Raw genomic sequence first — 56,393 nt, forward strand, 5'->3', positions numbered from 1 at the left:
TTGTTAAAAATCCTTTCCTTGCTAACTATATTCTTTCCCAATTCTTTCATATTTATCTGGTGTCAATTATATCGCTTCAGTTTGTCTGTAACCTCTTCTCCTAAATAGACCTACCTTTTGTCAAAGAGAATGGCCATTGTGAAATTCTTCACATGACCAAATCCCAATATTTGATGTCTATACAAATCACATCAGAATCTAATATTTATTCCAGCATTAACACCTACATTTGGTTAATAAATTCACCAATGCATCATTTGTTGAACTTTTGATTAATCAATAATTCATAACTAGTTATTTTTTTAAAGAAAAATGTACACCAGGCCACTAACATTAATTAAGGATTAATTTCCTTTAGTAGAATATACCTCCTTGAGGGCAGCATCTGCTTATATTCATGTAATGATGATTGATGGTGACAAAAGCATACCATAGATTTAGAGAAGGGACTATACAAATTGTTTAGTTCAATCCTTTCATTTTACAGATGTATAAAGGTTGGGTAACATTCCTAATGTTATAATAATATTTTGTATAATATAACATTTTACTGAAAGTAAGCAGGGAAATTAAAAAACTTTTTTTTTTTTTTGTGTGGGGGAGGAAAGCAAGTGGAATTAACTAATTTGCCCAGAGTAACATAACTATTAAGTATCTGAAGCTGGATTTGAACTCAGAGCTTCCTGATTCCAAGGCTGATGCTCTAATCCCTCTATCACTTAACTGTCCCTGGAATTAAAATCTGAACATAGGTCCCATGACTCTAAAACTAGAGCTCTTTCCACTGTACCACTTGCAGATCTCAGCAATAACAACATTATACGACCCTTTAAAGTTTGAACAGTCTTTCCATACATTGCCTCATTCTGCCTTGCTCTTTTTCTTTAGGAAACAAATACAAAGCTTTGATACCTTGTGCCTTGTATTTTTTCTCAAGGAAAGGCAAACTATTTAGAATACATCACGTGTTTCCAGAAAGGCTGTAAAACACTATCTATGAAGTAGATAATGCAAGTTATTTTGCAGGGGCTGGGATTGAGGGGGTTTATTTATTTGTTTTTTTTGAGGGAGAGGAAAGGTTGAAGTCTGGAATCTGGACCTGTGCTTTCCTCACTTCCATACTAGTGGTGTGGAGACTCCTTCCCCTAAAGTCAATCTATAACTTTTTTGGAACGAGTAGTTCATTTTTATAAGTAAGGAAAGGAAGGTTTAATGGATTTATTTAATTAATTAATTTATTATAATATCATATTATATATATATATATTATATATATAGCTATATATCTATATATTAGAGAGTGGTTCATTTTTACATATCTATATATTAGAGAGTGGTTCATTTTTATAAGTAAGGAAAGGAAGGTTTAATGGATTTATTTAATCAATTAATTTATTATTATATCATATTATATCTATATTATATATATAGATATATATCTATATATTAGAGAGTGGTTCATTTTTATAAGTAAGGAAAGGAAGGTTTAATGGATTTATTTAATTAATTAATTTATTATAATATCATATTATATATATATATATATTATATATATAGCTATATATCTATATATTAGAGAGTGGTTCATTTTTACATATCTATATATTAGAGAGTGGTTCATTTTTATAAGTAAGGAAAGGAAGGTTTAATGGATTTATTTAATTAATTAATTTATTATTATATCATATTATATCTATATTATATATATAGATATATATCTATATATTAGAGAGTGGTTCATTTTTATAAGTAAGGAAAGGAAGGTTTAATGGATTTATTTAATTAATTAATTCATTATTATATCATATTATATATATAGATATATATATCTATATATTAGAGAGTAGTTCATTTTTATAAGTAAGGAAAGGAAGGTTTAATGGATTTAATTAATTAATTTATTATTATATATTATATATGTATTAGATATATAGATATATATCTATATATTAGAGAGTAGTTCATTTTTATAAGTAAGGAAAGGTTTAATGGATTTATTTATTTATTATTATATATATATATATATATATATATATATATATTAGAGTAGTTCATTTTTATAAGTAAGGAAAGGACGGTTTAATGGATTTAATTAATTAATTAATTATTATATTGTATATAATATATATATATATATATATATATTAGAGAGTAGTTCATTTTTATAAGTAAGGAAAGGAAGGTTTAATGGATTTATTTATTTATTATTATATTACATATATATATTAGAGTAGTTCATTTTTATAAATAAGGAAAGGAAGGTTTAATGGATTTATTTATTTAATTAATTTTTTATTATATTATATCATATATATAGATATATATCTATATATTAGAGAGTAGTTCATTTTTATAAGTAAGGAAAGGAAGGTTTAATGGATTTATTTATTTATTATTATAATATATATATATATATATATATATTAGAGTGGTTCATTTTTATAAATAAGAAAAGGAAGGTTTAATGGATTTATTTATTTATTTATTATTATATTATATATATATATATCAGAGTGGTTCATTTTTATAAATAAGGAAAGGAAGGTTTAATGGATTTAATTAATTAATTTATTATTATATTATATATAGAGATATATATCTCTATATATTAGAGAGTAGTTCATTTTTATAAGTAAGGAAAGGAAGGTTTAATGGATTTATTTATTTCTTATTATATTATATATTATTATACATATATATTAGATATATAGATATATATAGAGAGAGTAGTTCATTTTTATAAGTAAGGAAAGGAAGGTTTAATGGATTTATTTATTCATTATTATATTATGTATTATTATACATATATATTAGATATATAGATATATATAGAGTAATTCATTTTTATAAATAAGGAAAGGAGGGTTCAATGGATTTATTTATTATATTAAGGAAGGTTTAATGGATTTATTTATCATTATATCATATTATATATTATTATACATATATATTAGATATATAGATATATAGAGTAATTCATTTTTATAGGTAAGGAAAGGACGGTTTAATGGATTTATTTATTATATTAAGGAAGGTTTAATGGATTTATTTATCATTATATCATATTATATATTATTATACATATATATTAGATATATAGATATATAGAGTAATTCATTTTTATAGGTAAGGAAAGGACGGTTTAATGGATTTATTTATTATATTAAGGAAGGTTTAATGGATTTATTTATTATTACATCATATTATATATTATTATACATATATATTAGATATATAGATATATATATAGAGAGTAATTCATTTTTATAAGTAAGGAAAGGACGGTTCAATGGATTTATTTATTATATTAAGGAAGGTTTAATGGATTTATTTATTATTATATCATATTATATATTACTATACATATATATTAGATATATAGATATATAGAGAGTAGTTCATTTTTATAAGTAAGGAAAGGATGGTTTAATGGATTTATTTATTATATAAAGGAAGGTTTAATGGATTTATTTATTATTATATCATATTATATATTACTATACATATATATTAGATATATAGATTTATATAGAGTAGTTCATTTTTATAAGTAAGGAAAGGACGGTTCAATGGATTTATTTATTATTACATCATATTATATATTATTATACATATATATTAGATATATAGATATATATAGAGTAATTCATTTTTATAAGTAAGGAAAGGACGGTTCAATGGATTTATTTATTATATTAAGGAAGGTTTAATGGATTTATTTATTATTACATCATATTATATATTACTATACATATATATTAGATATATAGATATATAGAGAGTAGTTCATTTTTATAAGTAAGGAAAGGACGGTTTAATGGATTTATTTAATTACTCATTATATGACATTATACATTATTCATGTATTATTATTTAATGAGAATTTAAGGGGTCCTCCCGAACAGATCTCGCCGGGGCAGGGCGGGGGGCAGGGCGGGGGCAGGGCAGGGCGGGGTAGGCAACATCAGTATCTGAAGCCCTTTTAATGGCCGGCAGGCGGCAGGAGCGATAGAATTCAAAAGGCTCGGATTTAAATCCTGCCTCACCGGCTTGGTGCGCGCCCTTGGGTAAGTCATTAGCACCCCTCCCCCCCCCCCCCATGCCTACTGACACAACAGGCTAACTTTGGGAACTTCAAGCCCTCTGTAAATGTCAGCTTTTCCAGTGCTAAGAAATAGCTGCGGGAAAGAGCCCCGTGTTCTTTCTTTCCTTTCCATCTCTTGCTCCACTTCTCCACAATACTTTTTATTAACAAGAAGTTACTCGGGGGTCCTCACCAAGCTTTTTTCTTTCTTTCCCGTGCCTCACCTTCTCCCTCCTCTCAACACTCACCTCCCTCCCTCTTTCCCGAAAAAAGAGGAAGACCTGGGCTCTACCTCAGCAAGAACGCTGGGCAGTTTGGCTTTCTGCAAGCCCTCCTTCCCTTACTCTTCCGTCTTCTAAAAAGGAAGGAGCGCTTCAGCTCTCCTGCGGGAGTTAGCGTGGAGTGATGGACAGGAGCTCGCGCTTTGACGGCGTCCGAGGGGCGGGGCGGAGCGGGGCGCGCAGGACTGTCGGGCCTCCGGTGTCGGGCCGTCCGGTAGGGGCCGCTGTAGGCTCCGAGCGAGGCTCGCCGGCGCAGGCGTGCCGCTCTTGCCGTGCGTGCAGGCCGGCGGGGCGTGGAGGGGAGGCCGAGTCATATGACCGCTCTCTCGGCTTCCTGGCTCCGGCCGCCGCCGCCGCCGCCGCCGCCTCTGCGTGTTTGCCCGTCTGTGTCCCCGTCTCCGTCCCCGTCCGCGTCGCTTCCCGGGGCCGGCCGAGCCGTTGGCGTGCGGGGTCCGTGTCGCTCGCGTGGAAGCCGCCCGCCCCCGCCATCATGCTGGCGCTCATCTCCCGGCTCCTGGACTGGTTCCGCTCGCTCTTCTGGAAGGAGGAGATGGAGCTGACGTTGGTGGGGCTGCAGTACTCGGGCAAGACCACCTTCGTCAATGTCATCGCGGTGAGTGTCCCGCCGGGCCCCCCGGAGGGACGGATGCAGGGCGCGCCCCTCCTCCCCCTCCCCGCTCGGCCAGGCCGGTAGAAACTCCCGGCTCCCACGCCCGGCGCGTAGTAGACGCTTCCTCCGTGGGGATGGTTACGGGGGGAGGGGCGGGGAGGAGGGGGGAGGGGGGGCTCTCCCATTCCCTTTAATCCTCGTCTTCTCTCACTTAACTCCGGGGGCCGTTGTTCTCCTCGGGCCTGTGGGAGCGGCGGTCCGGCTCGGCATTTATTAAGCGCCCAGCGTGAGCCGTGCGGCCGCTGGGATGGGCAGGAGCTACAAAGAAAGGCAGAAGCCCGTCCACCGTCCGACGGGGGGGCAGGGCGGGGGCGCCTGCCAGCCTGGCCAACTACTGAGTACCTATACGGCGGGCAGTGTGGTCAGTTGGGTAACTAACCGGGAGTCGGGAGGGCTTTTATCCGGACCTTGAAGGGAGCCGGGAGGACAGCAGTCCCAGCCGAAGGTGGAGGGAAAACCAGGAACAATACTGAGTCAGTTTGAGAGCATTGGGGGAACCCCGTGAGTTTAAAGGCCTCGAATCTCTGGATTATTTGTCAAAAGGAGGGAGATAACACGAATTCTGCCAAGTTCTTATCTACAGAAATAGGACTGTGGCCAGTTTGTTGGAGGAATATATAGGTGCTGACCTGACGGAGGAGATGTGCGTGTGGGGGCGGGGCTGACTGTGGCTCCGCTGGTTTCGGGGGGCTCCTCAGAGAGAGTCCTGGGGGGGGCTGCTGAGTGTTGATTCTATGTCTGCTGTAAAGTTTATGTTTGGGAGGGAGAGGTAGAGCGGGGCTGAAAGGAGAAAGACGTAGAAACGTGTGTCTTCTTGTAGGGCTGGGAAGCTAGGGTCCTGGCCTTACGGCGGCCGGGAGATCGGTGGCACCTTTCAGCTGGCTTTAGAAATGTCTCCTTTTGACAGAAGGCAAGCTGCTCAACTGGTTTGGCCACAGGAATGAATCAGTAGTTCCTCTCCCGTGTTGGGAAAGCTAAGTAACCTGTGACTCTTAATCATTCCAATCCATTGCCATGTTCCTGCAAGCACTGACACTTGGTACATTCAAATGTATAGCCTATGAAATTGAAGCCTAAGGAAATGCTTTAACACCCCAACATAGCAGCTCCTTTGAGGGAATCCCTATTTCCAGGAGTAATGCGCACGCTTTTTAGAAGCTATTTTAGAGTAATAGAAGTTACTTTTAAAATTTGGGATGATCACCACTGTTTATTGTACATATATATTTTAATGAATAAAGAAAGATGAGTAAACATTTAAGTTACTGAGCAGATAGTTGCACAAAATTTAAAATTAAAAGTGACTAAAAAAGTGCAGCATTAGGCCACATGAAAATAAATTAATCCCTTTTTGATTATTTTGATTATTCTAACTTTATTGTGATTGTAACATGACGATTGGAGGGTTTATTTTTTTTTTGGGGGGGGTAATTCTTGTTCTTTCAAAAAGATTCCTAATGGTTTGCAGAAAGGCATACTACTCAAGTGATAATTTTGTGCCAAAGAAGCTGATAATTTTGGGAATCTTAAGAAAGCTTTTTCACTTCTGAAAACTTTTTTTTTTTTTTTTTTTTTTAAATACTGCTGATATTCTCTAGCGGTGTTTCATATAAAAACAGGGCAATATTTGAAAAATATCCAATTTTGAAAAATCACTCCTTTTTCAGTTCTCAGCTGACTTTTTTTTTTTAAGCTGATTGATTGTCAGTTGTATTCTGCACTTTTGCAAAAGGCCTTTTACAATATTTCAGAACCTCTTGAAAGAAGTCAGAATTCTACAAGTAAAATTAATCAGATGAATGTCATCAGTCTTATACTGGATAATCTTTGGATATGAATGATGTTCATTATTGTGAGATAAATCTGGACTGTAACTTAGCTCATACTAATGTTTTTTTCTTTTTTAAAAAATTTTATTTTTTCACTTTTTATTTACAAGATATATGCATGGATAATTTTTCAGCATTCATAATTGCAAAACCTTTTTTCCAAATTTTCACCTCCTTCCCCCTACCTATTCTCTCCCCCAGATGGCAGGTTGACCAATACATGTTAAATATGTTAAAGTATAAGTCAAATACACTATAATGTTTTTTTCTAAAGAAAGAAGACCTTACTAAACTTCATGTTAAGTGTGAAATTTAATATCAAGAATTAATTTTAGAATTTGTATTTCAAATTCTTATTTGAAAAAGTATGTAGTTCTTCAGACACTTAAAAATAAACTTTAGGTATCTCTTATTTCTACTGTGGTTTTTTAAAAAAGTTTAATTTTTATACTTCAAACTTGAATGCAGATATTTAGACCACACTATGTCTTTAGTGAAAACTGAATGTTTATTCTAATTGATCATTCCCACATTAAATATTTGCCTCTCCCAAGACTTAAATGCTTTAGTTGAAGCTAATTGTCATTTGGAATCATTAGCTTCTGAAATTGCTTTTGGCCAAATCAAAATAATTTGTAATCTTTTTAACAAAAGTAATTTTTTTTTTTTTTTTTGGAAAGTTGAGATACTCATAATCCTTATTTTATTACTAATTTTAAAGGCAAGACCCCTTGGTAATCCAATGGAGTTTAGGGGCACCTTCCTCAAAATTTAAATGTTTTTTAAATGCATACAATAAAATATATAGGACTGTAGAGGGAAAGCAATTCTATTGAAATATACTTATTAAAAATTATTTAATGGACTTTAGATTAAAACCTCAGAATTAGAGAGATTCAGAACTTAGAAACTGAAATTCTCCTTCAAACAGAGAAGTCTTATTGATCTCTCAATTTCTTAATGAAGGTATTAAGAAATGAAAGACTCCCCAACTCAAAGACAATGCAAAATCTTATGTTTAAGCAGTTATTGCACAATAAATCATGTGCTCTGTTTAGGATGTGATCTGTGTGATGTATGTTGAGTAATCTCCATTTAATTAGAATTCTTCTGTTATTAGGACGTTTATGCAGTCCACATATTCCTTATGAGATGTGTGTTTTATGGAAAAGCCTTATGTACCCTAGAAATTTTATAAACTTCTATAAGTACTGATGTTGAGGTAATCTTGGCCAAAGGTTCCTGCTGAGATCTAAAGTGATTTTGTGTCTGACTTTCTGAGCTTAAACTGTCAAGATTTTTCTTACTTCATTGGCCTTCAAACACTCTTTACCAATTGATTTTGACAACTCATATAACATTTGTTTATGCTTTTGTGCTAAAGAGAAGCATATTGTGAGGTGTTAGGTAAATATAAAAACTAAATGGAGTAGAGAATTGCTTTCTAAACTATTGTTGTTCAGTTGTTTCAGCCATGTCTGACTCTTCATGATCCCATTTGGGGTTTTCTTGGCAAAAATACCGGAGTGGTTTGCCATTTCTTCTCCCACTCATTTTACAGAAACTGAGGCAGACAGCAATTTGCCCAGAATCACACAACTAGTGCCTGAGGCTGGAATTCAGACCACTCTTCCAGATTTGATGCTGTATCTACTATGTCATCTGGCTGCCCTCTAAATCCTTAGATTTAGATAAAATTGTTCATTACAGTCTCTGTAATATGATAAATCTAGATATTTCAGATCCTTTGATTAACAGTTAGTGAGAAGCCTAGAGAGACCAGAAGAGACTATGTAGTTACTATTAGAATATTATGGATAGAAACTTACTGAATGTATTGAGTTACTGTGTTACTTTTATATCCTCAAAGCAACAATTAATAATAGATTAAATATTTGCTCAATTTTTTGATAAAAAAGTGATTAAAAAAACAATTGTTAAAGGAAAATCCTTATTAAGTGACATGTACAGATTTAAAGATAAATAGTGAAATCTTTTGATGGAGTACTCTTCATCTACATAAGATGCAGTTGGCTTTTCTGAGAGGTTGAGGATGTTATTACTTTTGGGTATCCTGGAATCTGCTGTGAGAAGCTTGAAGGCTTTGAAACCCTCGGCCACAACTTGTCTTACTCTCATAGCAATTAGGGGAATATGTATAGAGCTGCAAGAGACCTTAGAAATCCTAGTGCAGGGATTCTTAACCTGGATCCAGGAACTTATATTTTCAATATTTTAATAATGGTTTAAATGAAGTTGATTTTCCTTGCATTACTATGTATTTGTTTTTTTATGCATTTAAAAACATATTTGGAAAGGTATCATTAGGCTTCATCAGACTTGCAGAGGAGAACTTTACATAAGAGCGGTTAAGAAGGCCTGGCCCAGTCCAACTCTTGTGATTATACACTTGGACAAGGAAAGGGATTTATTTATCCCAGCTGAGCTCAGGTTCTTTTCCAGCCTCTACTATGCTGCCCCTCAATGCTTTTTATGCACTTTTATTTTATTTCATTTTATAGTTCTTTTTGTTTATATGCCTATTTCCATGTAGAGTAGAAGGTCCTTAAAGATAAGGACTATGTCACTTATCTTCAAGCATCTTTCAGCATTACCTAGGAAATGTCGCAGTCTACTTTGGTATTGGGACTCCTGTGTGCCCCACTCTTGGAAGACTAAGGCAACAATTAAACAGCCCTCATCTCCAAGGGTCTTAGCTCAGTTTTATTCATCTACAGGCCTATCTTTTGTATTGACATACTCTTTAGTCTATAAGTGAAACCAAAGACAAATTAAAAAAAAAAAAAGGATTTTATTGTATTTAAAATTACTTTATAGCCTGTTGTACCTTCCTTATTGCCCAAAATCACATGGACCATCAAAAATCAAGTGGGCCATCCATTGAATTTCAGTTAAAAATTCCTGGCTTCTATTGGAAATAAAATTGGTATTTAGGAAATTTGGATATTTAAGGTGATCAGATTCTGTTGTTATAATGTTAGCCTAGAGTTGTCATTGTACATTTAGGGTAAAATTTGCTTATTTTTCTTGGAGAAAGCCCAGTAGCAGAGCAGTGAGTATTCTTGAATTTATTGACACTATCCCTTATCATCTCCCACCTTACCCTCAATTTCTTTGTTAAACTGGTAGGCAATCTGTGTAAATATGACTTAATCTTTCTAGGTTTTGTGATACTACATTAGCCTTAATTGGTTTTAAAATTATTAGTGGACTAGACTTTGCTAATTCTTCTTTCAGAACCCTAATGTTTATTCTCTGCACTACTTACCTGACTTCATATTGCTTGATGGATGCTGACTTATTTGGGTATTTACAATAAGGGCAATTACAATTTTTGATGAATTCTAAACAGTTTCACAAAGTAGACTTCATTTCTGAAAAATATTTGAGATTATTAAATTAATCATTTATTTACTATCTTTGGGTGATGCTATATGATGGTAATGCTGCAGTTCCATAATCTGTGAATGATTAAAGTGTGGATCATGGGAAGCAAAGAAACAAGCTGTAAAATGTTACCATTGAAGAATTGTACATCAGAAAAATTGTTGAAAGATATCTCAGAACTATACACCTTAAAAAGAGGGGGTGTCATGTATTGAGATGAAGCTTAATGTATAGAGAACCTGTGTGCTTCATGGGTGTTCCCACAAAATATAGAGGTGTAGAGGAAGACCACTCAGCTTCTGGGTGGATCTGCTATGGGGGGTTTAACAAAGGACCTGAAGAAGATGAGAAGACATAGATATATTGTAATCTGTACCCACATCAGTGTGATAAAAGAGCACTGAAGTAGTAGTTATTTTTAACTTGGGCTAGGTTATTACTTGACTGTTGCAAATAAATTATTATATTGGGACTGGAAACATAGTAAATAGAAAGTATTTCTCTTCTGAATTGAAAGAAAAAACATAGAATTGTGTACATAAGCATTTAGATTTAAATTATGCACTTTAGATGCTACTTCCCAAGGTATATTTGAACTTATTTTAAAATCTTGTTCTGGATTAAAGTTTTTAGGCTCGAGTTGTTTAGGTTTTAAATTAAAGTTTTTTAGTCATTTTCTTTAAGTAAAAACACAAGTACTCCATTTTGTTATGCTGTTAAGCTTACTCTGTTTCTTAAATTAGATATAGATGGCTCTTGTGTATGGATCTGATTTCAGCATTTGACTAACCTTTTTCAACAAGATGATATTCCCTTTGATGTCCTGCATTGGACAGATATTTTTGTTTTGTTTTTCAATTTAAAAATTGGTTTTTGTATACTTCTTAATGTATTATTTATTATTCATGTATTATTAAAAAAAATTACTATTTCTTGTTCTCCTTCCTTTTTTAATTAACTTCTGGAATTACCCAGATGCTAGATCTCTCTTTGCACTTGGAAGTTTTTCTTCACATAAAGGGATGAAAAATGTCTTTTAATACTGAGGAACCCAACTTAATTTCTGTACATTACAAAGTGTTTGGCAAAGATGATTTTGGCTAGCTGTTACTGAAGACTTTTTTTTTTTTTCCAGTTAAAGTAGAGTTGCTCTAAGCATGTAGGAATTTTTGTTTTGAGCCTCAAAATTTGAGCATGTGAAGATTCTATGAGAACATATATTTGGGAAATGTTGAACTATTATGAGAATAATTCAGATTGGTTACTCTTAAGAGTTTAGTTTTTTTTAAATGCATTTATCTTTTAGCTTTATGAATTGGATTATTTTTAATTCAGAAATTTCTAACCATGCATAAACTGGGTAATTTACAAGAGATAGACAAATTATATTTCAAGGCTGTGGTAGTAATTTGTGTATGGTGTGTAATTATACATTGAATTTGATTATCTTAGAGGACAAAATAAGACTTGATATACTTATTATTAGAAAATGTATAATTGCAGTAATAACATGTTTTTATGGATATTTTTTCCGAATTGAAGTAGGGAAGTTGAAAATTCTCATTCTAGTTGGAAAGATTTGAGAAAAGGGATTTAAACTCTAATCTGCCAACTTTATTTGAAAGTAATTGATAATTCAACTCATTAAGGCTTTATTAGTAATGACTTCACTTGGAGGATTTATACTCATTCTCATTTGGTATCCTTAGGAAGGAGAAACATCTTTGCTAGTAAAATCATTGATCACCAGAGTATCAATACTGTGTGATTTCAGACACTGGCCATGAAGTCATAGCTCTTTCAAAGGGAAGCTAAGATGAAGTAGAATTTGGTTAAATTTTCTATTTAACAAATGTTTTTGTGCCAGCAGTAGTATCCAGGGTAGACTTATTTTTTATCATTCATACAGAAAAAAGAGGAAGGCACTTGGAGGTGCCTACTTGTAGAATTTTTAGATTCTCCTGAGAAGTGGGCTTTTGTGTTTGTAATCTATATAACTCTTAATATGAGAATAATTTTTAGATTTTAGTGGGGGTAAAACCCCAACCACTTTAAAACAGTTATTTCATGGAATATTAAATAGATGTCAACAACTTTTGTATTTTTGTAGTCTTTGCGCTGAAGTTTTATTCTGGTAATGCCTGAGCATCCTGTATAGTGGGGTGTGGGTAATTGAAGGTGTGTGCTTCCAGAGCAGATGATGTGGCTGAGCTAGAATTCTGAATTTGTTGTCAGGGAATCAGTTTGGCCAAGGCTAGAGAGGCTTTCCATCAGAAAGATGATGGCTATTTTCAACAAAAGCAATTCATGGAGACAATTTACTAAGTTGTGGAGAGGATGAGACTTGCTTTAATGACAAGTTAACTACATAATCTCATATTTTTGAAGTATTGAAGATAAAGCTGTATTCATGGGAAAGTCACCAAAACCCCCTAGAGAGTCAGTTCTTCATCTGTAAAATAATACTTATAATACAAATGTCAGAGTGTAATTTATAAGATTTAAGTGAGATTTTGTGTGTATGTTTGTGTGTGTGTGAATATTGTTTTTACAAATCTTAAGTCACTGCAGAAATGTCTTTCATTTAACTACTGAGAAAACCTGTTTGCTAATACCATACAAAAATTGTCATACTGAAACTTATGAGACTCTTCAGGAGGCAGGAAATGTATTATACCTTTATATCTTCAGAAACTCTATCCCCTTGTCTCAGGCTCTTTAGTTAGTAGGGAGAAAAACTAGAATGTTTGTGAATTTGATATCTACTGACAGCATGAGTGCCTGTTATCCATCACCCTTTCTGTCTTAAATGTAATCTGTTGTCTGCTCTTGGAGTTTAAGTTCTGGATTAAGTTCTGTGATTATTGAGCTCTCTTTCAGTTAAAGCAAATTTGGTATTTGCATTGTGCCTTCACATATTGATATCATTTTTATCATTTAAAAATGGCATATTTTAGAAAAGAAATCGGGAAAGGTGAGCATTTCTAGCCCTTTAATGTTTGCTAAAAGCTTTTAAAATATGATCTCACCTGATCCTTATAACAATGATAGGAGTTCATTACCTCCATTTTATAAATGGGGAAAACTGAAGCAGACAGAGGGAAAGTGACTTTGCCAGTGTCACTTGTCTTAAAAATAAGTATTTGCTTGCCATATTAAAATCAGATCTTCCTGACTTCCTGTCCCATAGTTATATTTTTACTCACATGTCCCTGTTAGACCAACTCCTATCAGTACTTCTTTACCATCTTTTAACAGCATTATTGATCCTCAAAAGAGGGTCAGAGGGTAAGTGGATTTCATTTTCCATCCAGTGGCTTAAAAAAAACAGTTTATAATATGTGTATTTGTTGACCTAAAATGTTAATATGATGGATTATCAGTCACAGCTTTTGTTTCAAAATACAGGAAATGATTTATTTGAAATGTTTAGGGTTACATAAGGAAGTGAATTTATTGGAAGTCTGCAGAGGGGCAAGTGTCAATCAACAGAACAAACCCTGGTGTTAGTAGGTGTAACCACTGCAGGCTATGAAACTGGTAATCTAGCTATGTATTATTCTGGGCCCAAACTTCTCATTATTGGCACATGATGAGTGCTTGATAAACTAGACCATTTAGTTTACTATCCTAAAGGTTGGGTAACTCAAGAGTCCCCCTATAGGGAGAGTTTTTTTTTTTTTAATACCTCATGGAATGCCTGGTTGGAAAAATATTAACAGCTTTCTCCCCTGAGTTTTTTTTAAGTCTTAGATCTTTATATTTGATGTGTTACACTTCATGATATTCTTTCTACTCAGATTATAGCACTCATTACCTTACCATTTCAACCTAGTTAGCTGGAAGATTGTTGCACGATTGTTGCATGATCCCTAATTTCATTTCACTTCTGGTTTGTTTATGGTCTTCTCTGTAATTGCTTTTGGTTCTGTGGAGCTGCTCCCATTCTTTTCTTGTGCATCTTGTTGCTTACTACTCAAAAAGAACCAGCCCATGATATAATCAGTTACTGTAAAGCATTTGGTCTAACTCCCTTATAATTTTACCTTTTATTGGCTGTGACAATGTTGACAATGTTTCTTGAAAATTAACCTATCTACACATACATTGAGAGCTGAGTTTTGGTGACCTGATTCTGTGCACGGTTGTTAGAGGTGACAATTTGCCTTGCATTTGGTCTTAGAGGTCATCTGTCCACCAAGAACATTGACCTTAGTTTTAAGTGGTCACTTAGAGAAGAGAAGCTCAGAACTTGTGTTGGCATAATCTAGTTTTTAACATTTGATTCTCTGAATTACTAACCATAATGAATGTTATTTCATTCAGTTAAAAAAGTGGTTGTGATTATTTGTGGATTGTGTGCTGCATATTTTTTAATTTGTCTATTTGTACTTTCATTTGGCTTTTGATGGTATCTGTATATTCCAAGTCTAGTAAGGGTTATACTTACTCTTAAAAATCCGCATTTTCTACTTCAGTCTCATTAGTAAATTATCACATTTATGGCAATATAGCTTTTGAGGAATAAGGTGGGTTGGAAAGTGTGGATTTTTGTTTATATTGATAGTCAAATATTCTTTTTTTTTTTTTTTTAAATTAAATAACTTTTTATTGACAGAACCCATGCCAGGGTAATTTTTTACATTATCCCTTGCACTCACTTCTGTTCCGATTTTTCCCCTCCCTCCCTCCACCTTCTCCCCAAGATGGCAAGCATTCCTATACATGTTAAATAGATTACAGTAGATCTTGGATACAATATATGTGTGCAGAACCGAACAGTTTTCTTGTTGCTCAGGGAGAATTGAATTTAGAAGGTATAAATAACCTGGGAAGAAGAACAAAAATGCAAGCAGTTTACATTCATTTCCTAGTGTTCTTTCTTTGGGTGTAGCTGCTTCTGTTCATCCTTGATTAATTGAAACTAAGTTAGATCTTGTCTTTGTTGAAGAAATCCACTTCCTTCAGAATACATCCTCATACAGTATCGTTGTTGAGGTATATAATGATTTCCTGGTTCTGCTCATTTCGCTCAGCATCAGTTCATGTAAGTCTCGCCAATCCTCTCTGTATTCATCTTGCTGGTCATTTCTTACAGAACAATAATATTCCATAACATTCATATACCACAATTTACTCAACTATTCTCCAATTGATGGGCATCCATTCATTTTCCAGCTTCTGGCCACTACAAACAGGGCTGCCACAAACATTTTGGCACATATAGGTCCCTTTCCCTTTTTTAGTATCTCTTTGGGGTATAAGCCCAGTAGAGACACTGCTGGATCAAAGGGTATGCACAGTTTGATAACTTTTTGGGCATAGTTCCAAATTGCTCTCCAGAATGGCTGGATGTATTCACAATTCCACCAACAATGTGTCAGTGTCCCTGTTTTCCCGCATCCCCTCCAACATTCCGTGTTATCGTTCCCTGTCATTCTAGCCAATCTGACAGGTGTGTAGTGGTATTTCAGAGTTGTCTTAATTTTCATTTCTCTGATCAATAGTGATTTGGAACACTCTTTCATATGAGTAGTAATAGTTTTAATTTCATCATCTGAAAATTGTCTGTTCATATCCTTTGACCATTTATCAATTGGAGAATGGCTTGATTTCTTATAAATTAGAGTCAATTCTCTATATATTTTGGAAATGAGTCCTTTATCAGAACGTTTGACTGTAAAAATGTTTTCCCAGTTTATTGTTTCCCTTCTAATCTTGCCTGCATTAATTTTGTTTGTACAAAAACTTTTCAATTTGATATAATCAAAATTTTCAATTTTGTAGTCAATAGTGATCTCTAGTTCTTCTTTGGTCATAAATTCCTTCCTCTTCCACAGGTCTGAGAGGTAAACTATCCTATGCTCTTCCAATTTATTTATGATCTCATTCTTTATGCCTAGATCATGAACCCATTTTGACCTTATCTTGGTGTACGGTGTTAAGTGTGGGTCAATGCCTAGTTTCTGCCATACTAATTTCCAATTTTCCCAGCAATTTTTGTCAAATAATGCATTCTTATCCCCAAAACTGGGGTCTTTGGGTTTGTCAAAACACTAGATAATTAAAGTTATTGGCTGTTTTGTCCTTTGAACCTAACCTATTCCATTGATCAACTAGTCTATTTCTTAGCCAATACCAGATAGTTTTAGTAACCACTGCCTTATAATATAATTTTAGATCTGGTACAGCTAGGTCACCTTCATTTGATTTTTTTTTCCATTAATTCTTTTGAAATTCTTGACCTTTTATTTTTCCATATGAATTTTGTTGTTATTTTTTCTAGGTCATCAAAATAGTTTTTCGGAAGTCTGATTGGTATAGTGCTAAATAAATAGATTAGTTTAGGTAGTATTGTCATCTTTATTATATTTGCTCACCCAATCCAAGAGCATTTAATATTTTTCCAGTTAGTTAGATCAGGATAGTCAAATATTCTTAACCAGCTTTCTGGTTAGTAGAAGAACCGAGTAGAAGAAGGGCAACTGGATTTATGCTGAGATAATTTGTTAAAGTAATTCAAAAAGGAATGCAGTATTGACCTACTGACAATTCTTAATTATGATTCTCATTTAATAGCATAGTATAGTGTCTCTTCATTATATAAATAGAATTTGAACTTTCTCTGTAGGACCTTTTTCATTGAAAGGGCAAACTTTCCAGGTAAGGAAACTCCTGTCACCAATTTAAGTTTTAACTTTGAGCCTTAGAGAATTTGCTTTGTAATTTCCACTGAACACCCAGAGGTTACTTGATTTGCCCAGTCATATAACCAAGTATGTGCTGGAATGAGATTTAAACCCAGACCTTCTCAGCTCTGAGGCCTGTTCTTTTCCTCCTATTGCTAGGCTATTTCTCATTACGTGCCTTCTCATATATGTGTAAGAGTTTGTGCTCCCTTAGGTCACAACACCAATCCAAGACCCAAGTGATGCAGCCAAGTTAGTGATGAAAAAGACATTCTTGATATTTCATAAATTGCACTGAATTCTGATGAGGAGGGCAATTGAAATTTTCTGGAGAGACTGATGATGCAGATGAACAGGGAACTGACCCGACAAATTTGGATTTAAAACAAAAATGTACCAAGGATGAAGTCAAAGCAAGTAAAAGAAAATGAATCTTAAGGATGTGGCCCGTAAATGCTGTATCAGCAGTGCTGGATCTCAACGGGAGTCTTGGCTGGCACAGATGCTAAGGATCAACACAAAAGGATTTTTAAGGTGGTATTGTGAGAAGGATCAGAGTAGAGAGAGCTTTATCAATGGGTTGGTGATTACCAACAATAAAGAGAAGGTAGAATTGCTCTGATCTTGCTTCTGTTTTTTACCAAGGAGAATTATTTTTGTCCTGGACATAACTGCAAAGATTACTAACTGGGACTGATACTGAAAATGAGAAAGGAGAGATAATAAGAGCACAATTGACCACATGGTCACCTGACCCCAGGGACCCATAGCTTCAGGGACTAAAAGCCCTGAGCTGCTGATAATGATTACAACAAGGTTACAGAAAATAGGAGAGCTAATATGAGGATGTAGAAGAACAAATGTTGTCCCAGTCTTTAAACAGAGGGAGAGGGAGAGGGAAAGGGAAAGAGGAGAGAAAGGAAAGGAGGAGGGGAAGGGGGAGAGGGAGGGAAAAAAAAGGAGAGAGGACAGAGAGAGAATAGAGTTTGCAAACTATAAGCTAGTTAGGCTTTAATTCCAGGGAAAATCCTAGAATATATCATTAAAAAGATGATTGGCAAACATTTAGAAAAGGAAGCATAATTATTATGAAGAGCTACTGGCTTTGTCAAAAAGTGGTCAAACTAGACTAACCTCATTTCCTTTTTTAACAAGATTATTAAATTAGTAGCTGTGGAAAATCTGTGGAGTTGATATACATTTTAGCAAAGCATTGCTAAAGTATCTCAGTGTTTCTGTGGAGAAGACAGTGGTGTGGATATCAGTGGTTTCTGAACTTGAATTGTGTGTATATCAGTTAAAAGTTTTTGCAAATAGCACCAATATTATGTTCTACTTATTTATAATGATTTGCATATGCTATAATACATGATAAAACTTATAGAAAATAAATTAAAACAATTATATGGAAGTAATTGGAAGTGTACTGAGTCATAAAATTGTATGGTTAGACTTGTGCTTTAGGAAAATCACTTTGGCAATTCTGTGTAGAATGAGATTGGAGCAGAAAGTTACTTGATTCAGGAAGAGCAATTAGGAGGCTTTTACAATAATGCAAGTGAAAAGTAATGTGGTCTTGAGCTGGGGTAGCAACTTTGAGGAGAGAGGAGGTATGTATGTGAAAACTATTTGAAAGATAGAAATGACAACTGATTAGATATGTGCACTAAAGGAAAGTGAGGAATCAAGGGTAAAAAGTTACAAGCCTGACTGTCTGGAAGGATATTGGTATATTCATTTACTCATGTGAGTAAAAGGGAAGTTTGGAGGAGTGGTATTTGGGAAAAGAGAAAAGTAAGTAGTGTTATTTTGAGCTTATAGAGTTTGAGATTCCTTTGGCTCATTCAAAGACAACTAGATTACTAAATGGATGGAATATTGGACCTAGAGTCAGGAAGATCTAAATTCCAATACTGATTAGATACATGCTAGCTAGGTGAAACTGGGAAAGTTACTTGACTGACAGTTACTTCAGCTTCCTCATCTGTAAAATGGAGATTTGTTGTAAGGATCAAATGAGGTATTTTCCTCATTTGATCACTTAGCCTGGCATATGGGAGGAGCTTAATAAATGTTTTTCCATTCCCTCTCTTCTCCATCTTCTTTTCCTACATTGTTTGAAATGCCCATTAGGCAGTTTGTGATCTGAGGCTGGAATTCAGGAGAAAGATTAGTACTATATAGATACAGATATAGATATAGATCTGGAATGACCTCTAATGAGGTAATAATGAAACCAATCATATAATTATATAATTAAAATAAGCAAGAAAGTGAATTTACAATGAGAAAAAAGGAGGGCTCAGGATAGAAACTTGGGATCCATTCAAGTTAGGGGGCACAATATGGATGACCATGTAGCAAAGGGGTCTGACAGGGAGTGGTCAGACAAGAAAGGAAGATCAAAAGAGATCTAGAAAAGAGATGGCAAATATCCAAGAGGAAAGAATGATCATATGCTGCTGAGATGTAAAGAAATATGAAGATCTAGAAAAGGCAATCGGATTTGGCAATTAAAAAAAAAAGTTGGTAGCTTTGAAGAGAGCACTTTCATTTGTGGAAAGAGTCAGGAGTAAAGAGCATGTTGAGCTTTTGAGATATTGGAAGGATGGTGATTTCCTTAAGCAGAGAATTCCAGAACAGGGTTTTTTTTTGGGGGGGAAGGTAATACTAGAATTGCTACCTTTCTAATTTGCTCATTCTGTGCTACTTAGTCTCATTGAAAAATGAAAAAAAGCGTCATGTGATTGACTTCTTGACTACTGTACCCCAGAGCCTGCCACTACTGTGATCCAGGAGCAAATGTGGGGACATTGTGAGGTTGGGAGGGAAGGGAGTATAGAAATTTGCTTGGGTATTTGGCTAGAGGAGGTAGCTGGATCAAATTAACTGAATACCCTTCCTGCCTTAAAAGTCCAATCCAGTGAATCCACAGAAAACTGTAGTTGTGTTGGAAACAAATCTAAGGGTGAGTCATGACCTGTCTTCAAATCCTCTGAGTAATTCATCACCCATGGGTTAAGCAGCCTCTCCCTCCATTTTCCTTAGAGTCATTTCATGATCTCTACTTTGGAGACCACTGGGTTAAATAATTCATTTGGAAAGACTCAGAACTGATTGGATTGCTAGAATTGGAAAATAGTTGTAAATGAGTTGATACGAAAGTAGCAGGAGATTTCCTGCGCAATACCTAAGGAATTTGGACTTAGTCCTATATTGTTTAATATTTTTACCAATGATGTGAATATGTATATAGATGGGATATTTATCTAATTTGCTTGATAAAATTAATAAAAGCTTGACAAAATCCCAAAAGGACTTGGGAGTCTAGAATCTTTTAAGATGAAATTCAATAAGATAAATGTAAAGTCTTATTATGGGTTGAAAAAATCAAATCTACAACTGCATGATTAGTCATTATTTTGAAAAAGATCTGAATGTTAGTGAATTGTAAGCCCAACATATGATATTGAGCCAAAAAATTGCTAATTCACTTTGAAGCAGAAGTTCTAGGAATAGGGAGTTGATAGTCCCACTGTCCTCTCTCCTCAGCTGAGTTGTCTTTTTCAGGGTGCTATAGTTTAAATAGAACATTGACAAACCTAAGTGTCCAGAGGAAGGCATTCAGGGTGGTTACAGGCCTTGAATCCATGTCTTCTTGAGAACTGGTTGAAGAAACTGGGGCATATTTAGCCTGGAGAAGATAAGACCCTGAAAGACTGAGGGAGGGTAGTAGAGCTATATAGGGAAAATGGTTAACTGTCTTCAGGTATCGAAGAGCTCTGTGTAGGAGGGATTAATTGGTCTTGTTTTTTTAGGTTCCAGAGGTCAAAAATAGAAATAATAGAGAAAAATTTCAAAGAAATAAATTTTGGTTTGATGTCAGGAAAACAATCCTAATAATTATAGCTATCAAAAAGTAGCACCGAATTCTTGCACAAGTTGGTTCCTTCCTTTTTCTTGGATATCTTGCAGAGGCATCGTAACAAACCACTTTTGTCATGTGTCCTGTAATAACCTGGAGAGCTCCAGAGGGACTCTTTCAACTCCAACTTCCAAATTTTTTGATTTTGTAAAACATTTAATTTTTTTTTTTTTCCTGAGGCAATTAGCTTTCTTAGAGGCCTATCTCTCTCCTTGGTCCCAAGAGCTCCTGTTGCTAGTCCTTTGGTTCTGCCAGCTTCAGCCTCTAGCTCCCTCAGAATCTAAAGCCTCTAGCCGGCACAATGGTGGAATATTGAATGGATCTGACTCCTCCTCCGAGAGAGTGGGATTGTGGGTTCTCTCTGGATTTGTGGGAGCTCCTGGACTGAATCCTGACTTGTGAATCTCCTGAAGTGAATCCTAACTTGCCCAGGATCACACAGCTAGGATGTGTTAAGTGTCTGAGGTCAAATTTGAACTCAGGTCCTCCTGACTTCAGGGCTGGTGCTCTATCTACTGTGCCATCTAGGTGCCCCAACATTTAACAATTCTTAGAAAACAATTCTGTCCCTCAGTTTCTATCCCATACTACGCTTGTTGTTGTAATGCTAGCAAGTATGATTGTGTATGGCTGATGAGCAAATGCTACCTATGTAGTATCTTGAAGACACTATAATTTGGCATTTGATTACTGTCCAATGAATTAGTATTCCATGACTATCTATAGGTAGGCTATTAGTATGTGGAAAGTGATCTACTGTCAACTAATAAAACTGGACTTTTACTAGCAGAGATGTCAAGTTCCAATAAAAATGGAGGCCACTAAACTGTAAATAAGGGTTCTTCCCTGCAGACAGATTGCATATTGATTTTGGAAATCATATGTTTATATATTTATTTTTTCTTAATATGTTACATTAATATTATAAAAGAATTGGACAAAACTAATCTACAAAATATTATTACTATGAGGCAGTTTGTATTATTCTGTTTAATTTATAGTCATTATTATAATTATTATAGGAACAGCTAGGTGGCACAGTAGGTAGAGCACCCGAGTGGAGTTAGGAAGAACTGAATTGAATTATGGCCTCAGACCCTAGCTATATGACTCTGGCTGTCACTCTTTACTCTCTTTACTTTAGTTTCCTCATAATTAAAATGGGTATAATAATTGTACCTACATTTAAAGGTTATTGTGAGGATCAAATGAGATAATAATTTTAAAGTGCTTAGCACAGTGTCTGGTATACAATAAACTTGATGTAAATATTAGCTTATTGTTATTAGGCAATTTGTTTTTAGTATTTATGGGCATTTATATTTATTACATGCATACAAATCAAGTAGGAATTAGTTACTGGTGAAAAAAGAAACATACAGTTTTGTTTTATATCCAATAGATTCAAAGTTATTACAAATTATATCACTATAAGAACATGCAAAGTTAATTTAAGATTATTTGATAGAAACTTGGCAGCTTTTACCAGAAAGTTTTATCATTCAGTTTTCAAATACTATGTTTTTTTTAATTAAATGTAGTTTGTCAAATGCATGTAGATAATAAATGCTTATTTGATTGTCTTACTCATATGATATTTTAATATTCTTCAGGGATAAAAAATAACTGTCCCTTAGGTATATATCACCAAGCATATTGCTAAGGTTCTTGAAGAAGACATATACATTTCAACAATATGTCTTGACAAGTAAGAATAAAAATTTGGAATAATTTCATTATACTTTTCTTTTAGTACTGCTCCATCGAATTTCATTAGGTTCTATTTGAATATGATATTTTTATTTTCAACATCAAAGGATAGTTAATGAGAAATAATTGTTTTCACACATTTGAATTCTTTATATTCTCTTTCACATTCAAATTGTAATTCCCGAATATATGAGACACTTGCTGAAATGAGAAGACCTAGTGACTCTTGATAATTTTTACATGTAGGAAAATTAAAAAAAAATTAATTTCTTTTCCCAAGGGCCAAGTTTTAGCTTAAATGCTTTAATGCATGTAATGTTCTCTTCTCTAAAATATAATATTCTCTGGGAGCAGATTTCTTGGGGAGCTTCTGGAGGCAGCCTTAGTTTCAGTTCTGTGTAATAATCACCTCAAATGCATCCAGGTATTAAAGTCCAGTCCTTTATTGTCTCTTCCACGATAGACCAGTTAGCTTTATTAGAGGCCTATCTCTCTCCTTCGTCCCAAGAGCTCCTGTTGCTAGTCCTTTGGTTCTGCCAGCTTCAGCCTCTAGCTCCCTCAGAATCTAAAGCCTCCAGCCAGCACAATGGTGGAATATTGAATGGATCTGACTCCTCCTCTGAGAGAGTGGGATTGTGGGTTCTCTCTGGATTTGTGGGAGCTCCTGGACTGAATCCTGACTTGTGAATCTCTGGAAGTGAATCCTGACATTTGAATCTCCTGGACTTGTGAATCTCTTGACTGAATCCTGGCTCTGAAGCTCCCAGAGTACTCTTTGGCCCTGAGAGCTTCTTGCTTATATGCTGCACACTGAGTATACTCCAATCATTACATCACTAGGAAACCATTATTTGTTGTAGGATTAAATCAATGCTAAATTAGATTTAACCATTGTCTCCTCAATTCCACTGATTTATCATCTTGTAAGAATTCTAGCAAATGCAGTTGTGATGTTTTGACTTTGAAGTTTTAAATTCAAGTCATTTAAATGCTCCTAATACCTACAATGAAAAACAAATCTTACAATTTTTATTAAACTATTCTAGTGACTCCCCTTTAGACCTTTAGATTCTTAAAAAAAAAAAAAATTGATTTCATGATGTTGTCAAGAACCTTAATACTGCTATTTGAATCTGAAAGAGAACAAATGTATGAAAACAATTGTAAAGCTAGCCAACTTTTATAGGATAAACTAAATCTTCCTGCTTACTTTGTTTCCAAGATTAATGAATAAAACTATCATCGATTCAGTTCTTGAGAACCTGTAACATATACTTTTTAAAAATTTGAACAGAGTTTCCATTTTCGCTCCTTTAGGACACTTCATTTGCTGGTGTTTAAGGCGGTCAGGAGCAATTTCATTCTATTCAGTCAGTAACTAAACTACTGATTCATTTGTTTTCCCTGTCGTTGCCATACTGTTGCCACACATATTAGTTTTGATAATGGAACACTATAGTTCTACAAATCCATATACTTTTATTTAAAATGTGTTCACTTGTAGTATTGAGAAATCAAGCAGTTCTTCACTTACACTTGTGTCTGGCCTCTGATACCTGGACCACAATCAAAAAAGTCTGACTATTTTCCAGTTATGATTTAAGTTTTTCATGATGTCAATGACAATTTCATTAATTCTTTCTGTAAGAGTATTTTATGATAATGAAATCTGGAGAAACCTTTTTGATACAAAGAATTTCACCATACATTTCTTTACAAAATCACCTTCACTAAAACACTTTGAATGTTTAGTTATGAAATCTTAAATAACATAATTAGTTCTGACTAATGTTCTGCAGTTGCTTTCTTAAGTGATTTTTGTAAATATTTTTTATTGTTTTTGAAATATAGATTTAACATTTCTAAATTTATCTTCTCTTCTTTTAAGTATTCATCATCCTCAGAACAATGTATTTATTTCACGATAGCATTTTAAATTATAGTCCTTGTGGATAATAATAGTCTATTAGTTAAAGATAAAATCTTGTGTTCTACTTCAGAAAAGAAATATCTTGCTCCCAACTTATCTGAAAAATCCTATGTTGCTTTTGTATGGATCTTTTCTTGCTTCTTTTAGAATGAAATGTAATTTATACCCTTCCTGTAAAATTAAAATTGCTGTGTTTTAAAACAATGTACAATTTTATATTTCTAGTTACGAATAAATGTATAATTCTTACCTTATATAAGTTGCAGTTAAAGACTCTTTCTCTTAACCCTTTTACCTATAGTGAAGACCTTCTGACCATAAAAACAACAAAATATAATTTCCTGCATATTCTTTAGCACAGAATGGATTTCATTGGTTCATGAATCAAAATTAGAAATCATCTGCACAAATTGTGTTTAAAAGAAACTCAAGGTCAGAATTCCAATAAGTTGGTGGGCATGAAGCCTTCCTTCAACTGCTTGGAGTGAGGGAGTGAATTTCAGAATGTGATTACTGGAGAGAGAGAGAGAGAGAGAGACAAAGAAAGACAAAGCCTGTTTGGGAAGGTCTGCTCCATGCATGTTGGTTTTGGCTTTTCCTTTTCAGAAACAACTGCCTCTTTTCTCCTTAATTTTTATACTAATTCTAGTACATGGCTTGCATCTGACAATCTACTGGCTGGCGGGGGTGAGGGGTGGGGGGGTCCTCTCCCATATCATATTTTAGTACTGCACAGGAAGATCCATACCTTTGCAGTGTGTGTGCTGCTTCAAGGTGCTTGTCAATGAACCTGTGTAATCTACTATGGTATATAATGCTACAGTGCCGAATAGCAGCTATTCTGAAAAAGAAAAATGATCATTTTTACTTTTTACCAATAGCCCTTCAAATACTAAAAATATCACAAAATTCTTTGTAATAAACATTTTTCTACTTTCCCCACTGGAACCAGATTGTAGTTTGCAAAAAGAATAGCTTGGCTGTGAATTCTTCTTCTTCTTCTTCTTCTTTTTTTTTTAATAGCTTTTTATTTTATTTACGAGTTATATGCATGGGTAATTTTACAGCATTGACAATTGCCAAACCTTTTGTTCCAATTTTTCCCCTCCTTCCCCCCATCCCCTCCCCCAGATTGCAGGTTGACCAATACATGTTAAATATGTTAAAGTATAAATTAAATACAATATAAGTATATATGTCCAAACAGTTATTTTGCTGTACAAAAAGAATTGGACTTTGAAATAGTATACTATTAGCCTGTGAAGAAAATCAAAAATGCAGGCAGACAAAAATAGAGGGATTGGGAATTCTATGTAATGGTTCTTAGTCATCTCCCAGAGTTCTTTTGCTGGATGTAGCTGGTTCAATTCATTACTGCTCTATTGGAACTGATGTGGTTCATCTTATTGCTGGAGAGGACCAGGTCCATCAGAATTGATCATCATATAGTATTGTTGTTGAAGTATATATAATGATTTCCTCGTCCTACTCATTTCACTTAGCATCAGTTCATGTAAGTCTCTCCAAGCCTCTCTGTATTTATCCTGCTGGTCATTTCTTACCAAACAATAATATTCCCTAATATTCATGTACCACAATTTATTCAGCCATTCTCCAATTAATGGGCATCCACTCAATTTCTAGTTTCTTTTGGCTGTGAATTCTTAAATCTAACTTAGGATGGTTAGCCGCGTGGCTCATATGCTTATAGATTAAGTTATGGTCACTGGCTTCCGTGTGCAGAAAATTTGTGGTAATCTGACATATGCCATACTGAATTTCTCCTATGTTGTTCTTGCTCAGGGCTTCTTCTCAATTAACCTTCAGATTATCAGACAAATCCCTTATCTCCTATTCCCACCTACTATCTCCTTGCTTCTTCTAAAATTATCAATGGCTAGACATTTGAGAGGGGAAATTATTCCTTTAAAATCAATAATTGCCACAAATACAAATGAGGGCTGGTAAACATGGTAATAAAATAGTCGTTTTTATAATTATTTTATGATTTTCATTTTAAAAATGGAACATATATACTTTATTGTATTTTTATTTATTTTGTTAACTGTTTCCAAATGAGTTAACTTTGGTTCACATTACACTTGAGTACCATGAATTGGACACTCATTCTATAGTGTGAGGACCTTTCTTTTTTTAGTGTTTGGGTCTTCTAAGTCAAAAGCATGAGTGTTCAGAGACCTTTATAAACTCTATAAACTTATAACTCTAGGAAGTATGATGGGAAGGCACCATGTCTGCTTATACAATTCATGAAAATAGTGGATTTTTGGAACTTAGCAATTGAAACAATATATGGTTGAGTAAACAGTATTGCTGAAGCAGTGGGGTCAGGGAGATATTCTGTGTGATAGTTATAAATAAGGGGGTTCAATTTAAGCATGGCTTACCTTTAAAAGCTTTAAAAACTATTGGAGCAGAGAGCTACAATATTAGAGATGAAAATAGTGGTTGAAAATTTGCAAAGATTTTAAGGGAGTTTGAGATCAAAAACTACATAAAACCTATGGTTAAGTATCACAATGTGTTCCCTTTGTTTAGCGGGAGGGGACTTTATAAGTTGTATCACTTTCAATTTTTTTTTATAAGTACCTCTTTGTTAGAAAAGATCAGTAATTAGCTTGTATATTAGCAATATTACAACCTATCCATAGTGCTGAGATTTTTTTATGATGATAAACTTAACAGCCATTAGCAGATATTGACATTTCCATAATATAAAGAAAAAGGATGAATATTGTATACGAATCTCTAGTGAACAGTTTTTTTTAAAGTATATATATTTAGTTTAATATGGCATTACCAATACTACCTTGTCTGTGACTTCTTTTGAACTTAGCTTCTGTGGATTTTAAAAATGTTGATATTTTTAAAATATCAATCTTGCTTCCTTCCTATGACTCCCTCATTTCCTAAAAAACAAAAACAAAAACTCAAACAAAAAAAGCAATCACATCAAAAACTCTTTTTGCAACAAAAATAACTGTTTGGAAACTGTGGAATGTGTGCCTTGTTCTGCACCTTTCTCTTAAGGGATGGGAAGCAATTCATCAGTCTTTTTCAGGCAAGATTGGTCATGGCATTGTTCAAAATTCTTAAATCTTTAACAGTTGTTCTTTACATTATTGTCATTGTATAAATTATTCTGATCAGAATGGAGTAGTTTTAGGAGAAAACAAAATATCCCATTCACTGAGGGTATTGAGAGAACAATTGTATAAAGTAGTGATGAAATTTAAATTGGCTAAAGAAATGAATTTTTGCTTAGAATCAAATGGCTTTTTGGAATAGGCCACACACACACAAATCTAACTGAACATTTATGAATAATAAAAAAAAAAGAGCCAGGTGCCTTTATCTCAATGTATATAAATTAGTGACTACCTTGAAAAGTTGTTGGGCAAAAAGGAAAATAAATAAGGGATGGCAGAACTTGGAGAGATCAGGCCCTTCCTGGGAACTATTAGCCCTGAGGAGGAAAGGGGATAAGTATTATACAGGTGAGTAATGATGTCAGATTTTTATGATTGAGCATTGAGAGAGCCTGAATTTAAAAAGGGTACCACCCATATCAGATGCTTACTTTACTTATGGGTTTCTACTGACAGGAAGTCAGTTCAAGAATTGTGTTTCCTTCTTTATACCTATGAGATAATGTCTGCCAAATGAGATGACCAGTAAATAAATAGGTTCTAAACTGCTTTTAGTAACAGTGTCTAATTGTCCTGCGTGGATAATGAACAAGGGACATATATATATATATATATATTTTTTTTTTTTAGAAAAATCTAGTCAAGCAAACTGTAACTGTTCAAGAAATTAACCTTTATAAGATGTTCTCTAATTAAATTTACCTAGAAACATGGTAATAATATGAAAAGTAGAGGCAGCAAATCATGCTAGGATTTTGAAAAGCATTCTCAATTGGGTTCAAACAGTTGTAAAATTTCAGTGTGAAGTGGATACAGTCAGAGATGGTCGGCTTTTGCAAGCAGTAGTCCCAGTGATTGCCAGAGGACAGAATGAATAATTTTGTGTTTTTATGTAAATTATTGTATTCATTCTTTTCTGCCAGCATGTATTAGTAGTAATAACATTTAACATTTATATAATGCTTATTTGACTTGATTTTGATGATTCAGCAAGAGAAAAGCTGATGATTTTGTGCAAGTCTTGCCTCACTTAAATCCAATTTGTGCACAAGTCAAGACATCAACCTGTGTTATCATTGGTCCTTTTTAAAAGTAAAGGACAAACAATAATAGTGCTTATTGTATGCTAGCCACTATACTACTATACTGTGTTTTATAGTTATTTTCTCATTTAATCCTCACAACAATTCTGGAGGTAGATGCTGCTATTATCTCCATTTTTCAGATGAGGAAACTGAGGTAAAGAGAAGTTAAATGACTTGGTTGGAATTATACATCTAGTAAGTGTCTAAGGTCAGATTTGTTTTTCAGTTCTTCCTTTTTCCAGGCCCAGCACTCTATTCTCTAACCCAGGGGTCCTCAAACTACGGCTTATAGGCCAGATGCAGCAGCTGAGGAAGTTTATTCCCTTCACCCAGGGCTATGAAGTTTCTTTTTTTAAAGGCCTACAAAACAAAGTTTTTGTTTTTACTATAGTCTGCCTCTCCAACAGTCTGAGGGACAGTGAACTGGCCCTGTATTTAAAAAGTTTAAGGACCCCTGCCTAAACTATGGTTTGCTACATATGTGTTGTGTGTATATATGTACAATTTATTAGTATGGGGTCTTTTTCATAATGTTTTCCTTAGGGACCATGAATAGAGTCCTTTTATTTTAATGAAGATTATTACCTTTTGTAATTATCAAGGTAAAGGATGAAATCATATAGAACAAACTCGTCTGTTTATAGTTGAAAGTGTTTTGTGAGATTTTTTTTTTTTTTTAGTAACTAAACCTCCTTGATAATGCAGGGTTTTTTTTTTTTTTTTTTTTTTTAACACTGAAGTAAACTAACTTATTTTACTAACATATTACTTATTATGACAAGGTCTTTGTATTTATTCTTTATTTAGTTACATATTTCTCCTTCAAAAAATGTAGATTCCCTGAGATCAAGTATTGCTTTTTATCTCTGTCTTCAGTAACTAGCATCATATAATGTGATTCATAAATTCTTGTTGAATGAATGAACATTCTATGGAATGGATTCCATGATCAGAAGAGGATCTCTTATCTTGAGTAATTCAGTAATGAGGAATGGGTTAGAAAAGTATGTTGCCATTTTGTATCTCTACCCTGAAAGATGCTATAGTTAAAAAACTTCTAGAGAATTAGCTAGTATTGTTAGGGAAATGCTGTTAATATGCTTTCTGATATAAGGGAAGTATATCTCCTGCGTCTCTCTCAGACATTGCAGTTTTGGAACTCCCTTCTTAGTACTTAGCAACCTTATCTCTAACCAAAGCAAAATATACATAGAATTAATGAGTGATCTCAAACAAATAGATACAAATATTCAAGAGGGCACCATTGTTCCTGGTACCAAATTATAATTAAATAATAATAGCAATTATAATAATCTACATTTAATTAACACTTTTTTTCAGATTCCTTTGATTTCAAGGTTCTATGATTTCATTGGTGTGGCTGATTTCACTTACTGATATAACAACTTCCCTGCCATCTCCATCTCACACACACACTCAGTTACACACACACACACACACATATGCGTGTGCATGCCAAATGATTTTTGAGAAAAGTTATAGTTGAAATTTCATTTACCTTGGAAGTGATGAACATCTTTAAACTTGATTTGGCCAGCTCTTAATTTTTAGGCTTAATAATAACTCTTCAACCTTCTGTTCTGTTAAAATAGCTTTGAGGAAACCAAAAGTCACCTCTGTTCCACGAAATGTAAAATTTTTGTATGGGTTTCAATAAACTCAGTCCTTTTTAACTTAAGGTATACCTAAAAAAGAAGTGGGGGGGTGGTGGGTTGGCTAGATTATGAGGTATTGCATTTCTGGTTTCAGATCCTGCCTCTGATGCTTGTTTATTGTGTGACAGATAAAGTGAAAAAGATGGGCTAAAAGCCTCTTCAGGTCCTTTCCATTCTAGATGTTATTTCTATTTTTATTGTAAAAGGAATTAAGGTAAATTATAATTATATCTATCTTTAGCACCTAGCTTGCTTTAACAGCCCCCAATGGAAACTAGGCTGCTTTTCTTCTATTATATTTTGGTCTTGGCATGAAGTTTCATAGCCATGATACAAATTGCAATTTTTATTATAATTTGTGTTTTTTTACGTATTATATAGTAGGAAGATAGAATTCATGATAGAAGGGGGGAAAGAATACTTTCATAATGATTATTGTTCAGCGACCAATTGTCTCTGAATTGTTCTGACCTTACGATGTATGAGGGTTGTTGGGAGTCATGAAGACATGATTTTATATTTATTTTTTCTACCCTATATTCTCCAACTTGCTGATATGCTTTCTTGTATGTTGACCATGGATTTTGAATGTAGACTCTTTAAATTATTGGGATTTTATAGGTCCAGGCATTTATTTGTGAACTATTTATTTCATTAAATAGGCTAATAACAAAGATAACTAGGCTTATATTGAAAAAATTAGATGTTAAGTTTTACACTTAAGTATTATAAGTAATCCATTAAAAACAACTTATTTTATTGTAACAAAGCTTAGTGTAATTTCTTCCTCTTAAGGGAAAACCACAACTTTATAAAACATGAGGTATTAGACTGTGCTCACAACTCAGTATTGAGGAGTATTACTGGATAGGAGGTAGCTCCTTTGAAGAATATTAGTGTATGGGAGGTACTTTATAAGGGCTGATAATCAAGTCATACCAAATGTTCTGCTATTCTAGATATCCCTTGCTACAATAATGGTGTCCAAATAGTAGGAAAAAGAACCAAAATGTAAAAGGCAAAATGCCAAAAAACAACATTTAAATTGCTTACAAGTTATTATCAGATAAATTGAATCTTAGCTGATGAAATATTCTTTTGTTATGTTAAAAATATTTCATCTATAGAATCTGTCATACTTGGATAAGCAGGTTTTAGATCTAGAAGGGATCTTAGAAATCCTCCAAACCAGCTCCTATATTTTATGGATGAGAAGCCGGAGACTCATTGATCTTGTAGATCATACTCTGATAGGAAGAGGTAGAGTTGGAATTTGACTGGGTTCTCTAGTTCCCAGTTAGTCTTTAGTTTCAGGTCCAGCCAAATGCCTGATATGTGCCAGGAACTGAAAATATACCACCCCAGCAGATAACGAAATGCAGGATAGTTTGAGAATGTGGCATCTTAGTTGACCTTTGAGGGAAACTAAAGATTCAGAGTTAGAGAAGAGGGAGTGCATTCCAGTGGTGGGGCTTGTGCAATCACTGAGGCAGAGATGGAACGCAGAGTTCTGACAGCTAATTTGTTGTAATTTTGGTAAACATTAGCAATCCATTGCCAGAATTGTTTTAATCAGATTTGGGATGACCTGCTTAGTAGGAGAAAATGCTAAGTTAAAAAGGAATGCCCTTGTTAAAGAACAAATGAGGGGTAGGATTGAGTGGTTAGGAAGCCAAAGTCATCCTCAACTCCTGGTAGGAAGACTTGGATTTGAGTCTGACACATATCATTGGGTCTCATGCCCCATGGTATTTCTCTAAGTCACGGAGTAAGTCGAGGTAATCCATCCTCAGGAGCTCCCTTCTAGATGAAATCAATGGTCCCTTCAAAAGAAAAAAAATGTTAATGATCTGTTATCAACTCCAGGGTTAGATGTTCGACAAACTTCTCAAATACTTAGTTATGCCTTGTTCTGTGGGAGATTTGGGGAAAAAAATATGCAGTTTATCTAGTAAGTAATCTCTTTGGTGCTTAATAATTCTGTACTAGAAAGAACATCTCTGCTTCCTGAAGTTAATTATTATGAAATCTAGACTATCTTTGAATTGGCTTTAACTGTTCTTAGGAGGGACAGATCTCAGTCAGATGTATTCAAATCTAGGACCAGAATCATACCCAATGGATACCCAATGGATCTGTCTGACAGGTATTATTGCCACAGGCTAAGGAAAGTGTCCAGAAATTTAGGTTAGTCATAATTCTGCAACTTAGTAGTTTTTTGACTTTGGGCAAATAACCTTTAAGCCTCAAAATGAATGTAAAATATGTGAGAAAGCATAAATATTTAAATATTTTATTACTAAAAGTGACTATTTCCTGTGCCATCATTAAGTTTCTTCAGACACTAGGTGCATTCTTTTAAATGTCAGTAGTTCTTCAGGTAAGAGTTGTAGTGTAGTGTAGCATGAATTAGGTCATTAGACTGTCATTTAAAATGAACTTTCTTGAGTGGTTAAGGTTGATTAGTAGGTTGGCTCATAGTTGGAGCTTTAAATTGGAAGAATTCTTTATCAAGGAATTTGTTGCTAGGCAGATATTGCTGTTTGTTATAGGTATTCACTAGCTTTATAGTGTGACTTAAATGGTAGTCATGGCATGTAAGTAGTAGTAAGGAGAAATTTTTCTGCTTTTTAAAAAAGTTCTTATGAAAATTTTAATTTTTTAACCTACTAAATGCATTGTAACATGCAATGTCAAAGGAATAATTTTAAAGATTGAACAGTCCCAGCCTAAATTTTGCTACAGAAATTACTTGTGAACCTATGTGGCCAACTTATTGGCATTGTTAAATATAATAATAATTGATGGCCTTTGGCTATTGTCTTTCATTCTTGAAGAGGACCAAAGTGTCATCTTATCAGACCAATATGAGCTTGAAAAGTTCTATCACAAGTGGAGCACAAATACTCCACATGAACATTTGGAGTTGAGATGTCTCTAAATTTGCACATTTCATATTTCTTTAGAGCTACTGCCAAGTTTTCTTTGCTCATAGAGTATAGGACCTTTGTTATGGGCACACTATGCTGGGCTCTCCTTTGCTAGCATCTCTTTTGTCACACAGTCACTTCGGAAGTTTTTCAGAGAGACTATGAGAGTGCTTTTTTATGTGGATTCTTGTGACTTCCATAGGAGTGCTTGCCCTCTGTGAATTCTTCACAAAATAGTTTTTTAGACAGACATTTGGCATTTGAACAGTATCGCTAGTCCAGAAGAGTTGTGCTCTCTGCAGTAGAATTTGAATACTTTAGCAGTTAAGCTGGAGAAAGGACCTGTCTGGTATCTTATTTTGCCAGGTATCTTCAGAATCTTCCTAAGACATGTCAAATAGAAGCAGTTCAGTTTCCTGGCATGACACTGGTCTATTGTCCAAGTTTCACAGGCAAAGTCTTCAGCACAGAGGCTTGTAGACCTTCAGTTTGGTAGGCATTTTAATAGCTCTTTTCTCTTATACTTTCCTTTGAAGTTTTCTTAACTCTGGGCTAGCTCTGGCAATTTCATCATCTCTGTGGACATCCCTGCAACTGCTAAGATGAATTGGAGATTAAAATCTAGCAAGGTGCTACTAATTTAGTTTTCTTTTTGATGTTTAATACTTCTGAACGAGAAAAACCATTTCTGTTTCTTGAAATTAAATATGAAACCTAGATTACCTTTGAATTAGGAGGGACAGACTTTAGTCAGAAGTCATCAGAGGACCAAAAACATCCCAGTGGATCTGAATTTGTGGATTTGCCCAAACTGATGGTTCCATGGATGGATGTGTGGTGCTGGCTGGTGGAGAATCTTGTGTTTTCTTGGTGCTAATTGTTAGGCTAAAATGAGCAAAAGTCTGAAAGAACTGATTCATCTCCACCTATGAGGCTGCATTGAGTGCACAGTCAATTGAGAATCTGAAGCATCTAAAAAACCCCTAAGAAAAAAGAGACACAAAACAAGTTAAGTTACTGCCAATGGCCAGAGGGCTCATTCCTGACAGGAGATGAGGTTTAAACCCAACTTTCCTGAATCCAAAACCTGCCCCTTTTCCACTCTTACCGCTTCTTCTAAAATGAACTAATAAATTCTTGATAGTTAGCAAGAACAAATGTAACTTAATTTTTGAATTTTTATACTTGTACATGCCATTGTTAGCACAGGTAAATTCAAAGTCACCTTTAGCTTTCACATAACAATATTTGGTTAGAGGAAGAAATTATCTAATGAACTCATGAATATAATAATATGAAAGAAGTGTCTAAGGATTGTAACTTACAAATTTTCCATGCTCCATTTCTTCCTCAATTTATTTGCAAAATGATTACAAGGGGAATTGGTAAGAGTAGATTTTCTATATTTAAGATATCATGGGAGGCAGCTAGTTGGTGCAGTGAATAGAGCACCAGCCTTGAGGAAGACCTGAGTTCAAATGTAGCCTCAGACACTTCCTAGCTGTGTGACCCTGGGCAAGTCACTTAACTCCAATTGACTCAGGAAAACAAACAAATAAACAAAGTATCTTGGAGAAAGTTGCTAGATTGTTTTGATATCAGTATAATCAATTTGCAAACCTGAAATAAAGCATTTATCTTGAAAAATTAAGAAAAACAACATTATTGAACAGTTGTGGATGATAGTGCATGTAGGTCTTTCACTTTTGTAATTTCTTGCTTCTTAAAAGGAGTATATGCTTTAATTCAAATGAACTTGACATGCTTTGTTGCTGATTAATATTAATTTCACAGTTGTAATCAATTTGTATACTATTTTGACTGTTATTTCCTTCACTCTGCATTACTTTATGCAAATTTTTCCACATTTTAGAAAATAATTCATTTCTAATTTCTTATGGTACAGTAGTGTTCCAGGGCATCCTATATTAAAATTTATTTAGTTATTTGCCAAATTGTTGGATACAGTTCTCAGCTCTTTACTTTATAAAAGATGTGTGTAGCTTTACAAAAATGAGTCTTTTTGTCCTTAGGATATATAAACTTAGGAATGTGATCACTGTTAAAGGGTATGACCAAATTTGTAACTTTGCCCATATAATACCAAATTGCTTTCTCAACAGTAGGACTGTTTGACAAAGCGATCAACAGTACATTAGTTTCACATAGATTTGGGAAACTGGAGAATCATTTTGGCTGTGTGGTGGTGATGGTTAGGGAAGGATCTGGAGACAGACAAAAGGAAGTTTAAGATCACCTTATGTAAGCAGAAATGATTTCTCCAAGTGATTAGGCAATTTGTTATTTGTGAAACCAAACTATTCTGTTAAAATTATTGCCATATATTAGCTATTATGGCTTCAAAATTGGCATAGGGAAAGGTTTTGGTAAAAATATATTAACTTTTTCTTCCAGTAGCAAATTATAACAGGGATGAGAACCAGGAAGGTCATTTGACTGATGAATATGACTGTTATTGTGAAATATGACTGTTATTGTGAAATAACTGTTCTGTCTGTATGTGAACAGTTTAATAGGAAGTAAAAAAGAGTTCTAGTTAGCTGAGGAAGCAGTGAAGAATCTCTTTAGAAACAGCTCTAAAAAGTATTTATCTGATATCCTGATCTCAGTCTGACTGCAATATAGTCAGTGACATTGAATATTATTTTGTTAAAATTTAGTTAAATTATTTTAGTTAAATTTGATCTCATCACACTTGAGTTTTTCCACCATTGATTGGTTTGGATTGCAGTCTGTCCATACTTTATCAGATCTTGTGATTCTTTACCTTGTTCTTTTTTTTTTTTTTTAATTCTTAAAAATTTGTCATTTGTTTTGATGTCACCTTTATTTCCTGGCATCCTCTCCCTTTATTCACTGGGTTGACTATTTCTTTATAAAGAACAAAACAATCAGCACATCAATGTATGCTGTGTTCCCCCTCTATGGTTTCCCATTTATACAGAGAAAGGAGGGGATTATATTCTCATATTCATTCTTTGGGATTAGATTTTTTTTAGTTATAATTACATTGTATTCAATTTTGATTTGCTGCTACTGCTATTTTTTTTTTCTTCCATATGTGTAATCATTGCATATATTTTCTGTGGTTTGCTTACTTCACTTTACATCAGTTCATGAGTCCTCCCATGTCCATGATGAATTTCACGAAGATTTATTTGTAGAATGTCATATTCTATTTAATTTATATACCATAAATAGGTTTCACAATCCCCCTGTTAGAGGACATATATTTTGTTTATACTTTCTTTGCTTTTAGGTTATTTGTGCTCTTTAATGCAGAGATTAAAGGCATTTTTCTAGGCTTTTTTGTATTTTATTTTTATCACTGAGTTTACTTGAGCTGTCCATTTTTTTATCTTTTGTACTTTCCAACTCATATCTAATCATATATTTCCTTGGGATGATATCAAATCAAGGATTCCTTGCGCGCATACACACACACGCACACACACTATTTATTTTCTCCTTTCTTTTAATTACAGATCTAATCAATCAACAAGAATTTATTAGTACCTGCTAGGTTTTGGGAATACAAAGATAAATTATGAGAACCCTGCCTTCAAGCAGCTTACATTCTGTTGGGGAGACATGTCTACTTATACATATATACATACACATACCTGTGTACATATATGTATGTGTTATCTTATTTGTATAAACAAAATAATTTTTTGCAGGGGAGGCATTAGCAACTAGGGAATCAGAAAAAGTCTTATATTTGAAGTTGTATTTAAAAGAAACCAAGATGTGGAATGGAGGAGCGAATGCATCTAGGAATGGGATATATAATCTCTGCAGAGGTATCTTAAGATGACATCAAAAGGTGGATTGTCATGTGTGAAGAGCAGCTAGGAGAATTAGGTTAGTTAGATCATAACATGAATGAAGGGGACAAAAAGATGCACAATAAGGTTGAAAAGGTAGATGGGATCTGGTTTTGAAGGGCTTGAAATATCAGGAATATTTTGTTGATCCCAGAGGTAAGAAACGTTAAAAGGAATTCATAGGTATATCTTTTTAGAAAATCACTTTGGCAGGTCTGTGGATGATAAATTGAAGAGGGCAGAGACTTGAGAGGGCAGGGACACATCCATCCAGACCAGTTACCACAGTTAGTATTGTGAAAGGCCACATGACAACCGAGTTCATCCAGAAGATCTGGATTCCTGACCAGGCTTTACTGAGTCTCTGGCCCATGACTTTGAGTTCTTAACCCCTTTGGATCTTTCTATTCTATAAAATGGGAGATAGTGCCTCTTCTGCCTACATTACAGGCATGTTGTGTATCTCAAATAAGATGTATGTGAAAGTACTTTGAACTTAAAACTAATGTTGTAGAATTAGAATATAGTATCTTGACAAAGCTTTCCCAGAATTGGTCAGAGTAATAGAAAAATTAAAATCATCTTTGGGAGTTTTTGTCAATGGAATATGATTGATAACAAGGAATTCAGTGTATCCTAGGATCTTGTTGGGATTTGAGATAATGTTTATGTAGCATTTCACAAGTTGCAAGATCTCTGAGGTCAGTTATGCATACATTTCCCCAATTTTACAGATTGTGGAGGCCTGTATAGTTAACTGCTGTCAGGATTTGATTTCAGGTCTCCCTTCACTCCCAAGTCCGGAACCCTTTGTACTTTATTAGGCAGTATACGCAATTACATAATTCATATTATTGGCTTTGGCTAACATCAATCTTTAGGACTTCTGAGTGGCAAAGTGGATAGAGCACTGGGCCTGGAGTCAGGAAGACCCATCATCTTGTTCAAAACCGGCCTCAGATACTTACTAGCTGTGTGACCCTGGGCAAAACACTTAACCCTGTTTCACTTAGTTCTATATCTATTAAAATGAGCTAATGGTAGTGGTAATCCACTACAGTATCTCTTGGAGAAAAAAAACAAAACAAAAAACTCCAAATGGTGTCACAAGGAATCCTACACAACTTAAAGGACTAATAACAACATATCAATCATCCATATCAATCAGATGGGAGACCATTCATTTATTCACCAGCTATTTTGTTTCTCTTGTGGTAAGTCATAGTATTATGGCAATTTTGTACCTGATCCCAGGTCAGTCTTGGAGAAGAATTGATCTTTAGAGTAGTTCCTTTCTTTTTCTAAGTGGGTTTTTAATATGACACTTAAACCAGTGAATATGAAAAATGTTATTTTTGAAACAAACTGATATTATTGGTGTGTATTACTTAGAGTGATTGAAGGAAGGTTTTAATGCTTAGGTAATTTGTATAAATTCAGATTTGTCTAATACGTAGTTTTCCTTTTATTCAGTCAGGTCAATTCAGTGAAGATATGATCCCAACAGTGGGCTTTAACATGAGGAAAGTAACTAAAGGTAACGTCACAATAAAGGTATGTAAAAGTCATACTGATTGTGTTTAGAGTCCCTGGTCATTATGGTGTAGATTTGAGGGGAGGTGGTTTCTTTTACCCTCTTTTAATCCTAGAGTCTCCAAAGTATATTTCAAAAGCTTTAAATCACTTGCTAATTGGAAAATGTATTTTGAGTTAAAATCTTATAAAAGGTATCTAAGTGAGTAGACCACAACTGCTTGTAGTAGTAGTAGTAGTAGTCGTTGTCGTCGTCGTCATCTAAAATCGAAGTGCCACTTTTCTAATGTTAAAATGTTTCTATGGGCTAAGTCTTTTAGAAATCTAAATTTATTATTATTTAAACTAGCAAATGGAATAGTATACATTCACGTATTGTAAATGTACTATGAACATGATTTAATGTGATTTGAATGGTATGTTCTGCTTAATCATATTTTTCAAAGAATTAAGATTCAAAATGATTGAAGTTCATCTTTGATTTAGAAGTCAGAATCCTTTGGATATGTTTTGGGAATGCTTGGGAATTTGAATTCTTGGTGTTCCACATGGTAGTCAACAACTTATTTCAAGTCTTGGTTGATAAAAGTTATATCTGGTATTTTACTGTGCTCATAAAACTTGAAAACAAATTTTTTTTTGGAGGGGTGGGATGGGTATTTTCTTTCCTAAGAAATTGTTAAATGCTTTTGAAAATTTCCCCATCTTTTCTCTCTCTGTTATTTGAAATGTTCCTCATAAAAACTGTTGTTTTGGTTTAAAGATCTGGGACATAGGAGGGCAGCCACGATTCCGAAGCATGTGGGAACGATACTGCAGAGGAGTTAATGCAATTGTGTAAGTGGGGTAGGGACAGGGGCATTTTTCCAGTTTGTTCTCTTGGACAAATTCATTGTAGCATTGCACTCAATCAGCAAGAATTTAATAAGTATTTACTCTGTGCCCAAGTAGACTAGGTCCTTGAGACACAAAGAATAAAATGGACCCTCTGAAGAGTTTACAAGTCCAGTGGAAAGAGATTTTTTTTTCTCCTTAATTTTTTTACTTGTGTGTGGGGACCACTAAGTTAAAAGGTTTTTTTTAATAATTTATTTTAATTGAATTAATTAATTAATTTTAATTGAATTAAGTCAAAGCATGGCTTTATTATCATATTTTTTTACTTAAAACTATGGATTAAAAACTTTAAGTGACAATTATGATCTTAACTGCCATTAATTGGGTGCATATAAGTATCCTTGAAAGTTTTAGATCTGTTAGGCATCTGGGTATTGCAGTAGATAGATCTGGAGTCAAGATCACCCAAGTTCTAGTTCAGTCCCAGACAATCTTGGGCAAGTCACTTAATGTGTCTACTTCAGGTTCTTCAACTGTGAAATGTGCCTGTCTCATAAATTTGTTTTGAAGAACAAGTGAAATATTTGTAAAGCACTTAGAACAGTACCTGGCACATGGTGGACACTGTAAAATGATAGCCATTATTAATCTTTTTTTCAATATTAGGTTTTTACCCTGGTTCTTCGCTTCTCTGGGCAGTTCTATTCTTACCTACTTCCCTTCTTCACTCCCTTCCCCCTACCCTGAATAGTTTGGTGTGAGATTGAACTTTGGGACCAGTTTTCTTTTTAAAGAAAATAAGATTCTTAGATATTATTATTAAGGAATTTTGCCTGAACTTTTTAAGTTACATGGTGGATGCTGCAGATCGCGAAAAAATTGAAGCTTCTCGGAATGAGCTGCATAATCTTCTGGACAAACCACAGTTACAAGGCATTCCAGTAAGTCTGAGAAGTTTGCTTTTTGATTATAATTTAGCACATTTCACTAGCATTTGAAATGGAGATCACTCTTTAGGAAGGGAAGAAGTTGTTGCTTAAAATACAAGGTATAAACATAATGAATGAGACTAGTTTGTATTTGGCTTAAGCCATATTTATGACTTGAAATGGTTTTATATATTGGAATCATGAAGGTAACTCTCATCTTCTGTTACACAATAGGAGGACTATAAGACAGTAAGAGAGATGTGATGGGTAGCACTAGAGTTTCCTAAACAGTAGTCTTTCTGGTTGTGTGCCACACAGGACAGTATGGAGAAATAGTTCTACTCTTGCTATCAAATTTGCTGCTTTTAAATCTGCTGTGGGCTTAAAGAATAAAGAATCAGGCATGTAGAATTTTGTTAGTTTCCTTCATCTCACAATTGTTACATGCTCACTGTGTGAGCTAAAGAAGATAGTAGAAATAAATGAAGTAGTATCCCTGACTCAAAGTTTTCAGTTTAGACCAGAGTTAACCTGACTACAAATAAAAAGTATGTGAATGAGAGGCTGCTGTTGGGACTCTGTCCTAGGAGATAGGCACTTGGAAATTAGTGACTGAAATAAAGCCAATGGGCAGTCACAAATTTACTTAATGGAGGTACTTGGTAGGTGAAGTTGAATTCTCCTTTGATATTAGGCAGGATTCTGGTGAATCCATTAAGCCTTTGTTGAAAAGGCTTAGGTTTGAGGAGCTTTCTATATTGAGTGTTCACAAAGAAGGTGTGCTGGTAGAAAGTGCTTGTGTGGCAGAAGAGGCGTGTCTGAGCAGGCTGAGAGCTTAAGGGGAGCAGGGAAGGCAAGAGAGTCAGGGGAATTGGATTGGATATCAAGTGATTTCTCCCAGCTCTGATCTCATCATCCTTGCTTGGTCTTTATGTGTAGCTTAAAAGAGCAGCATTAGTCTAATAAGGAAAAGAGAAGGGAATCAGTAAAAGTTGCCAATGTCCAGGCTACAGATTTTGAATGTAAAATAACTGATCTTGTTGCAAAAGACCATCAAATAAGCAAGTAGTATTTATTTATTAAGCACTTACTATATGCCATGTTATATGCCAGGCACTATCCTAAGGTTAGGGTACAAAGTAAGGGACAAAAAGAATCTGTTCTCATTCTAATGGTGAAGATAATATATATGTAAGTGGCTATATACAAAATTCCAACAGAGTAGAATAAACAAAGAAGGCGGCACTGGCAGATTGGGGAGAGGCTTCCAGCACAAGGTGGGATTTGAACTGAATCTTGAAGGAATCCAGACAAACTTAAGGAAGGAAGATATAGCCAGAGCATGGGTGATGGTCTAGATCTAGAAAGTACTGAGGAATAGAAGGATTCAAGTTGACTGTGAGGATGAATAATAGATTTAGAAATAGTTTGAGGACAACATAAAAGCATAAAAAATATTGATTGCACAAAGGAATTACAGTTTTTTAACATGTAAGAGAAACACTTGTGGGTGATGGTAAGATAAAGGGCATGACTGTTTTTCTCTGTAACCAACATGGAGTGGGAAAATGCATCATGGAAATTGGAAAGTTGAATTGGGAAATTGGCAGAATTTCAGAAAACATCAATGTCCATCTTCAAGGTTCCCTATTGTAAGGGTAGGAGTTATGGTAAAAAAGGGATACTGAGCTGGGCATGAAATGTCATAGTTAAAATGTCAGGACTGAATTTAATGGTATATAGGCGAACTTCAAAGGAGTAGTGTTTGTTGAGTGATGGTGGAATAAAGGGTGTCTGGAAGCAATCAAGGAATTGTGTTCCAGAAAAGTAAGAACTGTCATGATGCCCTTAAAGGAACTCTTCTGAGTATTCTCCCTGAAGATTCCAGCTCTGCCTGGCTGCCTTATTTTTCTGATTATTCTAACTTTGGAGCCATTAGTGGGATTTTATATGAGAGTGTATACACACACACACACACACACACACACACACACACACACACATATAGTACATCTATATACAGGTATGCATATATGCATATATATATTCTGTATAATAGCTTTGTATAGATTACAAAGTTATGAACATTTTATATTTCTAGGCTTAGCTGAAATAGTTTGAACTTACTGATTTTTATGAAAAATTCCTAAGCTAGTGAAATTTATTACAAGCTGAATACAGAAAATAGAACACAATTTTAGAGTCCTTTTTGGTAGGAGCCATTTCTTAACATTCCATGTGAAAGACTTGTATCCATGAAGTATCAGGATTACAGATGCCTCATGTATCAGAAGTGTTAAGGTGGGTCTTAGTCAAACGTTTCTAAATATCAGATTCTGTGGAGATTGGTCATCTTTGTTGACACTATATTTAACGTACTTCTATTAACATTTGAAATCTCACCTTTTTCCTTTCTTTCTTTTTTTTTTTTTTTTTTTTAAAGGTGCTAGTACTTGGAAACAAGAGAGACCTGCCTAATGCCTTGGATGAGAAACAACTAATTGAAAAAATGTATGTTTCATGACAGTGTAAAAGGAATTTTCTTTTGTACCAAATTCATTTCTATTGCATTCTTTTATTGATGACTATTTTAGTGACTTTATTTCTTGACATTTTTCTTCCCCATCATAGAACTGGCCTTTGAAAATAGCAAAAGAATTAAACAAAATTGACTATATCTGATAATGTTCCCTACTTTCTCTTTGGAAAAGCAGCTTTTGAGATTTATCATTTATTAACCTGATTCTGAAACTTAATTGCCAAATTAAAAAAGCAAACTTTGGTTTCCTTTTAGTGTTGTTTTAATTTATTTTAGTAATTTAGTATATTTTTCTGGTTCTATTTTCATTGCTCTGTATTAATTCATACAAATCTTTCCTGGTTTCTCTGAATTCCTTATCTTTCATTTCTTTGAGCATAGTGCTATTCCATTCATATTCCATGATGTATTCTCTTGCATATTATTTTAATTGTTTAAAACTCTGGATTTATTCAGCATTAGTAGCAGTAGTGGCTTTATCCATGTATCTGAAAATGTTTAGCTTGTTAGAGATATCATAGATGATTATACATTCTTAGTGTTAAAGAATAGTCTCACTCTTTATTCTATTTATTAACACAAGTACTTAAGCAAAATTGGCAGTCAGACTTGGTTCTTAAACCCAAATATATTTTTAAATTTTGTTTTTTCTAGGAATCTCTCTGCTATTCAGGACAGAGAAATTTGCTGCTATTCAATTTCTTGCAAAGAAAAGGATAATATAGGTAAGTCTAGCATCTTACAGAATTATTTGCTATTTGCTTTTGTAATTTTTTCCCTTCCTCATTATAGGTTAAGTATATACAGTTTGTCTCCCCCTTTCCCCAGTGATGAAGAGTAGATTTTAAGCTCCTTGACATTGAGTATTACATCACTAGACTTTCCTTCCCAACTAAGATTAACTCAGCAAAGCCATTCATTTAGATGTTGCATGATATTTATTGTCGTAATCTTTTTGGTGTTGGTATCCAACTGTGCTGTATATTAAAATGCTACTTTTGAAATAGGTTTTTATAAAGACTTTATAAAGTCTTTATTTATAAAGACTGTTCGGGAGGTACTAAATTTTTTTCACTTGCTAAAACCGAGTATATTGCTGTAATATATTAGCACTTTTTGGGAGCAATAAGCCAGAAATATCTACTAGGTTAATGTACTTGAATATTTACTTATTAATACTGGGTCACTTAAACTAATTTGTCAAGAAATTATTTAGTAAACAAAAGTATCACTGTATAGTGTTTCAGAAATGGTCCAGAGATGATTTGTTAGCTTTGCTTGTAGCCCTCAGGGAAGTTTGGGCTTTTCCCCTCACTGCTTTACTTTTTTTACTTTTACTACTTACTATTTTACTATATCCCTTCTCATTTTTAATCTTCAGGATTCATCTGGGTATTAATTACATCTGGTAGTTTATATATGAAAATGTTTTACAAATTACAGCGTGCTTTGCTATTTGTAGAGTCAGTAAGGTTTTATTTCTCTTAAAAAATATCTGGTGAGCTTCCTGAAATGTTCACATTGACTGGGTTAGGACATTTCTTTTCTTTGATATAATGTTAGAGAAACACCAACATTCTTAGATGTACTCTCTTTTTTTTTTTTTTTCCTTCCATAATTATAACTTTATTGACAGAACCTATGTCTGGATAATTTTTTTTATAACATTATCCCTTGCACTCACTTCTGTTCTGACTTTTCCCCTCCCTCCCTCCACCCCCTCCCCCAGATGGCAGGCAATCCTATACATGTTAAATAATGTCACAGTATATCCTAGATACAATATATGTGTGCAGAACCGAACAGTTCTCTTGTTGCACAGGAAGAATTGGATTCAGAAGGTGAAAATAACCCAGGAAGAAAAATAAAAGTGCAAACAGTTTACATTCTTTTCCCAGTGTTATTTCTTTGGTTGTAGCTGTTTCTGTCCATCATTGATCAATTGAAACTGAGTTAGATCTCTTTGTCAAAGAAATCCACTTCCATCAGAATATATTAGATGTACTCTTAATTTCTATTCTGTTCCACATCAGAATAAATGATTGACCTCTTTGCATTTTTCACCATCCTAACATCCTTATTCTTTATTTCAGTATGCTTTAATTTTTTAGTGGCATATCATATTTCATGGATTTAGATTGGTTCTTTCCTATGAGAATGTCAGTAGAGCATTTTTTCTAATCCTTGGTCTTAATGACTTATTTCTGGGATAACAAAATCATCATTGGGGTATTATTTTTTCTTGCCATTCATAACGCAGGATGTATATTTCTGACTTTTCTTACTCTTGCTCGGTTTAGGATTACAAATGAACTTGTCCTCTGTTCATTGATTATAAATGTGGGAAAAAATAATTGAAAAATTGATAAACTCAACCGTTTGATTAAGGTAGTCTTGCCTCACTCCTTAGGCAAATAATTTTTTGCCATGTTTCCATCTCAGTTATCCATTGTAGCTGTTGAATACGACAGATAGCTTTGTATCATTAGAAGTTGAATGTCTGAGACCTATAAAAATTCATCTATCTAAACCCATAACTTCTGTTTTGCTTAGTATGTATCCATTATTAATCGTAAGGGAAGATTTTAATTTTCCATTTCTCCTCCATGGCTAGTGCATGAAATATTCTTTTCACTTCAGTATTCAACTTTGAATATAAAATGTAGATATCTGGAACTGGAAAAGGAACCTTAGTGATCATTTAGTTCTACCCTGTCATAGGATCATAGGATCAGATTTCCAACTGGAAGGGATCTCAGAATTCACTTAATGCAACTTCCTCATTTTATTGATGAAAAGTTGAGACTCATGAAGGAGAAATAACTTAACGAAGCACTTAGCCAGTACCTGGTACATAGTAGGCATATAATAATAAAATGCTCGTTGACTGACACAGGCAGGTGGGATTTGAACCTAGGTTCTTTGCACATGATTGCACATTGAGTGCTTAGTGACAAGGATGTAGCCAGAGTAGGTGCTCATTAAATCTAGAGTGACTTGATATGTCCCCTTAAATGGAAATACAGAGTCCTCAATTGTATGGGTTCTTAAGAATTGTTTTGTCAGTTCCAGTTGTTGAGTAGTGGAGAGAGCCATCTACACCCAGAGAGAACACTATGGGAACTGAGTGTGGACCACATACTCTTTCTGTTATTGTTTGCTTCCATTTTTGTTTTCCTTTTCAGTTTTTTTTTCTTTCTAGATCCGATTTTTCTTGTGCAGCAAGATAACTGTATAAATATGTATACATATGTTGGATTTAACATATATTTTAACATTTAACATGTATTGGACTACCTGCCATCTAGAAGAGAGGGTGGGGGGAAGAAAGGGAAAATTTGGAACAGAAGGTTTTTCAGTAGTCAATGTTGAAGAAATTACCCATGTATATGTTTTGTAAATAAAAAGCTATTAAAAAAAAAAAAAAGAATTGTTTTTGAGCCTACTCAAATCTTATTGACAACAGTTCACCTTTACTGTCAAAGAACTGGAATGTATCCATGGAACCAGTGAGTTAGGACTCAGTAATTAGGGTCCTGTTTTGAGATATTAGTGTCACAGATAATACTTATTATTGGGCACCCTTTCTGGGGTAGAGATTGTACTTAATTTTTGAAAATGAAGTTCTTAGCTCTTAGTTTTTTTTAGGATTTATCCTCATTGCTTAGATTTATTATTAGATGTGTATATTATGCATTTGGAATCTGGTACAACTGTCCAGCAACATCTAAAATATAGAGAAGCTCCATGAGGTTTCTCTCAACATATTTTGCATTTGTTTTGTATTCATTCATATCTGAATATACCTGTACCTGATAGAAAGTAGCTACTTCCTAGATTGTTGAAGCAGTTTGGAGATGTGATTATTGAGTTAATGCTGTTGATACTTAAAAACTAAAAAATACAATGCAAGATTGGAAAAGGCTAAATTTCCCAATTTGCTAGAAAGAGGAAAGAATAGGTCCTCCAAATTGCAGGCTAGTGAGCTGAATACCTGGCAGAATTCCATAATGTCTTGTTAAGGGAATTGATACAAGTAGTGATCACAAAGAGCTTCTTCAAGAGTAGGACCTGGGGACAGCAGTGAATAGAACATGGGCCCTGAAATCTGGAATATGTGAGTTCAAATCCAGCCTCAAATATTTATTAGCTGTGTGATCCTGATTACCTCCCTTCTCCCACAACTCCCAAAGCCCCTCCTCCTTGACACACTGCAGGCAAAGTATTACAAGCATCTCCCAGTCAGGATTTCATATGCTGTTTTCTCTCTTGCTTCATGGTCGTATAAGTTGAGTTTAGATGTTTTAATTTAGTTTTGATTTTTTTTTACAACATTGATTGTTCCTATATTCTGATGCTTTTTCTTATACTTTGCATTCAGTGCTTTAACTGTTTTATTTAACTGTTGGTAGTCTTACCACCATTTCCCCCTTTTTTCCTTTAGACATCACTCTTCAGTGGCTTATTCAGCATTCGAAATCTAGAAGAAGCTGAGATCTCCAACCCCTGGAGCCTGTTCCCCCCCCACCCCGCTGGCTGTGATCCCAGACTTGTCGTCCATTCTTCTGACGTGCTACCCAGAATATGGTCCTTCCTACATCTAAGAAATGGCCTCTTGTCTGAGTTAATTTCTCCTGTGCACTGCTGGAGACGTGTATCTTTCACCTGTCACAAAGCATCACCTAGAGTTGTCATGATAAAGTCAGCACAAAAAGGCTTGTTACAAACAGCACACAGAGCTGTTGAAGCAGTCTTGACCATCTTAAATCAAGAAAATTGCATATTTCAATTTGGGTCATTCTGGCCAGATTTTTATATTGATTTTCAGCAAGTGTTTATGATATTTAATTAGATTTCAGTAGCTTGATACTGAGACAGCATGAGGATTCTAGCACCACCTACAGTATTTAGAAAACCCTTTAAGCCTGACTCCTGTGGGATAGAAGCCTATTGTTTCTTTGTCTTATCTCACACATGCATGTGAAATGTATATTTAAGCCATAGAAATGGAAATTGTCTAAAGGAGGCACAAAAGGCTCATTGAGGTCAATGTCACTATTTCTCTTCTCTATTGGTGAGATCTTATCCAGGGATTTTTAGAAATGAACTCTTTTCTGGTGATACTTAAAAGCCACATACAGAGTGGTTATACTGGGGGGAGAAACTAAGGGATGTTGTTTTGTAGCTGTCCAGATCATTACCTGTATTTTATTTTTATTTTATTTTATTTTATTTTTTTTGGTTTAACACTTTTTTAAGGGGATGGGAATTGACTTTCTCAAAAACTTTCAAGGGTTTAGAACATTCCAGTAAAATAATAACTTGCAAAGAATGTTACTTTGTTCAAAGCCCTGTATGTTTTTCTATCTCCATGTCATTAAATCAGTGCTGCTGCATGACTCAAACTATTGAATTTTTGTATGCAGTCATAGTAGGACTTTGAGCACAAAAGATCCCTATAAAAGTTGTCGCATTTTTGTCTCTTACTTATTTCAGGCCTGGTACCACTTTGCCTGGTTCCCCAGACATCTTGGTTATTGTGACAACTCTAGACCTGCTTGCTCTTGTAATGTAATCATGCGCCATGTGGACAGGTTGTAGGACGTCTGAGACAGGTGTTTAAACACAAGAGAGCTGATTAATTGATCCTGTTAATTGATTCACTTCTATAAGGTAGAAATGGGTGGGTTAAAACTAAAAATGGACATGTTTTTGTAGCTTAGTAATCTCTGTATATTTAAAGGGACACACATGTTAATTCTGATTCATTCATAAAATATTGATGTAGACCACTGTAGGAGATAAAACTCTCTGGTACACCTGCTTATGTGTTGCCTCACACTGTGTGTGATTTTTCTTTTTTTTTTTTTAGCAGCACTTAAATATAGACGGTGCATTTCCAAAATCGTTGAGCACTCAAAGTGTGGTCAACAATGACTTCTTTTAATGAGTACCCATTTTAATTTATAGACTGCCATGGCCTTAATATTCTGTACAAACTACTGCACCATGTTGCACAGACACTACTTGGTTTTTCTCCATTTACTTTTTTTTTTTTTAAGAGAAAAATTGGGACTTTATGAAATTGTCTTTTTTGTCCCCTCCCCTTTAAAGCATGTTGCATATTTCCTGGATGATTTTGGCGCTATGGGGGTCGGGTTTTGTTAGATATGGGGATATTAACTTGCTGCTATAGTTGAACATCTTTAATGTTCACTATGATTTGCGACAGTTAATTTAGCAACTTGCTTGTGCCTAAAAAGGAGGAAACTGTACTAAAATGCGTGAATCTCTACATGGGGACCAGGTCACATTTTATTAACTGACCTATAGCCGAACTTGAAGTGTTTGTGTCAAAAACATTGCTTTTCAGCATTCTAAGGCATCCAGACACTACTATTACCAACTGTTTCCCTGTGCATTTATTAACCTTTGCATGTGAAAACTTACATAGTTATTGAACTTTGTAAATAAGTGAATTTTTTTATTTAGGTGGATGCATCTGTCTGTTTACTGCATTTCTCAGCTTAATTCAATAAACTTGCGTTTCAAGGGTTGTATTAGCAATTTTAACTTGCTGAATTGTTCAAAATGTGAATCATGATGGAAGATGCTGACTTTATTGAAGAAAGGATGTAAAGACACAGTTAACACAAGGTCCAGAGATCCAGGGTTGGAAAGATTGTTAACCCTCCAAGATATTGGGTTGTAGGCCAATAAAAATCGAAATAAACCTTTTAAAATATATAACCCACCAAATTGATGCTGTGATTCTTTTTCACGCTGTTGCTATTCTCTTCCATGTATGTAATATTAGTGTGATTTTTGAATTGGGAAATGCTTCTATCTGTGAACTGAGTGCTTTGGACTACATGAGGAGTTCCTAATCCTAATGGTCCATGACACCATCCCCCTTTTTATTTTTTTTAATTTTTTGACTCCCTCCCTGTTTTATTCCCTCCCCCATCTAAGTCTAGATTTGGGGCAGGGCTGTCTCTAGATTTGGATGAGAAATTTTCTCTCCCCTTTCATGCCATGTCTAACTGAAATCTAGCATTTCCTTCAGTTATTTTAAATGCTTTTGATAAAGGGGTCACAGGTTTCCCCAGACTCCCAGAGGGATCCACAATAACAATAACTGATATATTTTATGGTGTGTTTTAAGATTTGCAAAGTACTTTACAAATAGTATTTATCCTTGCAACAGCCCTTTGACACACACAAAATTCCCTTGAACCAAGTGATCTCCAAGACCACTCCCAACTCAGTTCTGGAAGCTTACCCTATCCAAAGAACTCAGCCTCCTGATGCTTCACTGCAGGTGTTCGCTAATAATTAGTAAACATGTCCCCTAGTCATTTCTTATTCAGAGATTGGCAATTGTTTAAAAGTAGATGTTTTCAGTACTTGTTGCTAGTAAGTAAATGCTATTTAAAGCCAAGAAAATAGCCATCTGGCCTATTTAGGGTAACAGAGAAGCCACCAAAACTTGTAAATAGCAACAGGATTCTCAGTCTCAGCTGCAACAGTATAGTTAGGTTTGCATTTGCTGAGTAAAATCTTAGATCAAGTAAGCAACCATGCACCAATCTCCATTTGGAAACCAAGCACGTTTTTACTCATGAAACAGGCCATCATGTAAAATCTCTTTTAAGTGCTCACGCATGCAACTGCTATTATATCTGATCCTCAGCTGACTCTGACCAGCCATGGGAAAATGACTAGAGAAATAAAACAACAGTGAGTTTACATATTTACATATCTGTTAATGTGCTTAGGAAGAAAGGCACATCCTTAAAATCTTAAAAGCATCAGGGTAATATATAGAGTACCAGCTTTTGGACTAGGAATAGGGAAACATGGACTTTTGTTTTGATCCTGGGATTTTTAGGAAATAGCTCGTAAACATGGCTTCTCAGGTTTGCCAAGCCCTTACCACAGCACCTATTTTGAGATAGGTGCTATTATATTTGTAGATATATATTATTTTTATAGATATTATGTATATATAATATATAAGTGCATAATAATATATATATATATTTATATATTTATATCAGTATATTTTGACTTTTTTCCAAGTAAGGCCTAGAAGGTTATGAATTGCTTAGCCTTAAACAGCTGCTTTATATCTGAGACTGGGCTCCCTGCCTCCAAAGCTTACATTTCCTCCAGTATTTCATGCAGTTAACCTGTCCTAAGTCTTGATTTTCTGACTGAAACATGACAAGTTAAACAAGGTTACTTTCATTCTAAAATTCTAGAATTTTAAAGTTTATTTTCCAAATAAGCTCTCTTATTTCCCTGGAGATACTTGGACTATGTCCTAGGGCAGAAAAAAGAATTACCCACTTGTTTCAATAAGTTTATTATTATTTTTTTTCTTTGTAGGGATTAAAAAAAAACAAAAGTTACCTAAGCTGTTATATTTAAATGTATCTAGCTTTAAACTCTAATAAAAGCAAAAGGGTAGAAGTATTTATTGTATACTTTATTGTATTTATTATACAATATAACACAACATGTACAATATTGTTTAATTGGTCTGTTATTTTTTTAAATTGTCATTTTTTTCTTAAGCAGTTTGCTAGCTCACAGAAGAAATTTGTAACATAGAATGAATATAATTAATCCTCAGATGGTCTGAGCTTTTTCCCTGTAACTTATAAAACAGGAAGCAGTTTATACAAAAGGAGTTCTGTAGGTTCTGATCCCTCATTTTACTTTTGAGATGGCAGGAAAATGGGTAAGAATGCTTTGTTTCAAAATATCAAAAAGGGTAACATATTTTTGTTTGTAATATGGACAGTAGACAATGGACACTATCCAAGGCTTTGCCTATTATAAATGGTTCAGCTAGATCTTTTGTAACCTTTTAACCTCTGATATTCATTCCTAAATATTTTATAGCAAGTCACAATTATATAGCACCACTTTTTACATCTCAAGTGATCAGCTTTTATATTTACATTCTTCAACAAAAGTTTACCTGATTTCTTTCAAAGTATTTAGTCATTTAATTTTCTTTCCTGCTGGGGGGGAGGAGGAGGAGAATGAATGGTGTTCTGTTTTTATTTATTGAACTCTTGGCTTCCTCTTCACCATTCAAATTAAGTCCAAGTAATCTATCTATTTAAGATCTATCCATTAATGCTACATGGGTAACTAAGCACTAATTATTCTTTAGCCATTCTGTAATAATAAAAATAGTAGTTATTTGCATAGAGCCTGCTAAAGGTCAGGTACTCTTTTATTGGTATATTTTTGCTTTAATCTCCTTGGGATCTTTGTAGAAAGTAGAGCAAGGGAGCTTACCATTCATATTTTAAAAAAAAATTTTGGAAATTACTTAGTGCGAAGTGTCTAAATATTGTGTATCATGTGATCATAATTTCTTTCACAGCACTTATCCCTTTTCTCCTATTAGGATGAATTTTAATCCTTTTATCTTGAACTTAAGGTGATTGAGATCATCATTACATTCCATCTGAAACACCCAATTTGGATGGAGTTAATATGAGTTCAGGATCTTTTATATGCTTAGGAATTCATCTTTTTGCAGGGATAATCAAGCTCTGAGGAATGGATTTGGGTTGCCCCAGTTCATGAAATCAAAGTGGAACTCAAATTTATAGTTCTGATTTCTACTGGTTTCTGTAGCCTGGCCAGTATGTCTGTCCTAGTTCTGGTATTAGCTTCTTGATAAGCTGACTTAGCTGTCTGAAGCTTCCAACCAGTGAAAATGAATGATTTGATAAGGGTAACTTAACAAGGCTCTGAGGGAGAGCCTTCAGTCATTGCTACTCCATTATGGAGAATATTATTCCAGTAATCAGGATTTTCTGGTCCTCTCGGCATATTCTTAGATAAAGGATTACAAGATTAGATAAAGGAATACAAGATAAATATCGATAAATTCTACCTCATGATGAGTATTATATAATTAAATTGTAGCTAATTTTACATAAGTTTTAGATTAGGTAGAAGACCTGTTTTATGATTCTAAAATGATTAGCATTTATGAAAAGTTCACCTGACATTTTAGAGGCAATTAGGTGGTACAGTGGATAAGAGTACTGCATTTGGATTCAATAAGAACTGGGTTCAAATCCAACCTCAGGCATTTACTACTGTATGATATTGAGCAAGTCACTTAATCAGTTTGCCTCAGTTTTTTTAGCTGTAAGATGGGGATCATATAGCATCCACTTCTCAGAATTGTTATAAGAATCCAATGAAATAATACTTATAAAGCACAGTGCCTGGTATGTAGTAGATAAATGCTAACTATTATTATGGTTATTATTACCTGGGTTCTAGTTTTGGTTCTGCCATTTTCTTCCTTTTGATGACTTGTTCAAGTGGCTTACAGTTTCTTATTTTACAAAATAATACTCCCCCAGCCAAAGAGCATGTGATCAATACAATCCATTTTGGAAAATCTTGTTGGCTTAAATTTCAGAAGCCAATATTTTCTTACTTTGAATCCAAATTTGAGATAGTACCTAGTTGGGATTGTAGAGCATGACTAGCTTTTTTTTTTTCCCCTTAAGAATAACCAACTTTGGGGCAGCTAGATGGTACAGTGAATAGAGCACAGCCCTGAAGTCAGGAGGACCCAAATTCAAATCTGGCCTCAGACATTTAACATTCTAGCTGTGTTACCCTATGCGAGAAACTTAACTCAAATTATCCAGCCCAAAGACGAAAAAGAAAAAGAAAGGGAAATGTCCAACCTAAAAATAAATCTCTTAAGCAGCTTTAAATAAAACAGAAAATTTGCTTTGGGGCAGCTAGATGGCCAGTGGATAGAGTCAGGAGGAACTGAGTTCAAATCTAGCTCCAGACACTTAATATTTCTTAGCTGTGACCCTGGGCAAGTCATTTAACCCTAATTGCCTTAGCAAAAACAAAAACAACCAAAAAACCCAACCTTTATGAATTACATATGAGAAATATTTCTACTATTCAGTTTGAATGAGCATAAAGATTTAGAGCTGGAAGGGAATCAATTGATCCATCTTCTCTCATTTTATAAATAAGGAAACTGAGGCCCTAAGGTACTGAAGTGATTTGCTTAAGATCACAAAAGAAGTGATAGAATCTGAAGCTGGGTCCTCAGTACAAATCCACAAGTTTAGAATCTGGCCATCCAATGAGGCTAGACTCCTATGTCAAGAATGTATTTAGCTGCTGTCTTTTGAATGCCATATAAATTTTAAGTTGCATTTAAGTCACATCATAAAGAATCCTTTGGCAAAAAGGTATGATGATGCACTTTAAAAATCTCTGGCCTTTGTAATTCTAGCAGGGTGGATCCTATAAATCCAGAGTCAAGGTCCTCTGATGTATAATAAGTCAGCAGGACCAAGTTTCTAGAGGGAGTGGCATGTACTCCTAGTGTTTAGTAAGACATGCTTTATTATGGGATTATAATGGTTACAACAGAATGGGCAGAAGAATGTGCTTTGCCCTGCTGCCAATACTCAGAAAGGAGCCCTTGACCCTAAGAGTGGAGCTGGGTATGTACCCTACCCCACCCCATTATTCTTCTTGTAGTCACCACTTCACTCAGCAGGTCAGGGTTCTGGGATCCCTTTGATCTCCAAGGTCTGCAGCCTGAAGAGACCTGAGGAACGCATTAGTTGGCATTAGTTCGACAGCTGAAATTCTGCTGAAGAAAATCTGGAGAATCAGAGCGACTTCCCTGAGCTGGGCTTGTTAATGGAGCTAGTCTGACTTAGTCCATCACATATTCCTGCCTGGCATAGCATCAGAGCTTAATAAAGCATTGTTAAATGACTTTCAGCATAACTTCAGTATCATTGTATCTTCTTTGCTCTGTCCTTAGTTTTAAAAGCATTTAGCTTCACATGTTTGATTCTAGATGTAGAACAGATGTTCGTTCCAATTGAGGCTTCACATATAAGGGATAAGGAAACGGACATAAAGAAATATGAAGTGGCTTGCCGGAGTCCCTATCTTGACACAGTTGGGAATTGAACCCAGACCCTTTGCTGAAGTGCTCTTTCTTTTGGTAGGTGCTGAGCAGCCATGTTTGAGTGGCCAAGCATGGCCAGGAGTGCCAGGGTAGCAAGGTTGAACCTAAGATTGGTGTTTTATCACAGGGACAGCCACTGAAAGCTGATGGCCGACCCAGGGCAGCAAGAAGGTTAATAGCTAACATACATAAAGTGGCATGTCAGGATCTGGGATCAGCAAGACCCGAGTTCAAATCTAGCTTCAGTCACTAATCTTATGACTGGTTAAGTCCTTTAACTTTCTTGCCTCAGTTTCCTCAACTGTAAGATGAGAACAATAACATCTCCCTCTCAGGGCTGTTGTGAGGATCAAATGAAGGTGATATTTTTAAAGTGTGTCGCACAGGGTAGACCCTATATGAATGCTTAGGGTGAGAGAGGCAGAGAGAGAGAGAGAGACAGAGAGATGGACAAAGAAACAGACAAACGGAGAGACAGGAAGGGGGAACGGCACAGGAAGAGAGAAACGGAGAGACAGAAGGGAGAGAAGGGAGCGGTGGGTTTTGAAGGACTTTGAACGCTAAGCAGAGGATTTTATATATGGTCTTGGAGGTGTTAGGGAGTCACTGGAGTTCATTGAATAGGAGAGTGAGAGCCAAGATCACTAGCAATTAAGGATAGATTTGCGGCTGGCAGAGCAGCCAGAAGGATTCAGAGATTTTCCTCTGTGATAAAAGGAACCACGGATCCAGCCCATGTGGTGCAGAGGTTGGTTGTTGTTAAACCCTAGGCTCTTAACCTACTAATAATTCCAGCTCGGAGCTTTCTACTCAACTATAAAATAGGAATAATAATAGCCAGTGTGCTGGGGATAGTGCCCCTGGAGTCTAGGAAACCCGAGTTCAAATTTGCTCTCAGACACTTCTTAGTTATTGACCTTGGCCAAGTCATTTAACCCTACTTTGCCTCAGTTCCTCATCTGGAAAATGAGCTGGAGAAGGAAATAGCACAGCACTCCAGTGTCTGCCAAGAAAACCTCACGGGATCACAGAGCCGGACCAGACCGAAAACCATGGGACCCCACACAATGGGGGTTAGGTGAGAATCCCAGGAGAGAAAACCTGTACTTTTCAGGACTCAAGGGTTGTATAAACATTGTAGGTAATGACTATGAGGGCGGGGAAGGGAGCAAGCTGGGAAGAGGCAGGAGTATCGTTAAACATCGAAGCGCCGATGGAAGGAGGTGAAACGTTCACCGCCCAGCTTCTGAGGGAGAATAGTTGCAGTTTTTCATTTACTTGCCCAAGTAGCCCCTTCCAGTATTGTCCTCCCAGTCTTG

General features: G+C 34.9%; 1 protein-coding gene across 1 annotated transcript; it reads left to right on the plus strand.

Annotated features, from left to right (window-relative positions):
- Positions 1-4,605: 4,605 nt before the first annotated feature.
- On the plus strand, positions 4,606-49,832 carry ARL8B (ADP ribosylation factor like GTPase 8B). The gene is made up of 7 exons (XM_031954344.1): positions 4,606-4,978; positions 38,709-38,789; positions 39,532-39,605; positions 40,453-40,546; positions 42,978-43,045; positions 43,728-43,798; positions 47,518-49,832. Exons 1-7 carry the CDS (start codon positions 4,856-4,858, stop codon positions 47,565-47,567), a joined length of 561 nt encoding a protein of 186 aa, XP_031810204.1. The 5' UTR covers positions 4,606-4,855; the 3' UTR covers positions 47,568-49,832.
- The last annotated feature ends 6,561 nt before the right edge of the window (positions 49,833-56,393 follow it).

The sequence above is a fragment of the Sarcophilus harrisii genome, chromosome 1 (genome assembly GCF_902635505.1).
Source record: "Sarcophilus harrisii chromosome 1, mSarHar1.11, whole genome shotgun sequence".
Taxonomy (NCBI): domain Eukaryota; kingdom Metazoa; phylum Chordata; class Mammalia; order Dasyuromorphia; family Dasyuridae; genus Sarcophilus; species Sarcophilus harrisii.

What these genes read in the sequence shown, in the direction of transcription:
- ARL8B (XM_031954344.1), top strand. Translation starts at nt 4,856, where the DNA reads ATGCTGGCGCTCATCTCCCGGCTCCTGGACTGGTTCCGCTCGCTCTTC. An exon ending in CCTTCGTCAATGTCATCGCG is followed by an intron (nt 4,979 to 38,708) that starts GTGAGTGTCCCG and finishes CCTTTTATTCAG; the next exon opens with TCAGGTCAATTCAGTGAAGA. An exon ending in AAGGTAACGTCACAATAAAG is followed by an intron (nt 38,790 to 39,531) that starts GTATGTAAAAGT and finishes TTTGGTTTAAAG; the next exon opens with ATCTGGGACATAGGAGGGCA.